This window comes from Microtus oregoni, unplaced genomic scaffold (genome assembly GCF_018167655.1).
Source record: "Microtus oregoni isolate MIOR12 unplaced genomic scaffold, Mior012 000014F_ref0000157, whole genome shotgun sequence".
Classification (NCBI taxonomy): Eukaryota; Metazoa; Chordata; class Mammalia; order Rodentia; family Cricetidae; genus Microtus; species Microtus oregoni.
The window spans coordinates 35,641,973-35,714,061 of record NW_024543073.1 but is presented as its reverse complement, the minus strand read 5'-3'; the positions used below and the strand labels follow the sequence as shown (position 1 = coordinate 35,714,061).

Sequence of the window (72,089 nt, the reverse complement as noted above, 5' to 3'; positions counted from 1 at the left end):
GTACTCACTTACTTCCTCACAACACTTTAACTAAGAAAAGTGGCAAAAGGACTGAATTTGAATAGAAAGGAAAAAGTATTTGTAATGCAGTTTGACTTATATTGGTTTAAAACAATGAGAGCCGGAGGTTTTCTTCTCAGGTCTATGACTTCTTTAGCATGGATGGTTCCAGGTTTACAGTTCCAGGCATGAACTCCTTCCTGTTGAGTGGGTTTTAAATCCAACTGCCTTGGAAATACTTTTATAATGTTGTATCAAATAAACAATAAGAAGAAATCTTGTTTCCATGAGTGCCAGCCTAAAAGGTGAATCTATGTGTGTGATATGTTGTGGAAAATATTTAAATAATAAACATAACCATCCAAGATTATAACTCCTAGGGATATCAACCAAATGGGGCTTAGCAAGATAAAATAAGACTGGGCATAAATCCTCATATCAATCTTAATGAGACAACCCAGCAGGATAAAAAAGGTCCCAAGAACAGGCAAAGGAGTCAAAGACACCCTGTATTGTCACTGTTGGCAGTCCCACAAGAACACCAAGCCTCACAACTGTAACATATATTTAATGCTGAGGACCTAGCTCAAACCCATCCAGGGCCAGTGATTGTTACTTTAGTCTCTGTGAGCCTCTATGAGGTCTACTTAGTTGATTCTGTGGGCCATATACTCATGGTGTCCTTGACTCCTGTGGCACCTACAATCCTTTCTCCTCCTCTTCTATGTGGTTTCCCTGGTTTTGCTAGCATTTGACTGTGGGTTTTTGCATCTGCTTCTATCAGTTGCTGAATGATGTCTCTGATGAAATTGGGCTAAGCACTGATTTGTGAATATAGCAGAATTTCATTGACTTTTTAATTTTTTACCACTTGTGTTTGGCTCTATACTAGGTTTCTGAACTCTCCAGCTCCTGGTTCCTGGCCATCCAGGCAATGTCAGGTATCAGCTCTCTCTCCTGGCATGGGCCTCAAGTTGGGCCAAACCTTATTGGGCGCTCCCACAATTTTGGTGCCACTATTACCCCAGCACATTTTGCACACAGGACAGATTGTAGGTCAGAGGTTTTTTGTATGCATTGATGTCCCAGTACCATGGCTGGAAGCCTTACTTAGTTATAGCAGATGGCTGGTTCAAGCTCCATAACCCCCATTACTAGGCGTCTTTGTTAGGGTCACTCTTGGAGATTCCAAGAATTTCCACTGTACTAGGTTTCCACATCACCCTCCAAATGACCCCCAATTCCAGTCATCTCCATTTCTTTAAAACTATTTTGTTTGTTTTTATTTATATATATTGGTGTTTTGCCATAGGTTTTTGGGTCCTTTGGACCTGGAGTTTCAGACATTTATGAGTTGCCGTGTAGGGGTTGGGAAATGAACTCCAGGTCCTCTGGAAGAGCAGTCAGTGCTCTTAGCCACTGAGCCATCTCTCCAGTCCCTTGTTTCTAATTCTTAGTGGAAATGTTGAAAACTAAGTTTTTCAACTTACAGTTAAAAGTTGGAGTGATGTTATCATAGTTTTTAATCTTTTTGTTTACTTTCTATGAAAATCCTGTATGGATGTGTGTGCATACATGTTTGCGTGCAGTATGTATACTTGTGATTACATGTTTTGTTTTAGTGTAGAAAAATAGTGCAACAGGCATATAAAGATCCCAGATCGAACTTTGTCTGTCCATTCATTTGACATAGCTTTTTGTTTCAGGAAGCAATTAATTTTCTTTGCTCATATATTTGAGCATATGAAGACTGAAAACATAGCTGTCAGCTTGGTGAACACACACTCATTAACTTTTCTCATGTTATGTATCTATTAAACATATCTTTGAAATTTTTATTTCAGCTTATAACCTTACAAAAAAGGGGTAAGCATGTTATACAAAGAGATAAAAGTATAATATGTTCTTCATTTGGGGGAAGCAAAATGCATACATTGGGTTATAGGTTTTAATTATATCATTTAGTTATTTTCAACATAAATTTCTCAGATTAACTCTTTTTTTTAAATATTTATTTATTTATTTATTATGTATACAATATTCTGTCTGTGTGTATGCCTGCAGGCCAGAAGAGGGCACCAGACCCCATTACAGATGGTTGTGAGCCACCATGTGGTTGCTGGGAATTGAACTCAGGACCTTTGGAAGAGCAGGCAATGCTCTTAACCTCTGAGCCATCTCTCCAGCCCTCAGATTAACTCTTTATTGAAGGTTTAATACTTGGTATGGAATACTCAGTATTGGAAGTCACTAGAAATATTAACCGAAACACTAACTGAAAATATAGGTTTAATATCAATTGATATCCCAGGAACCAGGTATGTTTTATAGTTTCAATTTTTTTTTTTTTACATTTTGGAATACTTGAATTTAATGAGAAATTCTGGAAATGGTACCCAAAAATTACACATGAAATTAATCCAGTTTATATCTACTTTATGCAGATGGCTATTTATGCAGTATTTTTGGTGTCTTTGAGAGTTTGCTTTCTTTGCCATGGCCCTGTTCATATAGACAGGAAGGAAGCAAGTGCTTTCAGTTCTCATCTCTTCCCCTGTCTTTTGATTCAAGTCCTAAGGGCCCAAGTGAGGCCATCAACCCTTCCCCCTTTCTTTCCTCCCCCTCCTTTTCTCCTTTCCCTCCTTCTCCCTTCCCCCTACTTTCCTCCTTACCTCTCCTTCCCTTCCTCTCTCCATCCTTTCCTCTTTTCTCCCTTCTTCCCTTCCCCTCCCGCTTCCCTCCCTCCCCTCCCCTTCCTTTCCTCTCTCTTTATTGGGTCCCCCGGTCCTGTACTGATCTCTAGAGACACATGACTGAACACACCCAGAAACAAGGGTTAATTTTACTTCATGGGGCCCAGTCACATAAAATTAGTCATCACATTAATTTGAGTTTTGTGTGTATTTTTATGAAAGCAGTGGGAAGTCAGGAATAGCTCAATAATTTTTTTTTTGTCACAAGAAAGTAAGAGATAATTGCTGTCATTTCTTGCCATTTGTATTATCATCCAAAATAATTTACTCCAAAGTCAGTCAGAACAGATCACAAAACAGTCATGTTTCTCTCCTCTCACCTGGGCATTTTGTCACATAAATTGCTACATCTAAAAATTGTGTGCATAAGTAGACAAAATTCTTTCAAAGATCTTTTATACCATGATAACTTGAATAAATGGGGAAGGAGAGGAAAGGATGGGGAAGGGGAAGAAGGAGGTGGAAAGAAAGAAAAGAGGGAGAGGAGGGAAGGGTGAGAGGAGGAGAGGATAGGAGATATTAGAAGCATATTTGCTAATCCTTTTTTGACCAGATCATCTATATTTTTATAACATTATGTGTAAATGTATGTAAGAGCTGTATGTAAGTTTTAGATGTTGTAAGTCAACCACAAGTTAGCATGCAGCTTCATGGAAATCAATCATCTGTTGGGTTTCTTGGGATATCCTTCGAAAAATACCTTGATGATTTTGAATACTGATTGTAAGGTCAATTTAATGTCACACTGTGTGTCGGAAGTTTCTCTTTGAAAAGCAGATCTGGGTCATTGGATAGCTGCACTTGCTCTCTTCTCTCTTTGTGTCTTTTCTAGACATTACAGGGGAGTGCTGTGTGATCGGAGAGGAAGTTTTGTTTTCCAGTGTGCTGAGTTTTAACACTTGGAAACAAAAGAATGATTACTTTAAATAACTTTTTGAAGCTACAATTGAAAGATGAGACAAAACTCATTAAAATAAAAAAATGGTAGTGAACTCAGAGACCCTGTAGTTCACCCTGTATACATGAGGAAACCTAATTAAAAAGCAAAACAAAACAGACAGTTTAGATAAACTGGTATCGGGGCAGGCAAGACGGCTTAGAGGTAAAGGCACTTGTTGCTAAGCCTGACAATCTGACTTCCACTTCTGGACACACATGGTACAAAGAGAGAACAAATACCTGTAAGTTGTCCTCTGACCTCCACATACTGGCCGTGGCATGCATGTGTCTCCTCCCCTACTAACTAACTAGATAAATAAATAAAGTAGAAAAATTAAAAGATAAACTGGCATCAGAATGCTTAAATCTGCCTTGATAGTCTGTTCCTAGTTTCAGTATTTTGATGAACTTTTAATATTCCCAGTGTCTCTGTAAGATATGTTCATGCTTGTCTTTATGTGTTTTGTTTGAGTCTTAACAATGGCACATTTTGAAAACATCTTCCTTGGACCTTTGAAAGGTAATTATGAAGCTCATGTAAGTTAGGTATTCTGGAGGCTTCTGTTCCCCATTGGTTCTGCTTTCCTGGTGGTGATTTAGGTATTTATCAGAAGATTAACAGAACATGCAAACCTCTGACTGTTACAGGGAAGTAAGCCAAGTTCTACTTCGCTTAAAGGATCTTTTTTTAAAGATTTAAAGACTTTGTATTTTTAAAAAGTTACTTACACATTTAAATTAAAGAAATAATTCAAATAAACAAAAACAAAACGTTTAGTTTGATTTAAATATTTAATTTATAATTGATATTAGAATTAAAGAGGAATAGATTTCAAATGTTGAAAGAGCAGAGATTAACAAATGCTAGAAGCATTAGCCTTCTGAGCCTGTAGATTTATGGACATTTGTAGGGAGGAAGTGCAAACAGGTCCACATCCACTTCTGGCCTGCTCTACTTCTCCAGACCTGAGCACCACCATGAAGTCAGCATGTGCTCATCTTCCAAGTCCACATACTCCCAACCTGTTCTGTCAATACGGGCTCTGCTAGCCACATGTGGCTATGTAAGCTCCATTAAAATAAAGTGTATTTGTTCCTGGGAGCAATGCCATGCAACATGGGTATGACATCTGTGTATAGCAGGTAGACAGCTCAGATGAGATTCTGGGTGTTTGTAGCCCAGCAGAAACTCTCACACCTCTTCTTGGGTTCTAAGCTCTCTCTAGATTGTATCCTACCATTCATGCAATGAAGCTTTTGGTTTCACTCAGCATTATGTTTTTCAGGTTAATTTACACCAGTTCATATGTATCCTTTCTTCAATGTTCTATTGTATAAATATCACTGCAACTTATTTTTTTATTTGATTTTTTTCCCATTTTACATACCAACCACAGTTTCCTTTTTCTCCCCTTCTCCTACCCCCTTCCTGCCCCCATCTACTCCTCAGAGGGGATAAGGCCTTCTTTGTGGAGTTAGCAAAGTCTGGCATACCAAGTTGAGGCAGGCCTTCCCTTCTGTATCAAGGCTGAGCAAAATATCCCACCATAGGGAATGGGCTCCAAAAAACCAGTTTATGCACGCGGGATAAGTCCTTGTCCCATTGTCAGGGGCCTCCCCAACAGATCAAGACACATAACTCTCATCGACATTCACAGGGCCTAGTTCAGTCCCACATAGGTTCCCAGCTGTCAGTCCAGAGTCAGTGAACTTCCACGAGCTTGGGTCAGCCAGCTATCTCTGTGTTTTTTCCGAACATGATCTTGACTCCTTTGCTCATACAATTCGCCTTCTCTCTCTTCAACTGAACTTCAGGAGCACAACCCGGTACTTGGCTGTGGGTCACTGCATCTGCTTCCATCAGTTTCTCGATGTTGGTTCTATGATTACTCTCTCTCTCTTTGTTTCCTGCTCCTTTTCCGGCGACTAGACTCCTTCCTGTTTGCGCAGAGGGCTGTTGTCTGGGACGGTGATCTGTAAGTTTTTTCCCTTTTAAATAAATACCACCCTATTAATCATAATTCCAAACTGGTGTGGGATTGTTTGTGACTTATGCCTTCAGATTACAATTAGGGTAGTCACTAATCTGATTATGGGGGGAGGTCCATTCAGGCACCTTCTCCACTATTGTTAGGAGTCTTAGTTGGGGTCATCTTTGTGGATTCCTGGGAATTTCCCTAGCACCAGGTTTCTCCCTAACCCTATAATGGCTCCATCTATCAAGATATTGCTTTCATTGTTCCATCATCTTCATCATCATTGTCATCATCATCATCATCATCATCATCATCATCATCATCATCAGCAGCAGCAGCAGCAGCAGCAGCAGCAGCAGCAGCAGCAGCAGCATTTATGTCCCAGCAATGCTTAAGCATGCACGACAGCCCATTTATGACAGTTCTCCAGTTGCTCCTATCCTGGGCAGTCCTAGATGCTTATGTTATTGTCATACCCAAGCTTCCACAGTCTTCCTTTATGCTGTCTGTCCAGAGTTTTGGGGCCTTCCTCTTTGCCTTATTCTGTGCACTCTTCCAAGCAGTGCTATCCTTGAGTATCTGCAAAGTATTTCAAGCACCATTGCCGTATCTGTAGTTTACTTTCTTCTGTAGATGGAGATGTTTCTTAATGTCCTCATTGCACAGCCTATCTCTTTATGTGACATTTAGAATCCACCTGAGACATGTCATCTCAAACACACTCATCCACTGTTCAGGGAAGTGTTTCACTGTCCAGGCTTCGGAGTTGTAAAGAAGGCAGCTCTAGAGAAGTGTCTCATATGGATGTAACTTGGTTCTCGCTGTATCTCTTGCTGACCAAACCTTTCCTAGTGTCTGGAATGCAGCCCCTGCTAACCCTATCTGCCTCTTGATATCTGAAATAGTTCCCTCCTTGCAACTGAGGTTTCCTCCAGGTAGACTAAGTTGACTGTTTACTTGAGGTTCTGATTCTTTATTACAGTGTTAAAATCCTTGAGTGCTCTTCCATGTGTTGTATCTCAGTCTTCTCAATGTTTACTTTTGTACCAAGGTTTTCACTGACTTCCACCACTCTATTTACCATGGCTTGCTGCTCATTTGGACTTTCACCTAGTAGTGCTGTATCATCAGTGAAATGCAAGTTATTGATTCACACACAGCCTAACTGCATGCCTCTCTCCTCATCCTCCAAGGCTGTTGCTATCATTAATTCCAGGAATATATTAAGAGCAGTGGTGAGAGGGCGCATCCTGCAACATTCCTACAATCTGATCACTTAGTCCTCCACAGACTTTGACTGATGCAAAGGTATATTTATAGGCAGTTTTTGGTATTTTTTGATTCCCTCTGGGTACCTCATTGTTTCCCAAAGTCCTTTCCTTCAAATGCTATCGAATGCCTTACTGAAGCTGATGTAACAGACATATAAGTCTTTCCCAAATTCTTTGTATTTTTCTGTCAGTTGTATAAAAGTGAAGATCTGATCACTTGTGCTCCTGTTAGCTCTGAATTCACAATGGGCCTATGCTAGGGTTTCCTCTGTTCTGCTTTTGATCCTTTGCAGGATAATGGAGAAGAAGATCTTGTTGCTATGGCACAACAGACTAATGCTCCTGTAATTTGAATAGTCAGCTTGTCCTTCTTCTGGTGTGGGAGGTTCTTCTGTCTATGTGCTGCTTTTATTGGTTAATGAATAAAGAACTGTTTTGAGCTTATGGCAGGGAAGAACAGAACTAGGCAGGAAAAGCTAGGCTGTATGCTGAGAGAAAGAGGGCAGAGTCAGGGAGAAGCTATGGAGCTGCTGCCAGAGTCAGACAAACTGAAACTTTGCTTGTAAGCCACTGCCATGTGGCGATACAAAGATTAATAGAAATGAGTTAAATTAATATATAAGAATTAGCTTGCAAAATTCAAGATGTCGTTATTTTTTTCTTCTGTGTAGTACTCCATTGTGTAAATGTACCACATTTTCCTTATCCATTCTTTGGTCGAAGGGCATTGAGGTTGTTTCCAGTTTCTGGCTATGATAAACAATTGGAGTGCTACACAGCAGAAAAAAACAACATCTTGAATTTTGCAGGCAAATGGATGGAGCTGAAAAACATCATTTTGAGTGAGGTAACCCAGACACAGAAAGACAATTATCACATGTACTAAGTTATAAGTGGTTTTTAAATATAAATCAAAGAAAACCAGCCTACAAACCATAATCCCAGAGAACCTAAACAACAATGAGGACACCAAGAGAGACATACATGGATCTAATCTACATGGGAAGTAGAAAAAAATCAAGATCTCCTGAGTAAATTGGGAGCATGGGGACCTTGGGAAAGGGTTGAAGGGGAGGGGAGAGGCAAGGAGAGGAGCAGAGCAGAGAAAAATGTAGAGCTTAATAAAAATCAATGAAAAAAAAGAGTCAGCCAATAAGAAGTTAGAGCTAATGGGACAAGCAATGATTTAATTAATAAAGTTTCTGTGTGGTTATTTTGGTTCTGGGTGGCTGGGATGAACAAGCGGTCCCTCCAACATTCTTCCTGTGTATGGAAATTATGACTGAGTGCTTCCGTTCTGTGGGAATCACTTTGTGTTCCCAGATCTCTCTGAAGAACCTGAGAAACACCTAGGCTCCTGATCCTATTGTAGCTGCCCCCATCTCCTCCACCATGATGTCATCCACTCCAAGGGCCTTCCTGCATTTCACTGTCTTGGTAGCTTCCTCTCTCTTGCTTCTGTCAATATTTAATATTTCCTCATTGTCTCTGGTGTTCAAGCAGTTGCTGTAGTGTTTCTCATTGTAGTCTACATTGACAGCATTAGGGTCATTGCATAAGGGTGTCAAAGTATTGTCTCCATCTTTGCTTTACTTCACCTGGTTCTGTTAATAAATGACTTTGCCCATCTTTAATCACTTGAATCAGAGGAATGTGTCAGGCAGTTATCTGTCTGATAGCTTCATCGACAAGATGTGTTTTTATTATGGAGTCTAGCCTCTTTGACCTCTTTGCATATACCTTGTATCTACAGCTCTCTATCCTTTGCTCTTATTTTGACTTTCCTGCACAGAAAGATGTGGTGACTCTTTTTGGTGTGAGGACGTGCCTTTCCTGTCCACTTCTATCAGCTCACCTCCCTCGTTTTGGCTTTAAGAGAAACATTGGGCTGGAGAGATGGCTCAGCTGTTAAAGGCTAGGCTCACAACCCCAAAATATAAGAGAAGCATCATCTGTCATGTGCTTAGGACATGGAGGTACTGGGTCACTGTCAGATTCTGGGACTTTAACCCAGGTGTTTCTGTTGAACTTGTTCATATTGGGTTTCATGGTCTGAGTTAATGAGGACAACTGACCATGTCTCGTCCTCTTGTATGGTAACCTAAAGCTTTCATTGCTCCCACCTCCCCCAACTTGGCCTTCTTAATCCCTCATGTTTCCATCCCCCATCACCTCCCTTCTACCCCCTCCCAGTTTACCCAGGAGATGTTCACTATTTCCCCTTCCTGGGGCCCTCTATGTGTTCCTCTCTTAGGGTGATCCTTTTTACCTAGCTTTTCTGGGGTTGTGGATTGTAGCCTGGCTATCCTTTACTTTATGTCTACTTATGAGTGAGCACATACCATGCTTGTCTTTCTGGGCCTGGGTTACTTCACTCAGGATGCGTTTTTCTAGTTCTATCTATTTGCCTGCAAATTTCAAGATATCATTTTTTTTTATTGCTGAGTAATACTCTATTGTGTAAATGTACCACACTTTCTTTTTCCATTCTTCAGTTGATGGGTATCTAGGTTGTTTCCAGTTTCTGGCTATTATGAATAATTCTGCTATGAACATATTTGAGCAAATGTCCTTGTGTTATGATTGTGCATCCTTTGGGTACATACACAAGAGTAGTATTTTTGGGTCCTGAGGTAGGTTGATTCCCATCATATTGATTTCCAAAGTGGCTATACAAGTTTACACTCCCACCAGCAATGGAGGAGTGTTCCCCCTACTCCATATCCTCTCCAGCATAAGCTATCACTTGTGTTTTTGATCTTAGTCATTCTTACTGGTGTAAGAATGTTTTGGGTTTCATTTCCTTGATGGGTAAGGATGTTGAACAATTAATTTCTTAATGTCTTTCAGCCATTTGAATTTCTTCTATTGAGATTTCTCTGTTTAGATCAGTACCCAGATTGACATGTGTGGCTCTGGTTGCTACTGAGTGCCATGTTGTAACTGTAATTCTTGCTTGATTCCTCATTTTGTTATATGTAATCTTGCTATGTTGAAATTAAAAACTTCCTTTTTGTTTAAACGGAAAAGGGGAAATGGTGTGGGAAGTCTTGCTGTATATGTGTTGCTTTCAGTGGTTAATAAATAAAGAAGCTGCTTTTGGTCAATGGCTTAATAGAATATAGCCAGGCTCAAAAAGATATATAGAAAGGGTGGCGGAGTCAAGGGGAAGCCATGTAGCCACTGCCAGGAACAGACACTGTCGCTGGAGCCCACTGAAACTTTGCTGGTAGTCCACGATCTCGTGGTGATACACAAATTAATGGAGATGGGTTAGTATAAGATATAAGAGCTAGCTAGCAATATGCTTTAGCTATTGGCCAAACAGTATTGCAAATAATATAGTTTCTGTGTGATTATTTCAAGTCAGGGAAATGAACTAGTGGTCTCCACAAACAATCAGGGTCAAACCGGTCACCTGAGTTAAGGTTGGAGTCTGGGGACCAGGATGCATCCAGACCAGAGTGGTCACCTGAGTTAAGGTTGGAGTCTGAGGACCAGGATGGTCTTCACTGCTACTTAATGACATGTCGCCATCTGCGCCTGGCTGCAGCTGAGGGCCTTGTCAGCTCTACTACAGTCTGGGTCCATGCTAATATCTGATTATCCTGTTACCATTACAGGTCCTGTCAAGAGCAATGGCCAAGTTAGTGTCTTGGGGCCATAATGCTGCTGGGGGCAGTGGTGACATCCAAACCCAGCTGCCGTCAAGGACCATGTTGGGTCCATGGCCCTGTTGTTTCTGGGGTCTGAACTAAAGTCCAGGTCCTGCACTGACATGAATGGTCACATACAGGCCCAGGTTTGGGGCTGCAACTTGAGGCGTTGGTGGTGTCCAATGGCCACACAGCTGCCAGAACCATTCCTTCTACCCAGAGTTAGAATGTTGGCACAGGCTGCTGCCAATGACTCTGGGTCCATGGTCCAGCCACAGCTGGGGTCTATGCTGTTATCTGTGGTTGGTGTCTCCTCACCAAGCCTTAGGAACCATGAGAGATGAAATCAGAGGGCTCTACTGAACTGGCTTGTCCTTCACTGCCCTGAGAAAGCAGACCTTGCCTCTCGTTGGTCACTACAGTGAGAGAGCTGGCCCCTGTACTGGGGAGAAAGGAATCCCACCCCTTAATACAAGCAAGGATGAACCTACCCTTGGGGCATGTATGTAGGGGAACTGACTCTGCACACAGTATCTGAGGCAGGTGGCCCCAGTGGCTCAATCTGACCTCCCAGGCTACACTCATGCCCAAAACTGGGCCCTGGGTTAACCCATCCTAGCATCTATCACATTTGGGACCTGATGGAGCTCATGAAGGGACTGTTCCTATGGAATGATACCCACAAGGTCTCCAAGACTCAGGGTGACCACAGGATACCTCAGAGGAGCTCTGGGGAGGACCCAGTGAGGATGGTGCATCAACAATCAAAGACCAGTGACTCATTACAGTGAACATTTGCCAGTTAAGCTGATGGCCAAAAGGATATACTATATAACACAACAGAGCTTCCAATGCTACCAGGATGGATGAAGAAGTGACAGAGAGGCAGAAGAAAAGAAGAGAATTTTTTCTGTCCCTAGTGTGGTTTTTGTTCTGTTACGGTTTATTGGCGGTATTTTGTTCTTGCTTTTGTTTGTTTGCTTGCTTATCTTATTTTGTTTTCTTTCATTGGGGGCATAGCAGGGATGATGGTGATGGGGGGGCCAGAAGGTGAACAGAATTGGGGTGCATGATGTGAAATCCCCAAAGATTCAATAAAAAAGTTTAAAAAGTGTGAAATTTTGTCATCAAATATCAGAGTATTGTTATGTATTCTTAGCTTACTAAGTAGTTCTTAATAATATACATGTATGGTGTTGAATAATTTCCCCCATCTTTGGAGTGATCTTATGAAACCTTATAGTATGTTAATATGACAAATTAGATCTTAAAATGTTTATCTATCTTCAGTTTTCTGAGAGAAACTTAACATGATATTTATGCTCTATACAAATATATACTTACATGCATTTGCATACATCCAATTTTTAAACACTGTCAGATTTTAAAATGTATTATTTTTACATATTTTATGATACAGTGACAGAATATATGACTACACAAAGCATCCAAAAGAAACAAAAATTGTCAAAACTGAAACAATATTCCTGAATGTAAGATCACACCAGGCAGACTATGAACAACATGCTTGTACACAATACCATGTAGACATAGGTGATGCAGACTATGAACAGCGTGCTTGTAATAAACAATACCATGTAGACACATAGGTGATGCAGACTATGAACAGCGTGCTTGTAATAAACAATACCATGTAGACACATAGGTGATGCAGACAGATGCATACTTTCTGTGATTGTTTGCTCAAGTTCAAGTAGAACTTTTCATCTATGCAAATTTATGAAACTCGTCTATAGTTTTTGATTCAATATTGTCATTTTGAATATTAAGGCAATACTAACTTTATAAAACAGGATGGATAATTTAAAAAAGTTCTTGGCATATCTTGTTCAAAATGGAGGTTTTCTGTCTCTCATTAAAAAAGAACAGAATTCTAAGAAATAGCAACTGAACATAATAAAACAATATATAATAAGATAAAATGAAAACTTTCATATCAAAGTTGGACAAAACAAAGCAATAGAAAAATAAGTCCCAAGAGAAGGCACAGGAATCAGAGACCCACTCATAAACATGTTCAGGAGTCCCATAAAAGCCATAAAAGTACTAAACTGAAAGCTTTAGTGTGTATGCATGGGACCTGGGGCAGACCTGTGTAGGCCCTGTACTGGCTGCTTCAGCCTCTGTGAGTTCATATAAGTTCTGCTTAGCTTATCTAGAATGCCTTGTTCTCCTGCTGTCCTCTGTTCTGTCTCCCCTCTCCTCCATTCCTTATGCTTCCTTTTCTGCAGGGTTCCCTGAGCTCTGAGGGGATGAATTTGATGGTGACATCTTGTTATCTTGTTTAGAGATGTGTGTTCCAAAGCTTCTCTCTCTCTCTCTCTGATGTCTGGCTGTGGGTCTCTATATTTGTTTTCATCTGTTGCAGGAGAAAACATCTCTAATGATGGCTGAATATGGCACTGGTCTATTACTTTAGTAGAATATCAGTAGAAGTCATTTTATTTTTACTTTTTTTTCCAGACCCTAGCTCTCTTAGTTACCTAGACTCTGGTTCTTGGTCACTCAAACAGTGTCAGGTATGGGTTCTATCAGTGAGTGGTCTTAAGTCAAATGAGACATTTGTTGGTTACTCCCATAAGGTTTGTACCACCATTGCCCTAGCATATTTTGTAGGCAGGATAGATTGTAGATCAAAGGTTCAGTAGTTAGGTTGTTGCTTACATTTATCTTTTGCTAGCCCCTAAAGTACCTTTCTGTGTCTTAAATACTAGAAAATGGGGGTGAAGGTTCTATGTTGGCACCAGCTTGATTTTTCCATATTCTAGGAGTTGTGTTGGTGGTGTTGTCTTTAGTAATAGGACCTTGCTGTCAGTCTGGCAAGAACAAACTATTGCCTTGGCAACAGCCTAGGTTGTTTAAGGATTTCCATGGGACCCTTTCAGTCAACAACTCAACTGGATAAAACCCAGTCCTAGCACTAGAAGCTTTGTTTGGTGACAAGAGATGGCCAGTAGGAGTTCCATCTCCCTCATTATTTGGAGACATCATTAGGATCACCTTCATACATTAGAGGGAATTTTCATTGCACTAGGTTTCCATACCACCAGTGAAATGTTCAGTTCTAACTGCCTCTGCCCTGATTCCTTCCCTCAACCTCATCTCCCCTTCCCTTCTCACCTCATACTCCCTTTCTCATCCTCCACCCCTGCTCCAGGCCATAAAATCCATTATATTTCCCCTTCTTAGGGAGAGTCCTGTGTCTCCTTTAGTTCCTTCTTCTATGCCTTAACCTCACTGGGTCTACAAATTGTAGCTTGGTTAACATTTATTTAATAGTTAATATCCACATAAAAGTGAATACATAAAATGTTTATCTTTCTTGGTCTGGGTTACCTCACTCAGAATGATTTTTTTTCTAGTTATATCCATTTGCCTACAAATTACATGATGTCATTTTTTAACAGCTGAGTAATACTTTATTGGGTAAATGCAACACATTTTCTTTATCCATTCTTTTGTTGAGGGACAGCTAGGTTGTTCCCAGCTTCTGGCTATCATGAATAGAGCATCACTGAACATGGCTGAGAAAGTGTCCCTGTGGTAGGATGAAGCATCCTTTGGAAATGTTCCCAAGAGTAGTATAGCTGGATCTTAAGGTAGATTGATTTCCATTTTTCGGAGGAATCACCATACTAATTTTCTTTTTTTTAAAAAGTAAGTTTATTTTATTTTTTTTAAAAAGAAAACAAGCTATCTTTTTTTTTTTCATTTTACATGCCAATCCCAGTTCCCACTCCCTCCCCTTCTCTTATTCCCTTCAGCTTACTCTCCACCTCATCCCTCATCCACTCTTCAGAGAGGGCAAGGCACATTGCTTTGGGGAAGGTTCAAGGCCCTCCATACTGTATCTAGGCTGAGCAAGGTATCCATCCAAAGAGAATGGGTTCCCAAAAGCCAGTACATGCAGTAAGAATAAATCCTGGTACAATGCCAGTGGCCACACAGCCTGTCCCAGACATGCAACTGTCACCCACATTCAGAGGTTCTAGTTTGGTCCTATGCTGGTTCCTTCCCTGTCCTGCTGGAGTTGGTGAGCTCTCATTAGCACAGGAAAGCTATTTCAGTGGGTGTCCCCATTATGGTCTTGGCCTCTTTGCTCATATTCTTACTTCTTCCACTCTTCAACCAGACTTTGGGAACTCAGCCCAGTGTTCTGTTGTGGGGCTCTGATTCTTTTTCCATCAGTTACTGGATGAAGGTTCTATGGTGACATTTAAGATATTCATCAATCTAAATACAGGACAAGACCAGTTCGGGCACCCTCTCCACTATTGCTTAGGGTCTTAGCTGGGGTCATCCTTGTAGATTCCTGGAAATTTCTCTAGAGCCAGGTCTCTTGCTAGCCCCATAATGGCTCTCTCAATCAAAATATCTCTTTTCTTGCTCTCCATCTCTGTCCTTTATCCATCTTGACTATACCATCCCTTCAAGTTCTTCTCCCCCTGCCCTTTACCCCTCCTCTTCCCCTTCTTCCCTTACTTCTCTTTCTTCCCCCATGATCCAAAATTTTCAGGAGCTCTTATCTATTTCCCCTTTCCAGGGGATCTATATATGTTTTTCTTAGGGTTCACCCCATTACTTAGCTTCTCTAGGACTGTTATCCTTTGCTTTACAGCTTGTATCCACTTATGAGTGAGTGCATACAATGCTCATCTTTCTGGGTCTGGGTTATCTTACTCAGGATGTTTTTTTCTAGTTATATCCATTTGCATGCAAATTTTAAGATGTCATTGTTTTTACTGCTGAGTAGCACTCCTTTGTGTAAATGGATCATATTTTCTTTATCCATTCTTTGGTTGAGGAATATCTATGTTGTTACCAGGTTCTGGCTATTACAAATAATCCTGCTATGAACATAGTTGAACAAATGTCCTTGTAGTAAGATTGTGCATCCCTTGGGTTGACTCCTGATTTTCTGGGAAACTGCCATACTGATTTTCAAAATGGTGTGCAAATTTGCACTTCCACCAGCAATGGAGGAGTATTTTTCTTACACCACATCCTCTCCAGCATAAGATATCATTGGTGTTTTTGATCTTAGCCATTGTAACTGGTGTAAGATGGTATCTCAGAGTCATTTTGGTTTGTGTTTTCTTGATAGCTAAAGATTCTTCTGTTGAGAATTCTCTGTTTAGTTCTGTGCCCCATTTTTTAATTAGATTACTTGGAATTTTGATGTTTAATTTCATGAGTTTCTTACATATTTTGGAGATCAGTCCTCTGTCTGATAAGGGGTTTGTGAAAATCTTTTCCTATTCAGTAGGCTTCCTTTTTGTCTTATTGACCGTGTTCTTTACTTTACAGAAGCTTCTCAGTTTCAGGAGGTCCCATTTATTTCTTGTTGTTCTCAGTGTCTGTGCTACTGGTGTTATATTTCGAAAGTGGTCTCTTGTGCCCATGCATTGAAAACTATTTCCCACTTTCTGTACTATACGATTCAGTGTGATTGGAGGTCTTTAATCCCTTTGGACTTGAGTTTTGTGCATGGGGATAGAAATGGATCTATTTTCATTCTTCTACATATTGATATCCAGTTATGCCAGAACCATTTGTTGAAGATGCTTTCTTTTTTCTATTGTATAATTTTAACTTCTTTGTCCAAAATCAGATCTTAATAGGCATGCGGATTAATATCTGGGTCTTTAATTTGATTCTATTGGTCAACCTGTCTGTTTTTATGCCAATACCAAGCCGTTTTCCTTACTTAAGTTCTATAATAGAGCTTGATGTCAGGGATGGTGATGCCTCTAGAAGGCCATTATTGTACAGGATTGTTTTGGTTATCCTGGGATTTTTGTTTTTCCATATGAAGTTGATTATTGTTCTTTTGAGGTCTGTGAAGAATTGTGTTGGGATTTTGATGGTGCTTGCATTGAATCTTTAGATTGCTTTTGGTAGGATTGCCATTTTCATTATATTGATCCTACCCATCCAAGAGAATCACCATACTAATTTTCATAGTGACTGTACAAGTTTGCACTACTACTAGCAATGGAAAAGTGTTCCCCTTGCTCCACATCCTCTCCAGTATGAGCTGTCACTTGTGTTGTTGATCTTAGCCATTCTGTTGGAAGTAAGATAGAATTCTACAGTTGACAAACACCTTTAGCAAAGGGGCTAGATACAAGATTAACTAAAAAAAACCCAGTAGCACTACTATATGCAAATAATAAAAGTGCTGATAAAGAAATCAGGAAACAATACCATTTACAATAGCCATAAGCAATAGAAAATATCTTGGGAGTAACTCTAACCAAGCAAGTGAAAGATCTCTTTGACAAGAACTTCAAGTCTTCTAAGAAAGAAATTGGCAACAATATTAGAAGATGGATCTCACATTCTCAAAGATCAGTAGGATTAACAGTAAAAATGGACATCTTATGAAAAGCAATTTACAGATTCAAAGAAACCCCAATCAAAATTCCAACATAATACTTTCCAGACCCAGAAAAAAACAATACTCAACTTCATATGGAAAAACAAACAACCAACCAAACAAAAAACCCCAGGATAGCTAAAATAATCCTGAACAATAAAAGAACTCTCAGAGGTATCACCACACCTGACTTCAAGTTCTATCACAGAGCTATAGTAATAAAAATAGCATGGTATTGGCATAAAAACAGACAGGTGGATCAATGAATCAAATTGATGACCTTGATGTAAAATCACACTTCTATAGACATCTCATTTTTGACAAAGAAACCAAAATGATACAATGGAAAAAAAAAAGCACCTTCAATAAATGGTGCAGGCATAACTGCCTTCAGCAGGTAGAAGAATGCAAATTGACTCATATCCACTACCCTGTAGAAAACTCAAGTCCAAGTGAATCAAAGACTTCAACATAAATCCAGTTATACTGAATATGATAAAAGAGAAAGTGGGAAGTAGCCTTTAAAGCATTGGCACAGGAGACAACTTTCTGAATATAACACCAGTAGCACAGACACTAAGATTGACAATTAATAAATTGGACCTCATAAAACTGAAATGCTTCTGTAAGGCAAGGGACACTATCAGTAGGACAAAATAGCCCCCAGAATGGGAAAAGACTCTCACCAATCCTACGTCTGACAGAGGGCTGATTTCCAAAATATATAAAGAGCTGAAGAAACTAGGCAACACAAACCCAAATAATCCAATTAAAACTTGGGTACTGATCTAAACAGAATTTTCAACAGAGAAATCTCAAATGGCAGAGAAGCACTTAAAGAAATATTCACTATCTTTACCCATCAAGGAAATGCATATTAAAATGACTCTGAGATACTACCTTAACATCTGTCAGAATGACTAACATCAAAAACACTGATGACAGCTTATACAAGTTAGAATGTAGAACAAGGGAACACTCCTCCACTGCTGATGGGAGGACGAACTTGTACATTCACTTTGGAAATCAATATGATGGTTTCTTAGGAAATTGGGAATGGATATATCTCAAGACCCAGCTATACCACTCTTGGATATATACCTAAGGAACATTCCACAAGGACACTTGCTCAACTATGTTCATAGCAGTTTTATTTATAATAGTTAGAACCTGAAGACAAACTGTATGCACCTCAACCAAAGAATGGATAAAGAAAATATGGTACATTTACACAATTTACTCAGCTGTTAAAAACAATGACATCAGGAAATTTGAAATGGATGAAATTAGAAAAAATCATCTGGAGTTAGGTAATCCAGACCCAGAAAGACAAATATGATATTTACTTACTCATAAATGAATATTAGTTATAAAGTAAGGTTAACCATGCTTTAATTCATAGACCCAGAGAGTCTAGATAAACCAAGATGGGATGCATGGATCTCCCAGGAAAGGAGAAATAGAAGAGATCTTGTGGGTAAACTTGGGGTAGGTGGGAATGGGAGCATGAGGGATCATGGTGGGTGGGATGGATGGAAGGGGAGAGTACTGAAAGAGATGACTGGAAAGGGGGTCACTTTGGAGTCAGGTAGATGTTTGATATAAGGGGGACACTCCCAGGAATCTACAAGGATGATCCTAGCTAACAGTGCTAACAATAGTGGATACATAGCTTGAACTGGCCATCTCCTGTGATCAGATTGGTGACTACCCTAATTGTCATCAGAGAACCTTCATCAGTAACTGATGGAAACAGATGCAGAGACCCACAGTCAATCATTAGGTTGAGCTAGAGGAATTCTACTGAAGAGAGGGAGAAAAGATTACAAACCTTTACAGATAGGTCAAGGACATCACAAGAAAACAGACAGAAACAACTAACCTAGTCAGGCTCATAGGAACTCAGAGAGTCTGAACCAGCAACCAGGGAGCCTACATGGGACTGACTTAAGGCCTCTACATTATATGTGGCAGTAGTGTATCTTGATCTATATGTAGGACTCCTAACATTGGGAACAGGAGCTACCCTTAAAGTTTTGGCTGACTTTTAGAAACTGAATTTAGAAACTCATACTTGATTGCCTTGCTCAACCCTAATACAAGGGGAGGAGCTTAGTCTTATTGTAACTTGATATGTCATGCTTTGAGGCCTGCCCCTTTTTGAACAGAAACAGAAGAGGAGTAGAATTGGAGAGGAAAAAAAAAAGGAAAAAAAAAAACAAAAAAAAACCCAAAAACAAACAAACAAAAAAAAAGAATTGGAGAGGAGTGGGGGGAAGAGGAGGAGAAGAGGGTGGGGGAAAATGTGGTCAGGATGTAAAATAAATAAATAAATACATACATAAATAAAATTAAAGATACAAAAAGTTTCGATTATTAAGGATGTTGTCCATTTCTTCTTTAAGAGTTTCTCAGCCATTTGAGATCCTATTGGAGAATTTTCTGTTTAGATCTAGTTCCCTAGTTTTTAATTAAATTATTTTGTTTTTTGATATCTAGGTTTTTAAATTCTTTATGTTTTTTGCATTGTTTAATTTATTTGTTAGAGAAAACAGATAGTTATCTTTCAACTTGGTAAGATAAGCCCTTAACCCCTGGGTTCAGTGATTTTCCAAAAGTATTTGCAGGACTCAACATAATGTCATAATCACGAATAGCATCTATTATTGCAGAAGTATACAAAACAGTTTTAGTAATGCAGGAAAATGATGTTGAGTTTTGAGGGAGCATCTCGAAGGATCTTCTCATAAGAAGATATTTAGTTCCACAGAACATATTGAGCTCCCTCAGGAATGAGTCCCGACATTCTCAAGTGTGCACTAGAGACTTTCTGAAAACTTAAAGCCCAGGGTATTTATTGGAGACTGGCCATGCAGGTATCCTATGCTTGGCATGCTCACAATGCCAGGCTTTTAGAAAGACAATGTTAGTGTAACCATATGGTATGAACAGTTTAGGTACAAAGACACTTGCCAGAGGGACAGGAGTATTCCAAAACAGAAGTTTCCAGGGCCAATGTTGCAAATAAGCCTTTCTCATGACATTCTTTAATTTAGATTCAGTATTAAAGGGGTTTTACTTGTGTGTGTGTGTGTGTGTGTGTGTGTGTGTGTGTGTTGGTGTTTCTGGTCTCATGTTGAAAATGTAGTTCCTAATAACATTAATAAAATTATTTAATATTTCAATGTTAATATTAATAGTACAATTCCAATGCTAACAGTATGAATACTGAAAACAATTCAAAAATTCTATGTAGTTGTTTTATTACACATTGAGAATTTTTTATTAATTTACTCTGGAGTCGAAGAATTGTTTTCTGTGTGTTTAAGTCAGAAACGATGCAGGGGTTAGTTTATTTTGTACAACTTTCCTTTTTATTAGCAAACATCACAATCATTTACAAACACAATCACTTCCGCTGCTTCTTTTGCCCACTTCCTCCCAGTCTCCTCTCCTTCCCCTAAGCCCTCCCTCACCTGACAGTCCCCTTTTCACTTCAAGGTCACCTGCTTCCTCTTGCACCTCCCCTTACTACTTCAATTCCTTCTCAGTCTATATAACTTCCAAATTCGGGGGATATGTTTTCAAATTGTTAGTTCAATTTTATTTTATAGTTGTCTTAAATTCTTATATAGTTTTAAAAGAAGAAGGTGAGGCCAATTTAGAAGTCTGGTCTCAGATGTCCCTTCTTTACTCAACCCATGCTTTTCCTTTCCTACGGGAAGCAATTTAATTAGATTTAGATTTCTCATTTGAATTTTTAAATAAAACCACACCTGTAATTTCTTTCTTCAGGAAATGCTGACATATTTTTCATGCTATTAAGCACATACATTTTTTGTCTTTTAAAAAATTAGTAGTATTTCCTGGGATTATACCATTGTAGTCTAGAAGTCATGAAGGTTCCTAACGCTGATGTTTGTGACTGGGCGCAGGCACACAGCACAGCAAAGGTACAGGGCATTTGTACATAGACGTCTTTCTTTACACTTTGCTTTTTACCCAGAGCTTTTGGTCAAAAAAATAATTCCAGCTTCCTTGCTCTTCTGCTCTCTCTCCCAAAAGTGGAATCCGCCTCTGTGCCATTGTGTGTGTGTGTGTTTGTGTGTGTGTGTGTGTGTGTGTACCAGGTGTCTTGCCGTAACCATTACTGTGTGGTCCCAAATCACGCCTTCTGTCTCTATATGGAGACTTTCATAGGGCAGCAATAGGGCTCTAAGTCAGCTTCTTCTTTATATTTCCCCAGTGTTCTTGGAGCTGTAACTTACATTCTTGTAACTCTGTTCTTCTAAAGTGTGTGTGTGTTCTGTATTTTATTGGACATTTCTGTCTATTGATGCCTAAAGTAGATCAATTGTTTTAATTTCTGACACCCATATGCCCCCCTTTCCTGTAATTAATTAGCTGAAAGATGTGTGTGTGTATATGTGGTCTCTCTCTCTCTCTCACAGTTTTGTTAGATGTTATTTAAGATCAAAGTAAACCTCCTTCCCTATCTAATCCGTCCTTGTCTTTATCTGAAGTGGCAAACCATCTGTAATCATTATTTTAAGATGTTTCTCATCGTATTTTTAAGTTCTGCCCACACTTACTATTCTCTAAATGAAAGAAGAAAAGCCAGGGAAATTAGGTTCAAGGAGGTTAGGACTTCCTTTCAACCTCCGATTTGAAAGGGCAATAAATAACGATGTCACTTGGCTTTCAGACAACATTGTGGAGAATTTAAATTATTTTTAGCAATATAGAAAATATTACTGAACTATAATTAGTAACTAGTGGATGTGAGGGCAGACTGTCCCAGGTTATTTTGTGACTTTCTCAGGAGCAAGCGTCCCATTGCATGGGTGCCAGGTTTATCTCACTCACTTCCTCTTTGGCTGTTCTCTGCACGCTTTCCTTTAGCCTGTATGTCAGCCGAGGTGCTTCAGTAACACCGCCTCTAGGATCAGCATGCCACACAGAGAAATTTCTATGTGGAATATGTTTTGACTGGATATTTTGCTATTTACTTTTGTGAATTTAAATGTAATTGAGACAATACCAGCAAACAGTCGAGTAGCTTAGAACTATACAAATCAGAGTCAAGGTTTCATATGTCTTAACGAGACTTGTAGTATTAAAAAAATTCCCTGTTGTCATGTGAAGATACCACATTTATTTGGAAGGTTGAGCTGAGGCAATAATATTGCAAAAGTATAAGAAAATTTATTCAACCAATTTTGACTATTAGTGATAAAAGTAGGTATTCAATTTGCAATGCATTTTAAAACTTATACAGAATATTTAGTAGTGGGAAAATAATGACAGAACAGAACCATCATTCAAACTATACTTAGACTACTTTAAGTAGTTCCTGGGGAAGTTAATTTTGGGAGCCAGAGAAGATGCTGTCTTTGAGAAAATTTAGTTAGTTTTCTTTGAAATCCAGGGTAAAGTGATGTGGATGTCGCTCACTGGGGAGAGCACTTCTCTAGCTTGTACAAATGCCAAGTGTTTGATTCCATGGACCACACAAAACAGTGTGGTTGCACAGGCCTGGAATTTTGGCACTTGGGAGGTAGATGCAGAAAGATTAGAAGTTCAAAGCTGCATTGGTTAACAAGAGACCCTGTCTTAAAAAAATCCCAAATCAAAAACAATTAAAAAGTTAGAAAAGCAAAGAAGCAAGCTGGTGTACAAACGGCAGCATGCTATCCAGTGCTGCGATCGGTCAGCAGCGTGAGTGAGGTGTTCCCAAACTGACCTTGATTCGGTCTCCGGAACCCAGCCCTGCTCATATTTAGTAACATATTAAAAACACACGTGTGGGATGTGAGGAAACTATGGAGAATCTTAACAAACGTTTCCTGATGTTCATGCTATGACATTTACCAGAAGTTTGTTGTTGTTTGTTCATTTCTTCTGTCGTCTGCATGTGTCAAAGTTACACCAGTTGACTTTTATGCATACCAAACAATTCTGCATGAGGCACACACATTTAAATATGAATGTAAGGTGGAACCAATAACATGCACATGCTAGCAAACACAGCCAAGACTCTATGGAAAAAACTCTTGTGGATCCTGGAGTTGTCAGTGTTCGACAGTGAAGTGCAATTAAGACGGACAGCTTAACTTTCTACGTAATTGAATTTGCTAAAGCAGAATCTTTGATCATCTGTTGATAACTGAAGCAGGCCTCTCTTATTTAGGGTCACTACTGCTGTGAGGAAACACAATGACCAAAAGCAATTTGGGGTGCAAAGGGGGTTTATTTAGCTTACATATCTCAAGTCATAGTCCATTGAGGGTAGCCAAGGCAGGACTTCAGGCTAGGCGGGAGCCTTGAAGCGAGGGCTGATGCAGACGCCACAGAGGAGTTGCCTATTACTTACCTACCCTGCTTTCTTAAAAAACTCGGGGCCACCAGCAGGGCACCATGCACTGTGGGTTGTGTCCTCCCATATAATTAAGAAAAATGCCTTACAGGCCTGCCTACAGCATTGTCTCAATTGATATTCCCTCCTCTTAGGTGACTACAGCTTGTGTCAAGTTGACTTAGAATTAGCCGGCACAGTTTCTTTCTTCAGAATCTATAAACTCACCAGGTGAGAGACAGACATCTGGTTTCAGGCAGCAAGGGTTTTAATTACATCTGTGGGGATGAGGGGAGTGGGAATGCAAGGCTTTCACACAACAAGATAAATAAACAGCAAGCATCTTCATTGTTGTTGACAGCATTTCCTACTTCAGCTTTTTTTATGTGCCCAGAAAGACAGACTTTGAGGTCCAGACTAAGGGGTTGGAAAGATGGCCCAGTGTTTATGAGTACTTGTCCCTACAGAGCATTAGGGCTCTGTTCCCAGTGCTCACATAGTGGCTCACAAGTCCAGTTCAAGGGGATCTGATGTCCTGTTCTGACTTCCTGAGGCACCAGATGTGCACATGATGCTCATAAAGACATGCAGGCAAAATGTTCACACAAAATAAAATAATCTAATAAAATAAAATAAAAAGTGGGGTTTTCATAGATTAGTGTGTAGCCCAACTGTCGTCAGAGAGGCTTCATGCAGCTACTGATGGAAACAGATGCAGAGACCCACAATCCTGCAGAAGAGAGGGAGGAAAGACTGCAGGTCCCAGTGGTGCCAAGGACATCACAAGAAAACCCACTGCATCAACTGACCTGGCCTCATAGAAGCTCACGGAGACTGAACCAACAACCAAGGAGACTGCATGGGACCATGAGACTGACCTAGACCGTCTGCATATATCTTACAATGATGTAATTTGGTCTTCTTGTGCGACTCCTAACAGTGTCCACTGAGTCATTCCCTCAGTACTCCACAAAATAGTCTCTTTTCTGGTTTTAAGTTAAAAAAAAATTGGAAAATTTGCTTGCGAACATTTCCAAATTGAGAAACAAGTATTGATGTTAGTTAGTAGACATCTAATTTTAAGAAGTAATTTATCTGTTAACAGCTAGATGCCCATTTGTACCACATTAGTAAGTGTAAGCAGTACCTTGTTGCAAAGTTGGTACAGCGAACTATTTGTATGTCAAATATTAAAACTTTGAGAACACATTTTCTTCGAGATATAATAAAGTATGAAGCATTATTATCTTTGTAATTACCAAAAATAGGGCTGGAGCGATGGCTCAGCAGTTGAGAGCATCTGCTGCTCTCCAGAGGAATGGGGTTTTTTCCCACCACCTGATTGATGACTGCCTACCTCCAGTTCCTGTGCCCTCTTCTGGCCTCTACAAGCACAAGGTGCACATGACAAGCCCTTATGTACATGAAGAGAAAACACTTATAAAATAAAACTCATAAAATAAAAGTAAACAATCTTTACATTTTTTTTGTGTGGTGCTGGGGATTGAACACAGGGTGTAGGCTATTGTAGCTAAACTCCCTAGCCCTGTCTTGGATTCTTAACTAAACTCTACCACACAGCTAAGGCCTAATGTTGGTCTTTTTGTTATGGTGAAAATCTAGAAATATTTGAACTGAATTATAGAGAATATGCAAATAAATAGTTTGCAATGTAGTGAAAATTTTAGGGAGTTTCCCATTTGTATTTTCTCTCTTAAAAAGAATTGTAATTTAATGCAAGATTTGGGTATATATTATTCTATTTTCTTTGTCTAAGCAACAGAAGACAAAATCAAACCGAACCAAACACCGGAGTAGAACCTCAAATAAGAATGGTGAGTTGAAAAGAAGAGCCACATAGGCAAACGTGTGAGGAGTGAGCATTGAAGCCACTGCAAAGTGTGTCGTGTTTGAGACCATCCCAGGAAGATAATTAAACTAAACTAGTAGATATATGGGAGAATGAATGCCTGTTTTTTTCTGAACTTTTATTGTTTAGAACAAATTATTTTATCTTATTTTCCACTATTTTATTTTCTGTCATTTTGCCTCTTGTGCATATTACATAAAAAGAACCATGTGCTGTGATTTAGGGGGATCTGGTACTCAAGGTCCTTACGGTGTTAGAGGCGTCATCCTCACTGGCAGCACTAAGGTAGCAGAAGTTTCGAGAATTGTTGCTTAGGTCATGCTTCATATGCTTCATTTTGAGTATTTGCTTTTTTATTGTATGATTACTTCTTTTTGTTGTTGAGCAATAATTTTACACATCTTAGTAGTAATGTCTCAGCAGATATATGATTTGAAAAAAATATAAAAACATTCCATTCTGTCAATGGTTTTCTCTTTATATAGACAGTAATATATTTTGAGACCAAAAATACATTGATTTTTATCAGTATAATTTTTATTGCTAATTTGTTTTGAACACATCAAAGACTCAATTTCCCCCTCTGAGGTCATGAAGATCTAACTGTTTTCTTTTATTAGTTGCATAGTTAAGCTCTTGTATTTAGACCAGCCATCTGTTCTGCATTGATTGTAGGATAAGGGGTAGAACTGGTGGGGATGCACAGTCTCTGTTTTATATGTGGCTACCTATCTGTTCCATGTGTCTATCAAATACATTTCATTCCTTATTGAATGTTCTGTTCATGCTTGTTGGGCATCAGTCGGCAGGACTGGAGATGTAGATGGCTCAGTGGTTAAAAGCCCTTGTTGCTTTTTTTAATCTGGGTTCAGTTCCCAGCACTCATGTCTTGCCTCCTAACCACCTGCTACTCCAGTTCCAGGGAACCTCATTCCTCTTCTGCTCTCCCAGACACCAGGCAGACATGCAGTTCACAGAGATACATTCAGAAAAAAAATGTTCATACATGTAAAATAAAATAAATAAATCTAAAAAAGAAAATCAATTGACCAAAAAGTTCAGATCTATTCTGGACTTTCAGTAATATTATATATGTTATTACTATAATGGCAATATACTGGTTCTGTTATTTTAGATTTGTAGGAAGTTTTGAAATTAAGTAATTTTGAATTTTCCAGATACCTTTTCTCTTTCAGATATTGTTTTGGTGGTTAGAGTCCTCTGAAATTCCATATAAATTCAAGGAACTGTGGGTTATTTAAAGGAAAATTGATCTTCCTCTTCACATTAGGACTTTCCGTTCAGAAATACGGATGCGTTACAATTTATCTTGACTTCTTTAACCACTTTCCACAGGGTTTTATGGCTTCCAGTATACACAACTTTCACTGTCATGGTCTAGTTTATAGATTTTCTATCCTTTTGTGAACTTTTGTAAGTAGAATTGATTTCTTAATTTTCTTTTTCAGGTTTATTGTTACTGTATAGAAATACAACTTATTTCTGCTTGTTCATTTCCTAATTTGCACCTTCACTGAATTGATTTATGACTCTAGCAGGTACTTTTAATTTGCCTCTGAAATATCTACATTGTATTTTATATGTAGAATCATGTTATGTGTAAATAGATGTAATTTTACCTCTCCATACCTGTAAAGGGTGTCACTGATTTGGATTTATTTTATTTATTTATTTTTCTTGTCTTGAGATTTCTGGGCTGGAGAGATTTCTATAAAATGTTAAATAATAATTATTTTGCTCCTGGTCTTATAGAAAACCTTTTATTCTTTCATCATTGAATAAGATGCTAGGTGTGGGCTTTTCATAAGTACCCTTTTAGGTTAGGCATTTTCTTAGGGTTGCTATTGCTATGATGAAGCACCATGACCAAGGCAACTTGTGGAGGAAAGAGTTTATTTATAGTCTGTCATTGAAGGAAGTCAGAACAGGAGCTAAAACAGGACAGGAGTCTGAGGCAGGAGCTGATGAAGAGGACATGGAGGTCTCTGTTTATTGATTTGCTTTTCTGGCTTGCTCAGCCTGCTTTTTTACAGAATCCAGGATCACCACCAGCCCAGGGATGGCTCCTCCTATGATGATGGGCTGTCCTCTGTGAATCACTCACTAATTAAGAAAACATACTACAGACTTGCCTACAGCCTCATCTTGTACAGGCATTTTTTTTTCAACTGAGGCTCGCTCCTCTGTGATGACTCTAACTAACCAGGACCGGGTGTAGTTCAACGGCAGAGCATTTGTATCACACACATGTTGTCACAATTTTCATCTCTGTGTGTTATTTGAACATCAACATAACTTCACATTTGGTGTATTCTTTAAAATAAAACAGAAAATAACAAGAGGGATTGCTCCCTATGAGATTTCCCCATCCACATTGCAAGTCTTGCTGATTAGGGTACTAGCAACGAGTTCTCTTAGGGTTTGTTATCTTGAAATAGCAGAGTTTTCATTTCTGAAGGACTTGTTTTCTAGATTAAATTTCTGACTGGCATGGTTTCTTCTTTCTATATTTTACATAGTTTATCCTATTTTCTTTTGGTCTCTAGAATTTCTTATGAGAAACAATTAGCAATTTGCTGAGGATTCAGAGCATAGGATGAGTCCTGTCATTTCTGCTCCTTACATGACTTTTCTTCCTGTCTTTTACTTTTAATCATGTGATCATACATCTTGCAATGGATATCTTTGAGTTTGTCTTGCTTGGAGTTCCTAGATTTCCAATGTTTAGATTCTTATCGTCAATTAAACTTAGGGAGTTTTCTCATTTTTTTCCTCAACTATTTTGGTCTCTTCTCATTCTATAACTTCCATACTGTATTAGTGTGATTGATGGTGTCCTATAAGTCTGCCAGGCTGTGTTCATTTTTCTCTACTAATTTCTGCACTCCAGTGCATACTTGGCAGTTCTTTCTTTCTTTCTTTCTTTCTTTCTTTCTTTCTTTGTTTTTCATACTCCCTGCTAAAAGGGAGTATGGAACATATCTATGAATTAAAAATTTTCATCTCATACTTTTCAGCTCCAGTTTTTGTACTTACAAAATATTTTCTAGGGCTGGAGAGATGGCTCAGTAGTTAAGAGCACTGGCTGCTCTTCCAGAGGTCCTGAGTTCAATTCCCAGCAACCACATGGTGGCTCACAACCATCTGTAATGAGATCTAGTGCCCTCTTCTGGTGTGTGGGCATACATGGAGGCAGAATGTTGTATACATAAGAAATAAATAAATAAATAAAAATTTTCTATTCTTTATTGATATCTTTACTGATTCACACTTAGGTTGCCTAATTTAATTTAGTTATTTATTAATTCCTTTATAAATAATTATGATAAAGTCTTTGTCTGGTAAGTATGTCTGTACTGCCTTAGGAACAGTTTCTCTTAGTTTTTTTTCCCCCATGATGGGTTATACTTTTCTATTTTTTTGGTGTGGTTTGTATAAAAAATATATGGAATTTTTGTATTCCAAAAAATATATGGAAAAGTGGTAGTCATTGTTTAATAAAGACCATAGATGTTCATTTATTCAGTGACATTTCCAATTTTGCAACAAACAGACAAAAATTGTAATACTTTTTATTGTGTTGTTGTTGAAGCCTATTTCTTTATTATTGGCAAGGTCAATGAATGATTTTCTTAAATGCCAGGTTATAACAGAAAAGAAAAGCTTTGAGATATGTCCTGTCTCTGACTTCAGTTGACAGGCAGGGCAAGCTGCTTTCACTTTTCTGGCTTGCCTCCTTGATTGCCCTTCAGAAACTACCAGACAGATCCAATACAGAACTCTAGTTCATGGAGCAGGAAGCCTTTGCAATCAATCCTGGTACTAGCAGGATACAGTGGGAATATAGGTCCTAATCTCATGACTGCATTCTATGGGGATTAGCAATTATAGGAGATATTCTTAAATTGTTAAACCTGTCACTGGAACTCACCAATATTACTCATATTTTCTTTATTAGGCTTTCCTGTTGGTACTAAAGAGTGTGATTAGATTCTAGCATGCTGAAATAATTGATTCTGTCACATCTGACGGAGAAGCTGACCTTGGAGCTTTCTCCCACATTTTCTTCCGTGACTTTGCCCCCATCTATGCTTATTCTTGCAAGTGTTCTTGGAGCAACAAAGTTATTTTTTATTTTTGTTTTTTTGAGACAGGGTTTCTCTGTAAATAAGTTATTTAATCACCTGTTTGCAACCAAATGACAGGATCAAGAGCTGAGATGCAAGCACATTCTAATATGAAAACATACACCATAGGGAACACTGATAGATACTTATCAATTGTTAGAAGCGTGCGTCACAGCTCTGGGTTTCCAGAATTTCATCTCAGTAGAGTTTTCACCGCCAGGAAGTGCTTGGGCTGGTGCAGCACTGCAGTAACGAGGCCTTTGTTAGGAGGACGTGCGGTTCATGCGGACTGCCATCTTGAGTTCAGATACATGGCACTAACATGTGAACGTGGAAGCGGAGTCTGCAGAATGGCCTCGTGTCTTCTTGTTGACATAGGTATTGTATTGCCAATCCTTCTTCTTGCTTCTCTTCCCAAATCTGTGGGTGGGTCCTCAACAATTGCTTCACGGCTGTGTGCAGTCTGCAGGCCTTGTGTTGTGTAGGCCTGTTGTAGACAGTGCTCTTTGATTGGGCAGAAAAGTTGCTGCACTGGCTCCTTTTCCATTTCAAAAAGCTGAATACTTGCTGTTACTGCAGCATTTCCAACCTGTGCCAGCTTGAGGAGCAAGAGCTTAGGGTTGGAAAGTCAACTCTACATGCAGGTACTCACTGTGCTTTGACGGCTGAGGCTGACCATCGCTACCGCTGTGCACTTTACTGAAGTGGGTTGATATGCCTTCACTCTTGCTGAGAACTTGCTGGACTTCAGCTGCTTTTAGAGTCCCACACAAGATGACTTTCATTAAACTTTTGGTAATTACTCAGAAGAAGACACGTTAGGGAAGAAATGGTTTCAATGGAGACCTAGGGGTGCCTGGCTGGCAGGCAGCCCTACATTTCTCTCTATCCTACTCAGAAAGTTACAGGGAATAGCAAATTTCATATTTTAAAAATGTACGCTAACAAAGGAAATAATGGAATTGGCTTACTTACCTGTTGTTCTTGATGTACATTGGACACAAATAAATTAGTTTGGTTGGAAACAAGTAATTTACTATTTCTTTAAGTAGCTGTATTTTATGATTTAACTTTAAAACCTGGAGAACAGGAAGTGGGGATGAAATGTCTATTAAAGTGTTATCTATGGCAAATTAAACAACTGCATATAGTGTCTTCTGAAAACTTTCTCCTAAGGCCTTTTAAAATTGTGGCTAAAGTATTTAAATTATAATCATGCACTAAGAAACAAATAGTTTTTAATCTTTTACATATTTCTCCATGTGATGTTAATGTTGTTTGCATTAGTGTCAGTGTTTCAGGTCAATATAACTTTCACTAGACCTACAACTACAAACACCACAACCTTCCCAGTGTGTTCATGAGTTTTCAGTTAACACCACAGCCTTCCTAGTGTATCTGTGAATATTTAGTTAACACCACACCTTTCCTAGTGTATCTGTGAATATTTAGCTAACACCACACCTTTCCTAGTGTGTCCATGAATATTTAGCTAACACCACACCCTTGCTAGTGTGTCCATGAATATTTAGTTATGTTGCTATAAACAGCTTCTAATGCTATACTATCTTTGTATGATGAGCCTTCTGGCGCTGTTGGCATCTAAGCAACCTTACTTTCCATTTTCCTGTTGCATACAGCGTGCAGAGTACTCCCACCTGAGCTTTCCCCAAAGTTTCATTTGGTAAACAGAACATGATTTTAAAGATGTTTTTGTTTTATGTTGCTCAAATCAAGCTTTGCTTTGAATCAAGCCAAATGATGAAAACATAGTCCAGCCTTCTCCCCAGCAGAATGCAATTACCTCTAAGGTCTATAGTAAAAAGACAAAGTAATTGAGAACACTTGTATTTGTTTCCAGTTAGCAAAGATTCTTATTAAGAAATGCCCATTTTTTAAAATACAGCAAGGCATGTTTATACTTAGAGAATGAGAGTGTAGAGTTCCGAAAAGCTAGTGTTCCGGTTACCTTCTGCTGCTGCTGTGCTGGCGTGAGGTCATAACGAGGGACCATAAGCAAACAGTAGATGATACACGTCAGATGCTTCTCCAGTGTTAGTGGGGAAAAGCAGCTGATGTATGGGATATTGAAGGCAGATTAAGTTGTTAATGTATATTAGTATATTCTTAATTTCCTTTTAATTGAAAAAGACATATTGACTTTAATTAGAACCATTTCACAGGAACTGTCAATTAGCACATGTCAAACTAGTTAATTCAGAACAGAGTTCTTTTAATTAGGGCCTGCTTTCCTTTAACTATGGGGCCAATGAAATCAGCCTTTCCTTATCTAGATTTTAAATGTCTCTGAAACATATAATACAAATGTAGACTCTTATCTATTATTAGAAGCCCATATGGATAACATTAAAATGATGATGCTGGCATTGTTCATGCCGCACAAATCAGAGTCCCTTTATGACTGTTTGAAAAAAAATGGCTCTGAACAAAGACCACTTTAAATACCAGATTTATCCTACTTTAAAGAGACTACAAAATTTATGACATTCATGTTCACATTTAAAGTATTATTTAATACGTCTTCTCAAATAAATGGGCCTATTCAAACGTTTTGTGTGTTCTATCAGTCGAAGACACATAAAGCATTGTCAAACCACTCAGCAACATTTTTCCCTTAAATGAACTGTAATCAAAAAGGGAAAACAGGCTGTATGATTTTTTTGGCATAACATAAAAATAGCACTGTTAACTTTCATTGCATTCAAAGATTTAATATCAATAGTTGGTACAGTGGCTACACCACTAGTGCTCAGCTAATGCGGTCGTAGTGCTCAGACGGTGGAAAGCCTGAAGCCTGCCTGTTACTTAAGGCAGTGATGTGGAATTCCAGCATCTTAGTTATAGTTGGCAGGAGGTACATGCACTGGCTTGGGGGTCTGGGTAGGTGATGTTCACCTACAAATAAGAAAGCTCAAGATTAAGAGAGGGGAATTAGTGATATGGAAGAGGAAATTCTATGTGAAATACAGCTTTCCTTATTATGTGAGCTTTAGCAAGTGTTTTATCAGTTACAATGAGTGAAGATTACAGAGACTAATAAAAGGAATATTTAATAAGCTAAACTCTGAATTCTAGAGAGAATTATCCAGCAAGACACTTGCTCATCCTGTATTAGAGCATTTAACTTAATGCTGGCAGTAGTCTTTCTTTCTGAAAGATGTTTTGTTGTTTTTCTTTCAGGGGCTGCTCTTCTGTTTAACTAAATGAGAGTTACCCAGTTTGGTTTAGCACAGGCAAAACAGTAAAACTCATAAACAAGAAATTGAAAAAGTACCCCATATATCCTTCATTTGCTTCTGGGGTTGACCCCTTCTTCTCAACTATTTGTGGGTATCTTAGTTTTATGCTGTGTAGTTGAGAGGCACAATCTGATATCATAGCACACTCCTTTCTTTGGTTTTCAAGGTCTACGGCTTTTACTTCTTTGTTGGTGTCTTGTAATTTCTTGAGCCTTTTTGTGTGTTGTTGTGTGTGAACATTATGTGTGTGACTGTGAAAAAAATTTTATTGTCTTTCCTCAATACTTTGTATATATTATCTTACAACAAATTTTATTTTATCTTTTGAGAATTTTGATAAGGGAAGATTAATTAATATGCATCCCCCTAGAATCTGTAGAGGTATGCATGGCCAGCATTTTCAAATGGGATTTCTTTGCTGCTGGCTTGTCCTTGTGTGTCCTAAAATTTATAGGCTGAAGCTGAACCCCAAACGTGTTGGTATTTAGCTTTTAGGATGTGGTTAGGTCATGAGGCTGGGCCCCACATGCATAAAACTAGAGGCCTTATAGAGAGACACAGTGGTTCTCAACTTTCTTAATGCTGTGGCCCTTTAATACAGTTCCTCATGATGTGGTGATCCCCCAACCACAAAATTATTTTCATTGCTACATCATAAGTGTAGTTTTGGAACTTTTATAAGTCATAATGTAAATATTTGTGTTTACTGATGTTCTTAAGGGACCCCTGAGAAAGGGTTGTTTGACCCCAGGGGTTTGTGACCCCCATATTGAGAACCACTGCTCTAGAGAGCTGCTATTCCCTTCCAACATTTGAAGACACCTAAGAAGATGATATCCAGAAAACAGCAGGCTTTCCCTGGACACTGAACCTTTCGGAGTTTCAATGTAAGCCTTTCTAGCTTCCAGAATGGTGAGGAGTTAAGGGGTTTGGCTCCACAGGACTTCCTGAAAAGGTAATTGCTTCTGCCCTTAGGGGGCTCAAGGTGGAGCTAGCAAATACTATCAGGGGGCTATATGTTCCCATAGAAATAGGAGTTTAAGTTTAAATGACTATATCCAGTTATGCAGGACATTGATGGCACTCACGTAATGGGTCATTGCGTGTTATTTACCTCGACTCTTAGCTGTCGGGAATGGTAACTGGGACTGGTGTCCGCTCTGTCACCCTCACCTTCTGACCCGTAGATACCATACATGAGTGCATCTCCACCCATGGTGGCCAGGCTGGTGTCCAGACTGGCAATGCCTGCTGGGAACTTTACTGCCTGGAACATGGCATCCAGTCTGATGGCCAGATGCCAAGTGACAAGACCAAAGGGGGAGGAGATGACTCCTTCAACACCTTCTTCAGTGAGACAGGCGCTGGCATGCATGTGCCCCGGGCAGTGTTCGCAGACCTGGAGCCCACGGTTATTGATGAAGTTCACACTGGTACCTACCGCCAGCTCTTCCACCCTAAACAGCTCATCACAGGCAAGGAAGATGGTGCTAATAACTATGCCTGTGGCCACTACACCATTGACAAGGAGATCATTGACCTTGTCTTGGACAGAATTTGCAAACTGGTCAACCAGTGCACAGGTCTTCTGGGCTTCTTGGTTTTCCACAGCTTTGGCGGGGGAACTGGCTCTGGGTTCAGCTCTCTGAGGATGGAGAGGCTCTCTTTGATTATGGAAAGAAGTCCAAGATGGAGTTCTTCATTTACCCAGCCTCCCCCCCCCCAAGTTTCCACCGCTGTGGTTGAACCCTACAATTCCATCCTCACCACCCACACCACTCTGGAGCACTCAGATTGTGCCTTCATGGTGGACAACGAGGCCATATATGGCATCTTTCGTAGAATACTGATATTGAGTCCCCCACCTATACTAACCTTAACCGCCTTATTAGGCAGATTGTGTCTTCCATCACTGCTTCCTTCAGATTTGATGGAGCCCTGAATGTTGACCTGACAGAATTCCAGACCAACCTGTTGCCCTACCCTCGCATCCCTCTGGCCACATATGGCCCTGTCATCTCTGCTGAGAAAGCCTACCATTAGCCTCTTTCTGTAGCAGAGATCACCAATGCCTGCTTGGGCTGGCCTCAAACTCATCCGCCTGCCTTTGCCCCGAGTGCTGGGATTAAAGGCGTGCACCACCACCACCCGGCTCTCTCTCTCTTTTTTTTTCTTTCAAGACAGGGTTTCTCTGTGGTTTTGGAGCCTGTCCTGGAACTAGCTCTTGTAGACCAGGCTGGCCTCGAATTCACAGGGATCTGCCTGTCTCTGCCTCCGGAGTGCTGGGATTAAAGGCGTGCAGCACCACCAGTATTCCCAGGCAGTTTCACTCTGGAGGGACAGGTGGCTCAGTGGTTAAGAAGCACTGATTGCATTTCCAGAGGTCCTGAGTTCAATTCCCAGCAACCACATGGTGACTCACAACCATCTATAATGAAATTTGGTTACCATGTGGTTGCTGGGAATTGAACTCAGGACCTCTGGAAGAGCAGTCAGTGCTCTGAGCCATCTTTCCAGCCCCCTTCTCTTGCTTCCGACTCCCACTTGTGGTTGCTAGATTCTGTTCCTGTTTGCACAGAGGACTGTTATAATAACCCTTTATTATTATAATTCTGAACTGGTGTGGGATTATGTTGTGGCTTCCGTCATCAAGGAGTAAATATCTGTGGCCTCAAGTTTCACCAGCCTAAACAGGACTGGAGAGTGCGCTTAAGCATGGGAAAGGTTTTGCCTCCAAGTCTCATAACTTGAGTTTGATCTCTGGAACATATGTGGTGGAGAGAACTGACCCCACAGTTGTTCTCTGGCCTGTCTGAGTCCATGGTCCTATAGCAGCCAGGATCTGGGTCGATGTCCCTGGCTCTGGTTGCCATTGAGAGCAGTGAAGTTGCCCCGGGTCAGGTCAGCCACCTGGCTTCATGTTGGTGTCTGAGGGCCCTGCTGCAGCCAGGGCCTTAATGATCGAAGTGGTCTGTGCTACTACTAATGCCATGGTGATGTACTGGCCAGAGCTGCAGTTGAGGGTCATGTCTGAGTTTGAGGTCCATCTGCAGCCAGGGTCTGTGTTGATGTCCAACGCTCCTGTTACCATTGAAGGCCATGTGGATACTTGAGCTCTGGGGCTGTATTAGTATATTTTAGGACCATGCTGCCACAGACGACAGGGAGATCTGAGTGGCCTGGGGTGATGGTGACATCTAGACCTGGATGGCTGTTGAGGACCTGGATGCTGATGAGGACCGTGTCTGAGTCTGTGGTCCTACTGCAGTAGGGGTCTGTGTTATAGTCCACATTGTGTGTTGTCACCAAAGGTCACTCAGATACTTGGGGTCGGAACCACAACCCGTAGCGTTTTTGGTGTCTAGAGCGTGCCACCACCAGAACCATCATGATCTCAGTGGCCTGTGCTTTCTCTTGGAGCCATGATATTGTCTGGGCCCAAACTGCAGCTGAGGGCCGTGTCTGGGTCCATGGTCCTGCTGAAGCTGGGGTCTCTGTTGATGTCTGTGGCCCATGACACCTCAGTAGGATATAGGAGACGTGTGATGAAATCAGAGGGCCATGCGGAGCTGACCCAGCTCTCACTGGACACTGCGGTAAGAGAGCTGACCCCTACCTACCCTTACAGGGGAGTTGTCCTCCCCGCACTTAGGAGAAATGGCCCCACCCATTGCCATGTAGGGGAGATGGCTCCTCCTCCTCACGTGAGAGGGTGGCCCCAGTGGCTAGGATTGACAAGCTCAGTCATCACTCAGGCTCACAACTGGGCTTTTGGTTGGCCCACCTTGTCTACATCATGTAGGACCCGCTGGAGCTCATGAATGGACTGTTCCTGTGGTAAGAGTCTCCATGACTCGGGGAAGTCACAGGATATCTGAGAAGAGTTTGGGTGAGGATCCAGTGATGGTGGTGTACCAGAAACGAGAGGTCTTTACCAGACCTTTGAACAAAGGGTATACAGTGTAACACAGCACGGCTCCTACGGCACTAGGATGACTGAAGAGATGTTGGAGAGGCAAGAAAGATGGAGGAGTGACAAGGTTTGCTTGCTTGCTTGCTTGTTTTGGTTTGTTTGATTTAAAAAAAAATTAAAAATTTGCTATAGGGGTGCTGCAGGGGTGAGGGGAGGATATGCGGGACTTGGAGGTGAGCAGAATTAAGGTGCATGATGTGAAATTCCCAAAGAATCAATAAATTATGTGAAATAAAAATAAATAGTCTCAGCCAGGTGGTGGTGGCACATGCCTTTAATTCCAGCACTCAGGAGGCAGAGGCAGGCAGATCTCTGTGAGTTCGAGGCCAGCCTGGTCTACAAGAGCTAGTTCCAGGACAGGCTCCAAAGCTACAGAGAAACCCTGTCGCAAAACAACAACAACAACAACAAAAAGTCTCAGGCAATACTAACCTAATTTATATATGTTTGTTAATATATATATATATATATTTGTCCACATGAATTCTATGATTTTTAATTATATAAAAATATGTTGAGGATCCAGTTATAAGTTTTATAGATTAGTCTCATTTAAACTCAAAGATAAGGCACCCAAGCTGGCGGGAGTCCCTTTGTTTCTTTCTTTCTTTTTTTTTTTTTTTTACCAGAAGTGAGGCTTTATAGGATGATTGAATCATGAATGTTCATCAATGGCTCAGTGCACTGCTGGGTTCATCATTTGACGGGCTACTAGGAGGTGACGGGAATTTGAGAGGGCCCTAGTTGAAGGGAATGGGTCCTTGCAGATATGGCCTAACAGGCTATGTTTTGTTCTGGTTCCATGTCTCTCCTCGCTCACTTCCCAGCTTCCATGAGGAGATTGACTATGCTCTGGGATACACTGCTTCATCACAGCCCAGAGACAACAGGTCTTTGTGAGCAACCACGGACTGTATTCACACTATTCCTTAATGGATTTAAGGGACGCGGCGTGTGAGAAGGGGCAGAATTTGCTGAGCTGACTAGGTTGGGGCTAGTTATCAATGAATGAGCCAGTCTTCAGCAGGACCACAGGGTCAGCTGTGAGGTCCACCCTGGTGCCTTTGGGGAGTGAATCCCTTTCCACTGCTGTGACAACATGGGTAAGGAAAACAACTTAGAGGAAGTGCGGTTGATTCTGACCCCCAGGGCCAGAGATTTCAGTCCCTGGTTGTACCTTTGTTTCTATGGCCTGCCTGCACCAAGCAGGGTAGGCACTTTGTTTGCGACCTGCCCACCAGCACGGAGGCCTGATCTCTCAGCGCCAGGAGAGCCAGCTTTGGGGGTAGACGCTTTGTTTGCAATCGGCCCACCAGCACGGAGGCCTGATCTCTCGGACCCACGAGACCCAGCATTGGGGTGAGTTTCTGGCCCCTCGGCGCCAGCCTGGGAAGGGGAGCTCAGAGGTTCCTTGGGCCCCTATCCTTCTTGAGCTCTCTGCAGGGCCTCCACTCCCTGCATACCGCCTCTTTCTTCCTAGCCCACCCAGCTTCCATCCAGAACCTTCCCCACTTCGGCCCCACTGCCCTCTTTTGGCACATAACATCACCCAACCCAGCCTGTCTGGGCACTGGGTCCGAAACCTCGGGGCACCCAAGCGGGCGGGAGTCCCTTTGTTTCTATGGCCTGCCTGCACCAAGCAGGGTAGGCGCTTTGTTTGCCAGCTGCCCAACCAACACAGAGACCTGATCTCTCGGCACCAGGAGAGCGAACTTTGGGGAGAGCCAGCGTTGGGTAGGCAAGGAGACCTGATTAGGTAAAAGAAGATCCATAAGGGAGCATTTGGAAGAAGAGATGGGCAGACGCCAAGGCAAGAATTCGCCCAACAAGCTGAAAAACAACATGAAGCCACCAGAAACCAGCGACCTCACAACGGGAGGACATGAACACCTTAATCAAGAAGAAGTAGAAAAGGTTGACTTCATGAAAGTGATTGACACCCTTAAACAGCATTTAAAAAATGCCCTTATAGAAATGGATGAGAAATATAACAGAAAGTTTGAAGAATTGAATAAATCAGTGAATGATACCCTAGAAAACCAAGGAAAAACAATCAAACAGATAATGGAAACAGTTCAAGACTTGAAAACTGAAATGGAGGCAAAGAAGAAAACACAATCAGAGGGCCGGCTGGACATGGAAAATTTAAGTAAACAAACAGTGTCTACAGAAACAAGCATAACCAACAGAATACAAGAGTTAGAAGAAAGAATCTCAGATTCTGAAGATACCATAGAGAAAATAAACACCCTGATCAAAGAATACAGCAAGTCCAACAAACTCTCATCACAAAATATTCAGGAAATAAGGGTACAATAAAAAGACCAAAGAATAATAGGAGTAGAAGAAGGAGAAGAAGTGCAGCTCAATGGTCCAGAAAATATATTTAATAAAACTATAGAAGAAAACTTTCCCAACCTAAAGAAAGATATACCTATGAAGGTTCAAGAAGCATACAGAACACTGAATAGGCTGGATCAAAAAAAAAATCCCCTCTCCATATAATTATCAAAACACAAAGCATACAGAATAAGGAAAGAATATTAAGAGCTGCAAAGGAAAAAGGCCAAATTACTTATAAAGGTAAACCTATCAGACTTACACCTGACTTCTCCATGGAAACCATGAAAGCCAGAAGGTCCTGGATAGATATACTGACGAAACTGAGAGACCATGGATGCAAGCCCAGATTACTATACCCAGCCAAGCTTTCGTTCACTATAAATGGAGAAAATAAAATTTTCCAGGATAAAAACAAATTTAAACAATACGCAGCCACAAATCCAGCCTTACAGAAAGTAATAGAAGGAAAATCACTAACCAAGGAGTCCAACAATGACCACAATAACTCAGACATCTAGAGACCCTTCACCAACACAAATCAAAGAAGGGAAACACACAAACTCTATGACTAAAAAAATGACCGGAGTTAACAACCACTGGTCATTAATATCACTTAATGTCAATGGACTCAACTCACCTATTAAAAGGCACAGGCTAAGAGATTGGATACGAAAACAGGATCCAACATTCTGCTGTTTACAAGAAACACACCTCAACCACAAAGACAGGCACCTACTCAGAGTAAAGGGCTTGGAAAAGGCTTATCAAGCAAATGGACCTAAGAAACAAGCAGGAGTGGCCATACTAATCTCTGACAAAGTAGACTTCAAACTTAAATCAATCAGAAGAGATGGAGAGGGGCATTTTATACTCATAACAGGAACAGTTCATCAGGATGAAGTCTCAATCCTGAACATCTATGCCCCTAATATAAAAGCACCCACGTATATAAAAGAAACATTGCTAAAACTCAAGGCAGCCATCAAACCACACACACTAATAGTAGGAGACTTCAACACTCCTCTCTCACCAATGGACAGGTCAATCAGACAGAAACCTAACAGAGAAATAAGAGAATTAATGGAGGTAATGAATCAAATGGACTTAACAAACATCTATAGAAAATTCCACCCAAATAGGAAAGAATATACCTTCTTCTCTGCAGCTCATGGAACCTTCTCAAAAATCGACCACATAGTCGGTAACAAAGCAAACATCCACAGTTACAGAAAAATATGTGTAACCTCCTGTGTCTTATCAGATCACCATGGATTAAAGTTAGAATTCAACAACAATGCTACCCCCAGAAAGCCTACAAATTCATGGAAACTGAACAGTCAACTACTGAACCATACCTGGATTAAGGAAGAAATTAAGAAAGAAATCAAAGTCTTCCTGGAATTCAATGAAAATAAAGAAACAACATACTTAAACTTATGGGACACTATGAAAGCAGTCCTAAGAGGAAAGTTCATAGCACTAAGTGCCCACTTATAGAAAACAGAGAAAGCTCACGTTGGAGACTTAACAGCCCACCTGAAAGCTCTAGAAAAAAAAGAAGCAGACTCACCTAGGAGGAGTAGAAGACTGGAAATAATCAAACTGAGGGCTGAAATCAACAAAATAGAAACACAGAAAATAATACAAAGAATCAATGAAACAAAAAGCTGGTTCCTGGAGAAAATCAACAAGATTGACAAACCCCTATCCAAACTAATCAAATGGCAGAGAGAGAATTTGCAAATAAATAAGATCAGAAATGAAAAGGGGGACATAACCACAGACACAGAGGAAATTCAGAGAATCATTAGATCTTACTACAAAAGCCTATGTGCCACAAAACTGGAAAATGTAAAGGAAATGGACACTTTTTTTAAGATAAATACCATATGCCAAAGTTAAACCAGGACCAGGTGAGCAATCTAAATAGACCTGTTAGTAGCGAAGAATTAGAAGAGGTCATCAAAAACCTCCCTACCAAAAAAAGCCCAGGACCAGATGGTTTCAATGCGGAATTCTACCAGAACTTTCAAGAAGACCTAATACCTATACTCCTTAATGTATTTCACACTATAGAAACAGAAGAGGCATTGCCAAATTCCTTTTATGAAGTTACAGTTACTCTGATACCAAAACCGCACAAAGACTCAACCAAGAAAGAAAATTATAGACCAATCTCACTCATGAATATCGATGCAAAAATCCTCAACAAAATACTGGCAAACCGAATCCAAGAACACATTAGAAAAATTATCCATTATGATCAAGTGGGCTTCATCCCAGGGATGCAGGGCTGGTTCAACATACGAAAATCTATCAATGTAATCCAGCAAATAAATAAACTGAAAGAAAAAAACCATATGATCATTTCATTAGATGCTGAAAAAGAATTTGACAAAATTCAACATCCCTTTATGATAAAAGTATTGGAGAGATTAGGGATACATGGGTCATACCTAAATATAATAAAAGCTATATACAGCAAGCTGACAGCTAACATCAAATTAAATGGAGAGAAACATAAAGCCATCCCACTAAACTCAGGAACACGACAAGGCTGTCCACTCTCGCCATACCTCTTCAATATAGTGCTTGAAGTTCTAGCAATAGCAATAAGACAACATAAGGGGATCAAGGGGATTCGAATTGGAAAGGAAGAAGTTAAACTTTCGTTATTTGCAGATGATATGATAGTGTACATAAGCGACCCCCAAAACTCCACCAAAGAACTTTTACAGCTGATAAACACCTTTAGTAATGTGGCAGGATACAAGATCAACTCCAAAAAATCAGTCGCCCTCTTATACACAAAGGATATGGAAGCAGAGAGGGAAATCAGAGAAGCTTCACATTTCACGATAGCCACAAACAGCATAAAATATCTTGGGGTAACTCTAACCAAGGAAGTGAAAGATCTATTTGACAAGAACTTTAAGGCATTGAAGAAAGAAACTGAGGAGTATACCAGAAAATGGAAGGACCTCCCTTGCTCTTGGATTGGGAGGATCAACATAGTAAAAATGGCAATTCTACCAAAGGCAATTTATAGATTCAGTGCAATCCCCATCAAGGTCGCATCAAAATTCTTCACAGATCTTGAGAGGACATTAATCAACTTTATATGGAAAAACAAAAAACCCAGGCAGGATAGCCAAAACAATCCTATACAATAAAGGATCTGCTGGAGGCATTACCATCCCTGACTTCAAACTCTATTACAGAGCTACAGTAATGAAAACAGTGTGGTACTGACATAAAAACAGAGAAGTCGACCAATGGAATCGTATAGAAGACCCGAATTTTAACCCACAAACCTATGAACACCTCATTTTTGATAAAGGAGCCAAAAGTATACAATGGAAGAAAGAAAGCATCTTCAACAAATGGTGCTGTCATAACTGGATGTCAACCTGTAGAAGAATGAAAATAGACTCATATCTATCACCATGCACAAAACTCAAGTCCAAATGGATTAAAGACCTCATTATCAGTCAGAACACAATGAACCTGATAGAAGAGAAAGTGGGAAGTACCCTACAGCAGATGGGCACAGGAGATAGCTTCCTATGTGTAATCCCAACAGCACAGACATTAAGGGCAACATTGAATAAATGGGACCTACTAAAACTGAGAAGCTTCTGTAAAGCAAAGGACACTGTCACCAAGACAAAAAGGCAACCTACTGATTGGGAGAAGATCTTCACCAACCCCGCAACAGACAAAGGTCTGATCTCCAAAATATATAGAGAACTCAGGAAACTAGACTTTAAAATGCTAATTAACCCAATTAAAAAATGGGGCACTGAACTGAACAGAGAATTCTCAGCAGAGGAAGTTCAAATGGCCAAAGACACTTAAGGCCATGCTCAACCTCCTTAGCGATCAGGGAAATGCAAATTAAAACAACTTTGAGATATCATCTTACACCTGTCAGAATGGCTAAAATAAAAAACACCAATGATAGCCATTGCTGGAGAGGCTGCGGAGGAAGGGGTACCCTCATCCATTGCTGGTGGGAATGCAATCTTGTGCAACCACTTTGGAAATCGGTGTTTCGGTTTCTCAGGAAATTCAGGATCAACCTACTCCTGGACCCAGCAATACCACTCCTGGGAATATACCCAAGAGATGCCCTATCATATGACAAGAGCATTTGTTCAACTATGTTCATAGCAGTATTATTTGTAATAGCCAGAACCTGGAAACAACCTAGATGCCCTTCAATGGAAGAATGGATGAAGAAAGTGTGGAATATATACACATTAGAGTACTACCCTGCGGTAAAAAACAATGACTTCTCAAATTTTGCATGCAAATGGGTGGAAATAGAAAACACTATCCTGAGTGAGGTAACCCAGACCCAAAAAGATGTATATGGGATGTACTCACTCATAACTGGTTTCTAGCCATTAACAAGGGTCACGGAGTCTACAATTGGTGATCCCAAAGAAGCTAAGTAAGAAGGTGAACCAAAGGAAAAGCATATAGTTGTCCTCTTGGCTATGGGAAGTAGACAAAATTGCCAGGGAGAAAATTGAGATCTTGGGGGTGGGGTGGGATGGGGGTAAGGGGAGATGGGGAGAGAAAAAGGAGAAGGGGTGAATGGGGGGAACTTGGGGAAAAAGGAGGATTGGGGTAAAGGAAGGTTGGATAGGGGAGCATGGAAGCACAATTCTTAGTTAAGGGAGCCACCTTAGGGTTGGTAAGATACTTGAACCTAGAGTGTCTCCCAGATGCCCAAGCCGAGGTACCCAGTTAGTTCCTTGGGCAGCTGAGGATAGGGAACCTGAAATGACCCTATCCCGTAGCAATACTGACGAATATCTTACATATCATCATAGAACCTTCATCTGGTGATGGAAGGAGATAGAGACAGAGACCCACACTGGAGCACTGGACTGAGCTCCCAAGGTCCCAATGAGGAGCAGAAGGAGGGAAAACATGAGCAAAGAAGTCGGGACCACGAGGGGTGCACCCACCCACTGAGACAGTGGAGCTGATCTATTGGGAGCTCACCAAGGCCAGCTGGACTGTGACTGAAAAAACATGGGATAAAACTGGACTCTCTGAGCATGGCGAATAATGAGGGCTGATGAAAAGCCAAGGACAATGGCATGGGGTTTTGAACCTACGTAATGTGCTGGCTTTGTGGGAGCCTAGCCAGTTTGGATGTTCACCTTCCTAGAAATGGACGGAGGGGAGAGGACCTAGGACTTACCACAGGGCAGGGAACCCTGATGGCTCTTTGGACTGGAGAGGGAGGGGGAGAGGAGTGGGGGGAGGGGGAGAAGGGTGGGAGGAGGGGGAGAAGGGTGGGAGGAGGGGGAAGGAAATGGGAGCCTGGGAGGAGGAGGAAACTTGTTTTTTTTTCTCCTTTTCTCAATAAAAAAAAGTTAAAAAAAAAAAACCTCAAAGATAACTGCTCCTCCACCCCCTCTTGGGAATTCAAGCAAAGGCATCGAAGTCAGTGTACCGCAGAGAGACCACGTGTCTGTGCTTTTTTATGGCATCATACCACAACAGCCAAGTTACAGCATCCACCTTTGTGACCATCAACAGATGAATGACTTGAAGAATGTGGTTATGTATATATGATAGGGCTTTATTGAGGCAAAAACCAAAATTGTGTCATTTTCTAGGAAATGGAAATGAATTAGAGATCATCATATTAAGCAAAATAATCCAAATCCAGAATGATAAATATCACAAATTCCTGTCATATGTGGAACCTGTGTTTTATGTATACAAACACTGTGTATATATATATGTACACATGTATGATATGAAGTAAGGAGGGGAGGAAGAACGGGATTCACTGCAGTGGGGATAGAAAGTCATGTGGAATGAATATGACCAAGCTTTATAAAGTACTTGAATAAAATTGTCATTATAAAAGTCACCAATTTGTAAAATGCATACAGTATTAAAATTCTTTAAAATAGTACTTCAATGGAGGAAATTTGAATATTCTGTTATTACTCCTAAAATATAAATGAGGCATCAAATATTTGGAAACAAAAGCACTAGGTATTTTGCTATATTTTGTACATTATATGATAAAAATTTTATTACATCTTTAAATATTACTTATGCTGATGTAAAAGACTGCATAATATTTACTTAGTACTTGTTTATTTAAAGAAGATAAGCTTTAGAATTAAAACTGAACATTTAGCTTACTCTGTCGTGTCTTCCTTTGCTCTCTTTTCATGTCAGATGGATGGGTTAAATGCTAAGCCTTTTGATGTTTGGAAAGTTTTGCATTTTCAATTTTATCTATCTATCTATCTATCTATCTATCTATCTATCTATCTATCTATCTGATTCATGAGATTGGTTATCATGTAGCCCCGGCTAACCTTGAACTCATTGTGTAGCTCAAAGTGACCTTAACATCTTGATTCCTCTGCCCCCATCTCTTAAGTACTGAGATAACAAGTGTGCACTTTCACGGCTCAAAGATAATTCTTAAGTATGAAATCACTTGGCCAAAACCCAAGAACAGGAATTACAGACAGCACTGTTCTCTGTAACTTATTGCTGTTAGCCACAGTGAATCCAGCTGGGTTCTTTGTTATTGCTGCTGAGGTAGGCCATTGAGAGGTATCTCTGTCAAGGTGTTTGAAGACAATGTTCCTAAGACAGCCGAAAGTTTTCATGATGTAAACATTGATGGGAAAGGATTTGGCTCTAAAGTTTCTACTTTTCCAGACTTATTTCAGGACTCATTGACAAGGTGGGGACTTCATACACCATCCTAACACTAGCCATTGTCTCATTGACAGGGAGACATCCCGGAGCAGTCCTGGTGCCTTGTTGGTGGTAAATGCTGGACAAGCAAAAATGGCTGCCAGGTTTTTCTCTTCTTTGCTGAGGCCAGGTGATTGGAGGCTTGTGGTCTTTGGGAAGGGGGGAAAATGGCATGGGCATTGTAGACATTCAGCAGAGTCCAGAATGGCACGGAGGCCTTCAGTGCTGACTGTGCCATTCACACACACTGAGGCTTCAGTCCTGCCCCATTTGACATGCGTGGCTCTTGACCACCACACCTTTCGTTCTGTAGCTCAGGTGTGCTTCTTTCAAGTCTGTTCACAGTACCCTCCAACTTTTGTTTTCTGATTGTGTTCTTTGGGCTTCAAGTTTTCCTTAATTTATAAGTCCATTTTGATTATAAAGTTACATTTACAGTTATAAATAAAAACTAAACAAAAATTAAGCCAGACATGGTGGCGCACACCTCTAATACTAGCTTAATTTCAGGAGGCAGAGGCAGAAGGATCTCTGTGAGTCTGAGGCTAGCCTGGTCTACACAGCAAGGTCCAGGCCCAGCCACAGTTACATAATGAGACCCTGTGTCAACAAAACAAAACAACAAACAGGTAAACATTAAGAACAATAATAATTTGAATCCCATGTAGCTTTTCAGAAAAGTGCTAATCTATACTTCCACCATCCCAAAATGTGACTTTGAGGCTAAACACTGCATTTGAAATATATAGTTAGGTTAGTGGTTAAGTCAATATATTAGTATTCATGATTTTTGGTAATTACGTCTTAGCTAATTAGTTGATTTTGGTTTTAACTTAGGAAAAGGTCAAATAACAATTCTTGTGACCTATGTAATCTTAATTTGGAGTTTAAAAAAATATCACATCTAATTTTTTTAAGACTTGGCTTCTCTGTATAGTCCTGGCTATCTCTGAACTCTCTTTGTACACCAGACTGGCCTGGAACCACAGAGATCTGTCTGCCTCTGTTTCCCAAGTGTTGGGATTAAGGGCATACACCACTAATGCTGGCATATACCACACTGGATTGCATTTAATTTTAAAGTAATATTTAAAGTAATATTTGGTGTAATTTGCAACTAGTGTGCTAAGTTTGCATAGTGTGCTATGTTGTTTTTTTGAATGTGTTATAGGTCTTTCAGGGGATAATTTCTATAGCAATTTGAAGAGAAGATGAGTTTCCTCTAATATGCAAGCAAAGCGTGTGTGTTATTGGCAATGTACTTTCTAGAGAAACTTAAGGGTAAAAATCAGCTCATTTTATTTTGTAGTAAATTAGAAATAAGCAAACTATGCCAATATGATAGCATGCAGTGAGGGAAATGCTCCACTGTTTTTCTATTAATCCCTAAAATGACTTGTGTGCTTTCTTTCTATAAAAGTAATTTCAGCCGCAAACACAGTTGCAGGAATAATACACAAAAGAGACAAACACATTATGGTTTTAGAATCTTAATAAATTATGTTTTAAAGGTGATTGAAATCTATAGGAAATATAAGAGTGGAGATTTCAATAGAGATGATATATCTATGCATGTTTCTGAGAGATATCTATGTCTTTTATTCTTGATTAGTTCAATTAGTACATCTGGTAGCCTAAAGAACAGAGAGCTGGGTCTTTGGCCATGGGTCACAGAAAAGTATAGATTTATTTGGCAACTTTTCAAGCCTCTGTCTAGGCGTATTAGCAGCCAGCTTTGCTTTTATTGTGGATAGCAAGGCTATGATACGTACAATGCATCATAAGCACCACGTGAAAGGAAAAAGAGAAACAATTTTATTTTCACTGTCATTATTTGAGATTTTCATTGTCTTCTGTATTGCTTGGTGCCTTCCACACTTAACGTATTATGTCAGTAACGATGCAGCTTTTATCAAGTTAACACCAAATTAGTAAATATTAAAAGCAAAACAGGTTGCTAGTACCTTTTTACTGTGCTGAGCTATGTGACATTTGACCACCTTCAGATTACAATTGCGTAGTATTAGTATGCTCACAATGCCGCGCAGCTCACCACCATTGGATATGCTGGTCCTGCTTTCTGTCCTGTGGATTTGACTCCTCCAAGTCTCATCTGTATAGAGTCATGGAATAGTTTTCCTCTGCAAGTATCTTATTTCACTCAGAGCATTAGTGTTTTCAAGTGTGCATTTTACAGTATGTATCACAATTTTTTTCCTTTTTGTGATCCATATTTTGTTGTGTTGTATATATGGTACATTTAAGTTATCAATTCATCTTTTGGAGGACATTTAGCTTGGTCTATGTTATTATGAAAAATACTGTATGAATACTGTTGCATAAATATCTGACTTGCTTGGGACTCACTATGTAGACCAGGTTGGTTTCAAACTTGTGATCCTACCTCAGTTTCTACTTTAGACTCCCAAGTACTGAGATAAAGTAGTGCTATGACACGTGACTTGAGTTCATAGAAATGTGAAACAGTTTTCTGCTGTTACTATTTTTTTCCAAACATTTGTTCTGAGAATACTATTCATAGTTACCAGTGATTTCAGAATGGTAATAATTTAGAGGGAAGGATGTTTGTCTTAAACCAAATTGGCCAATTTTGGTAAATATTGGCAAATATGTTATAGTATTAATATATACAAATATAAACAATTTTGACACTGTAGACTTGTTAAATTTCTATAAATTTATGTTAGTGAGCACACAGCTTTGGTAAAGATTGAGGTGAGACATACTGTTATCATTTTGCATTGATGCAAGCACTCATCAGTTCTTTGAACCACTAGTGTTTGCTATACAAGCAACAGTGGAAATGGACTTAGAAAGCAGAAATAGTATAAAATATACAGAAGATTAATGCTTTAGACCCACTTTCAAGTCTTGGCCTAAGAAAACTTAAACATGCGGATTTTCCCTACATTGAGATTCTACAGTACTATGATTTTTCATTGAGATCCATTTTTTTTCTGTAAATGGGCTTTCCATGTACAGAGTATTATTTACTCTGAAATAATTTAGTGATTGCCAAAAATGAGTTATCAGCAAATATTTGTACTAGCGAGCCAACACATCCTTCTTAAATCCTTTGAGTTAAAGAGCTATCCATTGGGGCTAGAGAGTGCTCTTCCAGAGGACCCAGGTTCAATTTCTAGCACACACATGCCAGCTCAAAATCTTCTATGACACCAGTTCTAGCCACCCTCTTCTGTTATCCATGAGCTCCAGGTATGCATGTGGTGTAAATATATGCATAGGCGAAACACCCATGAACATAAAAAGCCATCTATTGATTAGTCGGTATATATATATATATGTGTGTGTGTGTGTGTGTGTGTGTGTGTAGTTGGAATATTGATTTCATCAGAATAGTTATTTGAGATGAGGAAATTGACAGACTAGAATATGGGACACACAATGCTATCTTAGCAAGTGGATGTAACTTGGACACAAGTCAATTATATGGCACTCTAGTCTGATAAGAAAAATCCCAAGGGAGATGAACATAGACATAGAATGCTTCCTAGGAACCCATGGAAAATGTATGAGGGATGAGGTGTCCAAAATAAATGATGAAGTACCTTGAAAAGGTGACATGTGGATGGCACAGACGAGCTATTTTCTTCTTTGGGTCAGAGTTACTTATGAACCTGGATGTAACAATGGGAGAAGTCACTGAATTATATATTCTGAGTTACCCAAATGATGATTATGCATGAAATTTACTTCATCATGTTCAGCAGTTTTGATTTTTAATTAACAAAATTAACTCACATTGCTTTTATTTGTTTTGTATTTACATATGCGACTGAAACTAATTTAAACACAGTTGTTAAAACAATGCAGTGCATTTAATAAATTAAGATAAACCCCACTTTGTATATTATAAGTCATCTTGTTGCTGAATAAGCCTTAACAATGTAAAAGTATGCTCACTCTCTTTAAAATTTTTATTACATTTGTTTTGCCGATTGATTGATTTTGTGTGTGTGTGTGTGTGTGTGTGTATGTGTGTGTGTGCCTAATGTCATAAAGACACCTTCCTGGTGCAGAATTGTCTATATTCTGTCAATCATGTTATAAATAAACGCTGATTGGCCAGGCAGGAAATATAGGTGGAAAAACCAGACAGGAAGTAGAAATGATGTAATGAGAACAGGAGAATTTTGGGAAGGAAGAAGTTGATTCCTCCCACTCCTGCCCAGATCACCCAAGCAGCAGGATGTGATCTGCCCCACTGAAAAAAGTACTGAGTCACATAGCTAACATAGATCAGAATAATGGGTTAATATAAGCTTCAAGAACTAATAAGTAGCCTAACTTAATGGGCCAATCAGCTTTATAACTTACAGAGATCTCTGTGTGATTTTCTTTACGGCTTGCCAGCTGTAGGGTACCGGGCAGGACAGAAACCCCAAGCAAGCCAGCCCTCGTGTTATACCTTCCAAGCAAGGAAGAAAGGAAACGCAAGCAAATAAAACCTGAAGCCCTTATTCTTCCCATTGAAGGAGATGAAAAGAAATGGCATCATGATTCCTGGTTCAGGCCTCACCCTGAATGCTTGCTAGCGTTGCTGCTGCTGGCATTCTTGTTGGTGTTTTATCTAGTCTTTTTATTTATTCTCACCCCCAGGTTGTCTAGGTTCAGAGGACTTCCATGACTCTCACTGGTGATTTTCTTCTTCATTCCATGAGCAGTAGGATTTCCTTGAATAACCAAATCCTTCCTGTGAGTTAATATAACAGAATATGTAGTTGACATGGCCTTACAGAGTGCATGGTTTGGGCTGTAGAAAGGGAATGCCTTCCTGAACTCTACTGTACAGCAGATAAAGAAATACACATTTGGTTTGTTGTGAAAAAGTGGATTAAGAGGATAGAGAATAAGAGATTATGCTATTTAAACAGATATATGAACAAAGTGAAGGAATAAGACATGAGCTTTCAGGCAATGTATACCTGGCAGTAAGATTAACCAATCACAAAGATTTATGTTTGGTTTATTCAGGGCTCAGCAAGAAGCTTAATGTGGGAAAGTGGCAGGAAATGCAGCTAAGAATTAGAGGCAGATCAAGAAAGGGTTGATAAGCCACACTAAAGTCCTGGGATCTTGTTGGAAGTGTGATGGCAAGTCACCAGTGTTAGTAGCTGAGAGCAGGGATATAAGGCTCTCTCCTTTCACTTGGAGGAGCATTTTCCCAGATTAGAGCAAAGCTGTGAGGAATTAGGTGAGTGCTTAGGCACTCCACCCTTGCATTTATTTACATACCATTGTGGCAGGGAAGAGGACAGCTGTTCAGGGGCAGCTTAGGCTAGATGACACTTCTGAAGGTCTGTTCTACCCCTGGAGAAGCACTACAGAACCACGACACACACACACACGCACGCACGCACGCACACACACACACGCACACACACATACACCTTTTTGTGACTCTCTACTTTTTGTTAGTGTGTAAGAAACATAAGCCCTGTGATTTTGGTAGTATTTCGGTTGTATTCACTTACATGACTATGTAATGAATAAATTTTTGCTGTCTGATATTGCCAGTTATTTTGACTTGTACTTTATTATTTGCAAATAAGTTTGGGAGACTTGTCAATGTAGGTGACAATATCGAATAAGACTGCTGCAGAGGTCATCTTAAGAATCATACTCCGTTGTTTACTGAGGAGCTAAATTCAAAGTTTTATGACCAGGTAGCTTATATATAGTCAATATTATGCAATCTAAAATTAACTTAGCAAAATTCATCTAAAACAAATAAAACCCAGTCCCTTGTTTTTTGATAATGTCCTCATGTTGAAGAATAAATAGCCGACCGACTCTGTATCCTCTGATGTTCAAGGAAAGCACTTTTCTTTTTCTTTTTTTTTTTTGTACACATATTTTACTTTGAAAATCCCCATTCTGCCCAGATGGCTGGAATTTGAATATCACTTTGGGGTCTGACATTTCCCTGGAGCTCTGCTAATTCTTGGGTGGGTGCTGGTTCCTCCTGGCTCTCTGTTTCTGTGGTTGTAGCTCCCACAGCCTTTTGTTTGTACAGTTAGTTGTTAGCACCAATTGCTGCTGTCTTCTTCATTCCACCCACAAGTTTGACTGGTGAAGCAACTCATTCTCCAGATTTCATGCTGTTAATTATATTGAAGTTTTCCTGAAGCTTAAAATTATAATGAATTGTGGAGACTTTGTCCAGGTTTTCCTGCAGCCCCGTGGGACGTGGGAAACTCTACGAGGCTAGTATCTTAGTTGATTACCACACAGTTCTATTGTGTCTTTCTGCCTTCCTATATCTATACATAGGAAATGGGTCTTAGATTACTTCAATTTCTACTGAAAACCAGTTATTGTGATACCTTCCCCATTGGTTATTTCGAGGGTAGTTTGTGCTTCTGTATGCATTTTAAGACTTTTTGGGGCTTGTGAAGAATGCTATTAGAGTTGTCCTATACAAATTATTTCATTTTTTTTTCTTCTGCAGTTTTTTAAAGGGAAAATGGTTGGGTTAGAGCAGATAGCTGCATGTAAAAGAATGAAAATAGATTTATCAACCTGCACAAAACTCAGTTCCAAATGTATCAAGAACCTCAACATAAGGCAGATACCTTGAATATTATATAAGCAAAAATGTTGATTAGGCTTTAATATGGAAAAGGACTTTCTGAACAGACACCAGTAGCACAGGCATTAAGATCAACAATTAAAAAATGGGACCTCATGGGGATTTAAAGTGTCTGTACAGCAAAGGATGTCATTTGATTGATGAGGAAGCTATAGGAAAGGAAAATATCTTTACAAATTATACACCTGATAGAGGATTAGTATTTAGAAACTGAAAAAACCCTAGAATATTGTGATCATTAATAAATAAATAACCCAGTTAAAATGGGATATAGGATCAAATAGAATTATCAAAAGAAGAAACACAAATGGCTGAGAGACATTAAGAATGTTGAATGTCTGTGGCTTTCAGGGAAATCAAACTCAACTACTCAGAAAGAACTATGGGCAACTAAGATTGTAGAATGGAAGAAATAATCCTCCCCTGGGAAGAGCTCAGAAATTGGTTAATACAAAACAGCCAGGAAAACATACATATGAGTAAAAATATACAGATTAGCAGGTTATATTTATATATTTAAGACTATACATATATCTGTATATGCATGTAACAATCATAAAAAAGAAGTCATGAATTTGAAAAAAAGGAAAGAGAGGAATCTGAGAGAATTTTTAGAGAGAAAAAGAAGTGTGTATTACAGTCTCAAAAATTAAAAGAAATAAAGATAAAAGAAAAATAAACCAAATGAAAACCTTCACCACCTTGGGATTTCATCTTATTCCAGTCAGAGTGGCTGCACATGCTGGCAAAGATGTGGAGGAAGGGGACAACTTACTTATTGCAGATGGGAGGGCAAACGGTACAGCCACTATGGGAAACAGTGTGAAGGTTCCTCAAAAGGCTGAATGTTGATATATGTCAGGATCCAGTTATACCGCTCTTGGGCATATAACCACAGGACTCAATATTCTGCCACAGAGATAGTTGTTCAGAGCTGTTTATTGCTGCTGTGTTCATAATGGTCAAACATTAGAAAGAACTTATCTGTCCACTAACTGGTGAATTGATATTGAAAACGTTACAATTATATAATGGAATATTATTTATATATTAAGAAAAATGAAATTATGAAGGTTGCAAGTAAATGTATGAAAGTAGAACCAATAATTATGATCAATGTAATTCAGACTCCCCCAAATATTCCAAATTTTTTCTTACATGTGTATGTTAAGTTTTAAGATGTTGATATGTGTGCTCAAATCTAAATAATCACATAGGATAGATACAGAGGAAGGAACCAGTGGGAAGAAGAAGATAATACAGTGTTGCCTGGCGGTGGTGGTGCATACCTTTAATCCCAGCACTCAGGAGGCAGAGGCAGGCGGATCTCTGTGAGTTTGAGGCCAGCCTGGTCTACAAGAGCTAGTTCCAGGACAGGCACTAAAGCTACAGAGAAACCCTGTCTCAAAAAGAAAAAAAAAGAGAGATAATACAGTGTTATAAAGAGATAAATGAGAAACTAAGCTAGGAAGACTTAACTGGAGAGGAGACGGGGGGGAGGGAGCAGGTAGAGAAGGGAGTAGATCTGTTACTGTAGAAACTTTCCAATGTATGTACATAGAGCAAATGAGTTTATGTGAAGTCATCATACACTGCTGGAGACAATGCCACAGCTAAGTAAAACTTCCAGTGGCAGAATGAATTACATCTTGTTGAGCTCTTGACCAAAGAAGTCCCACAGACCCCACCCCCTCGGTGGTTTGAATAGTATTGTATATTTGAATGCTTACTTGCCAGTAAGTGGCATTAGGAGGTTTGGCCTTGTTAGAGGAGGTGTGTAGGTAGGGGTGGCCTTTGAGGTTTCAGGCCCAGTCTTTCCATCTTTCTCTCTAAAACTGTTGGCAAGCCCTCAATTAAATGCATTCTTTTTTAAGAGTTACCTTGGTTATGGTGTCATTGACAAGACTATTGATTGGTACTCTTCTCAACCTGATGGTAAGGTCCTATTCCTGAAGACACAACTCACTTAAGTTATTGAACACAGGGAAACAAAGCTGGTTATCAACTAGAAGTTTCCTCACTATTTTCTAATGTTCATGATGCTGTAAGCTACTTTGCACAATACTGAAGGAGAAAAGTAATAATATCAACTACAAACCCTTCAAACTCCAATAGTGACTATATGCAATGTATGCTGGTGCAATAGTAGCACAAGTGTTATGAGAGTAACCAACCACTTAAAAAATGAGATTTAAGGTCTACTCCATGAAATGGAACCCATACATGACACTAAGATGGCTAAAAACCTGGCATTAGGTAGTTATTGGGTCTAGGGGAAAAAGCTACTATCATTCTCTTGAAGGAACACAGCAAGAAAATGACTCCTAATGACATACTGTTATACTCATAGATCAGTGCTTCACTAGAGAAGAGTGCTTCTTCTTGCAGTAGTTGGAAATTAACACAGAAACCCATAATTGGACAATGTTCAGAGAGTGACTTTGGAAAACTTTGATGACTGTCTTCATCAAACCTCTTCTTTCAGGGCCAGAGGTGACGGGTGACTCCAAGGAAACAGTGTCTTCCAGACACAGCAGGATGGACAGGATGGATGAACTAATGAACTCAGAGATTGTGACAACATATGTAAGACCTGCACAGACCTGCACAAGTTTAAACCAGACAAAATCCCAGCACCAAGGAAGACAAATGGACATAAAGTTCCACCACTAACCAAGAAGCTATTTACAGTTGATACCTACTGGGAGAGGGAAAATTCAGCTTCTCTAGTGGAGCATCATTGGTTGTCTCAGTCACACTCCAGGTAGGCCCTGTGCCCAGGAGTACTTAGACAACACAAAATGGACCCCTTTTATTTCGCTGGGTGTTTTTTTGTTTTATTTTGGCATTTTTTTGTTTTTGTTTGTTTTGATTTCCTTTTTCTTTTCTGTTTTTTGAAGAGAGAAAACAAGAACATAAAGTTAGTTGGGTAAGGAGATTGGGAGAATCTGGGAAGAGTTGGGAGATGGGAAAATAAGATCAAAATATATTGTTTGAAAAAATTAAATAATTAAAATATAATTGCATTAGTTCTATCCTTTCTCCAACTCCTTCCTCCTGCTCAAATTCATGGCCTTCTAAATTATTACTGTATATATATATACATATGTATATATGTATATATATATACATTAATATATAAATACACCCTGCTGAGTCTATAGAGTGGTGTTGCTTGTATGTACATGATTTTAGGGGTGATTACTTGGTATGGATAATAAATTAGGCGCACCTGCCTGGATAAGACTGGTTCTCCTTTTCTCAGCAGTGGTTAGTTTGCTATAGCTTTTTGATTAGGGTTGGGGCCCCATGAAATTTCCACCTTCCATGCTAGTAAGTCTATTGTGTTGTCATTGTTTAGGTAGTCAAATTGTTGAGGTATCATGGGTGTGGAGGATTTTCTATTATTTCTTAGAGACACTGTATTGCAGAAGACTTCCCAGTTGTCTGATGTTAGTGGATTAATTTTTTTTACATTCAACGAGTTTATTAAACATTGAGATAAAGGATACTCTCAGATGAACTAATAAACAAGAATCAACTACTCTGCTTTTTTTTTTATTTTCAAGGCAGGTTTTTGCTGTAGTTTTAGAGCCTTTCCTGGAACTAGGTCTTGTAGATCAGGCTGGCCTTGAATTCACAGAGATCTGCCTTCCTCCCCTCTCGAGTGCTGCGATTAAAGGCGTGTGCCACCACTGTCTTGCCTACTCTGCTATTTTAATGGAGTTTTGTGATTTTTTTGGTGTAAGCATTTAAATCAATATGTTTATTTTTACAGTTTCATAAATGTAGGAGGTCTTTCCAATTTTTGGCATCTTATTCACTTTCATTGTTCATTTCTTTATAGTTTTATAAATTTATAGTTTTTACCTTTATGTTTACAATCCATTTCAAACTAATATTTCATTTTTTTACACACATGGATGTTTAGCTGTTCTAGCCATTTTGCTGAAGAGAACATTCTTTCCCTATTACACTGACCTTATGCATTTCTTAAGAATTAGTTAAAAAAAAGAATTAGTTGATCGTATATGTATTCATAATTCTGTTCTATACCACAAGTCTTATTTTAAAACAGCATAATTACACTGGGCATAATAACTACATCTTTTTTGTTTTATATTCCTGCTCTTATTGGAAGGGAAACAGAAGAGAAGTAGATCTTGGAGAGATAGGAGTTGGAAGGAGTGGAGGGAGGGGAAACTCTGGTCTGGCTTTATTGTATGAGATATGAATAAAAATAGATTACATAAAGTTTGTGGGGAAGTGGTGGTAGAGATGTGGGAAAAGGCAGAGGGAAACAAGTAAAAGATAGATTTGATCAATATGCATTATTTTTATATTTATGAAATTCTCTCAAACAATAAGTGAAAAATCCAAAGTGTCCTTCTGTTACATGCAGCAATATGAATAAATTTCAAAAAAGTATATTCTGATGAAAGAAAAAAATGAGCTAAAGATAAGAGCATCTCTGTAGCTCTTCAGAACTTTCAGTCCACCAGCTTCCTGTCTGGTAATGTCTGCCCACAAACTCCAGTGGTATCGATTTCTTATCTCTTGAGCTCATTTGATTCTTGGGTTAGTGTGTTCCCCATTCAGTACTCCATAGTCTGACAAATGCTTCCAGGTGATAAACCGTGGCAACTGAAGACTCAGCTTGTTCATTCCATCTAGTTCCTGAACTCTTGTTCATTCCATCTAGTTCCTGAACTCTTGTTCATTCATTTAGTTCCTGAACTCTTGTTTCATGGATTTTATCCAGTTTTCTGGTACTTTTGATCAGGGAACAATTTTCGTTGCCAAACTTTCATAGTGGAAGTGAAAGTTCTTAAAAACTGTTTTAGAATGTTTACTTATTTAATAATTTATTTAACTTTTGCTTTATGTGCTTTGGCATCATATCCCTGAAACTGAAGTTAAGACAGTTGTAAGCTGCCAATATAGGTGCTAGAAATTGAACGTGAGTTCATCTGGAAGATGAACTGAACCATCTCTCTAGACCTTCAAGATATTTATTAATAATCATTAAGAGTAAATTCTTACATCTTTGTCTTTTGTTAACAATACTAATTTTAGTCAAATATTATATGCTCACCATAGTGTAAACAGCATATTTTTTTTTAACAGAGGCTGTTTTCAATTTTGTTCATAATTAAAGAAATGGCATGCATTGTATAAACATTAGGTAATTCTAAATTATTTTTTCAAGGTCTTTAGATTGCATTATGTGATTTGGGGACACACTAGAATCATCATTTAGTGATATAAACATATCAATAAAATTTTTCCTTCAGAAGGCTCAGTCAGAAGCAGCAGGGCCTACTGCCCATAAGGATATTTATCAATGTTAAAATTATGCCTTGATTAAACTAATATTATTTAAATTACTTAATGTTTGCTCAGCACACATGTTTGTAGGAGTGGTTCTAAAATATATTCAGTGGTAGATGTCAATTCAGAATTAAATTGCATTGTAGTAATAATCAAGAAATGACCATATATTATACTTTAATTCACTAAAAAATGAGTAGATGACAATTTTCACCAAAATCTTTCCCTCTGAAAATGCTTGTGAACTAAATTTAGCCCTCTTAATATTGTTGCACATCTATCATCATCAAAACTAACATTACTTTGTTGAAGTAGAGTTATTGGTAATTCTTTTTTACATGTACATTAAAAAACTTGAAAACATTTGTTCGGTAGTCATATGTAAATATCAGAGCCAAGAAGATGGTGATAAATTCATCACCTTAGTTGTCTGAAACATGACAGAGAAGATTTTTAAGATTTACAGAGTATTAATGTCCTACAAAAGGTTGTTGAAAGAGTCCCATTGTCAAATAAGTTTGAGAAATTATTTCTTGAATATCTATTTCCCACATAAAGTAACTGAGACATTTTAGAATAAATAAGTCTGTTTAATTTTAACTCAACAATTTTTACTTATTTGTCATTGACACTACTTTCTACCCACATCTCTTAAAATGTTTGTTTCCACACAACAGCTTTGGAATTACCACCCAAGATGATGGTGATGTATAGCATTTAGCTTTGTGAGGGGTGATATCTGGGGATACAGACTAAAAAGAATGCCAAAGAAAATGTAGTTGAGAATATGGAAGTGTTTTTGCCACATATAGGTTCCACATGAACTGAATTAGTAATTTTCAGGTAGAGGATTTCAGAGTCAGCTCTTTCTTTTTTAAAAATTGAGTGTTTTATGGTGATATATATGAAGGCAAGCTTCATAAAGCATATTGGACAATATGTTAATAAATTTTGCTGAGCAAATGTTTGATGATAAAAGTCCAAATTAGTTAGAAACATGTGGCATAAATTGCTTTTGAAATACTCTCTTGTAGCCAGGTGGTGGTGGTGCACGCCTTTAATGCCAGTACTTGTGTGGCAGAGGCAGGCGGAGCTCTGTGAGTTCGAGGCCAACCTGGTTTACAAGAGCTAGTATCCAGGACTGGCTCCAAAGCTACAGAGAAACCTTGTCTCGAAAAACCAGAGTGGAAAAATAAAAGAAATACTCTCTTGTGTAAGATTTTAGAGTGCTCTTCAGGTGCCACAGTACTAACGTACCCCTGCTTCAGTCTTCAAGGGTTAATTTCCTGTCTGCTTCTCTCCTTTTCTCTTCTAGATCAACTAATCCCAGGGAAGATCCTGTAAAAGTCCTCATCTTCAAATTCTTCATCATCCTAAGAAGTTTGGACTTCATGCCGAGAGAAAATAAATGATAGTGCAATTATGTTTGCACTATGAAAAGTGAAGTGCACAGAATAATACTGGAGACATGGACACAAATTAGGTCCATAGGTGAGAGATGAAAAGACCAGGCTGGCCTCGAACTCACAGAGATCCGCCTGCCTCTGCCTCCCGAGTGCTGGGATTAAAGGTGTGCGCCACCATCGCCCGGCGAGCTTTTTAAGAGACAGAAAAATTGGGATTTTATGACTGCTTTGCTACATGAAGAGTGTGAATTAAGGTTGATAGACAGATGAGACCAGGGTAGAGAGCCATGTAGTGGTGCTTGCATGAGGTGTGAGGACCGAGAATATAAAAGGGGATGTGTCTGCCAGTTTGTAAGAGCAGACAGCTGATTGACTGGCAGGCCACACTTTCGTAGGTTCATGTGGCAAGAAAGTCATGGGTTCACGTAGATTTAGTTTATCACTCAAAGTGAAGTAGCTTTATGATCTTTGTGTTTTTATGGGTTCCCGAAGACCTGTGATGCAGAGTGATGCCCATTTATGTGATATGTTCTGTGCACATCTGATTTTCTAAGAGATTACTAGCACCTTTATGCAACCTTGATCTGGAAGGTGACAGAGTTTTTGAGTCCTACTTTGGGAACAAATGAATCCTTTCCAGCGTGATGCCATTTCTGAGACACATTTCAACACCATGCACCATGCACTGGTTTCCAATAGCAGTATAGTGGTTTCAATTCTTGATAGAATGAATTTGATATTTCCAATAATATCTAAATAAATATTTTCATAGATACTAAAATGTTGATAATAATATTCAGCATAGTTTATAGGAGTTAGGTAAAAATAAAATCAATTAACTTTGGCTATGTTAAATGATACCATGACAGTCATCGTTAAGATAGTTAAAACAATATTAGTATATTAGAGTCAATACTTGATTCATTATGGACTGAATTTGTCTAGGTTTCCTCTTGTGTTCTCACGAGCTCTAATAATCTGCTTGTGTTCCAAAGAATCCAATGCAAGAAACAGAAGAGTGTGTTGAGATAATATGTACAACATGCTAGAAACTGGCTTACAACTGTGATGTCTGCCAGTGTCCGTCTCCAATAGGAACAAAATACAAGTGACAAATGGGAGCCACATAAATCATTAGAAATGTTCTGGAATCCATGTTTTAAAACAGTAAAGAAAAATAGGTAAAATAAATTTTAATAATATATCTTTATTTAACCCAATGTGTAAAAATATTCTTTTAACACACATCCAATATAAATATTTTGTGTTTTTTTATTTTAAACTTTGAAATATCATGGGTACTACATTCTTGTGAGAAGTTCCAATTCGGGCTAGATACATTAAACACTCAGTCGCCTTATGTGTCTGCTGATTACCATACTGAACAGAGCAGATCTAGGCTTCAAGAACAGTGAACTAGATTTCATTATATTTGTGGGATATACATTTTTTGTTTTGGGTGTTAAAAGGCTAAACATTGTCACATATTTGATCTTATACAATCTATTTTTTTTAATATTTTGCCAGCTGAGAATTTCTTATAAAGTATTTTGAGCATTTTCATTCATCTGCCTCCCCCTAACTCCTTTCAGATTCCATTCCACTTCCCAGTTTCCTTACAGCCCTCCTGCCTCTTGTGTCACGGTCCTGGAGCCTTGAAGCAGGGCTGTGGCACAGATGTCCCATTTGTGCTGAGCACCTGACTGACAGTTGTTCTCGGCAGCTGTGAGTCTCTGTTCAAGCATCTTTCACTGCACAGAGAAACTTCTCTGATGAGGTCTGAGAGTTGACTGATGTGTGGGTATGGAGATACAGATTTAGAGGGTAGTTTGATGCTGTGTCCATTTAGTAGAATAACACTCGTTAGTTCCCCCCTGGTGCCTGTGGGCTCCCTAACCATGGGTTCTTGGTCAGGTTAATAGCATTAAGCATCTATTTTTTTCTAGTGGGGCTGACCTTAAATACAGTCAGAAGACAGTTACCTACTTCCATAACATTCATGCCATTCTTTAACTTATGGACCTATCTAGACTTCAAGAACAGCAAATTATATTTCATTATAGCTGTGGAATATAAGTGTCTTAGTGTGTTAAAAGGCACATAAAAGGCTGGGCGGTAGTGGCGCACGCCTTTAATCCCAGCACTTGGTAGGCAGAGGCAGGCAGATCTCTGTGAGTTTGAGGCCAGCCTGGACTACAAGAGCTAGTTCCAGGACAGGAACCAAAAAGCTATGGAGAAACCCTGTCTCAAAAAAATAAAAAAAAAAAGGCACATAAAATACATTTCAAAACCAATCTAATGTTAAAGACAATTAGCACTACAATGGAAACAACAAAACAATTACAATATTTATATAATACTTTCCCCCGAAAAGTGTGTTTTATTTAAAATCAGATATATATTGCCATATCTATGGAAGAACCTGGGGAAGTGAATTGCCCTATGTGATCTATCATTGGTAAAACACTCTAGAAATTTTTTAAAGCAGATTAATAACTGTTAATTAGATTAGGCACCAGAGACTATTAGATATTTTAATTCAATGTACATATTTTATCTGTGAGGAAAATATTTTGTGTTAGAATTAATTGTTACTTTTCCTATTTTATTTGTGCATATTCATTCAAATAATAGTTTCATGATAACATTGATACATGTATGCCATGTACTTTTCTCCCCTCAATGACCTCCATTTATTAATGTGTTTCTTCTTACTGGTCCTCTTTCTCTTTCCAACTATTTCTCCCTTACATTTTTTTTATTTTAAAAAATATAGTTTCAACTTATTAAAAATTATAATATTTGTCTTTCTGAGTCTGGCTTATTTTACTTAACTTGATGATCTCTAGTCCTATCCAAATTCTTTATTCTTGTTTATGGTTGAATAAAATTTCATTGTGTATAGATGTGTTTTCTTTACCAGCTTATCTATTGATCTAGATTGATCCCTTGGCTTGTCTCTTGTAAACAGTGCCACAACAAACACAAGTCTGCTTACATCTTAGTGGAATGCTGAATTTCCACCAAGGGTATATCACTGAGTAGTACAGCTGAATCAAATGGTTATTCTATCTTTAATTTTTTTGAGGACTCTGGATACTGATTTCCATAGTGGCTGCTCTAATTTGCATTCCCACCAATACATACCCCCCATCCTCTTTGTGTGTGTGTGTGTGTGTGTGTGTGTGTGTGTATGCCCCACACATGTGTGCATGTGTGTGTGTAAGTCAGAGGTCCTTATAGGGGTTTTCCTCGATCATTTTCTGCTTTTTCCTTTTTTAATTAGAGTCTTTTCCTAAACCTGGAGTGTGGGGGAAGTCAAGCGTGAATGTGTATTGTTGACAAAAATCAGGCAAATATCAAGGACCCATGGGAATGGAAAAGTCTTCCCTGGGTCAGGCTCAGAGCAATGGCATAGTCTTTCCCTGGTTAGAGTACAGATGTTTAGAAATGGTTGATCCTTAGCTAAAACCAGTGCATGCTCCTGGATGTCTATAACCTGAACTGCTTCCCTCCAGAGGCCTCCTACCTAGATTAGCTAACCTGCTTCTTTCTTCTTCCTACTGTATATGGAAAGCACATGGAGATTCAGGGTTGATGTGGGTGTGTCTCTAGCAGGACACATGGCCTACCTGATCCCAGATTTTTGTATGTTTGTTTTATGTATGTATGCTTTGACATTTACCTCACTCCAGTTTGAGGCTTATTGATTTTATTGGGTTGGCCAGCCAATGAGTTTCTGGGATCTTCTTATCTTGAACAATCCGAGTGCTCGGGTTGGGTCAGACTCTTCTCTTGGAAGCTGGGGATCCAAGCTCAGGCCATGGTGTGTACAAAGTTCTTTGCACTGATGTGGCGGACCCTTTATTTACTGAGCCGTTTCCCCAACAGCAAAGGTTTCTTTCCTCTGGAGTCCTCACCAGCATTTGTTGCTGGTTTCTTATAAAGGAGAACTGTGTCTTGTGAACATTTACTATTCGGTACGTTGGCAAATGTCTTGGATCTGCAGTGTGGAAACATCTCAAAAAATTTAAAAACCCCAAACCAAGTAATTTAATAAAAAGCAGATAGCTATATGTTTTTCTTTGGGTTCACCTTCTTATTTAGCTTCTTTAGGATATCAAATTATAGACTCACTGACCTTTATTTATGGCTAGAAACCAATTATGAGTGAGTACATCCCATGTTCATCTTTTTGGGTCTGGGTTACCTCACTCAAGATAGTATTTTCTGTTTCCATCCATTTGCATGCAAAATTTGAGAAGTCATTGTTTTTTACCGCAGCATAGTACTCTAATGTGTATATATTCCACACTTTCTTCATCCATTCTTCCATTGAAGGACATCTAGGTTGTTTCCAGATTCTGGCTATTACAAATAATACTGCTATGAACATAGTTGAACAAATGCCCTTGTCATATGATCGGGCATCTCTTGGGTATATTCCCATGAGTGGTATTGCTGGGTCTAGGGGCAGGTTGATCCCGAATTTTCTGAGAAACCGAAACACTGCTTTCCAAAGTGGTTGCACAAAACATATAGCTATCCTCCTGGGTAGGGGAAGTAGACAAGATTGCCAGGCAAAAAATCGGGATCTTAAGGGTGGGGTGGGAGGGGGGTAAGGGGAGATGGGGAGAGAAAAGTGAGAAGGGTAGGATGGGGAGAACTTGGGACAATGGGATGATTGGGATAAAGGAAGGTTGGATAGGGGAGCAGGGAAGCACATATCTTAATTAAGGGAGCCATCTTAGGGTTGAGAAGAGACTTGGACCTAGAGGGGCTTCCAGGTGCCTAAGGCGAGGTCCCCAGTTAGTTCCTGGGGCAGCTGAAGATAGGGAACCTGAAATGATCCTATCCTATAGCCATACTGATGAATATTTTGCATATCACTATAGAACCTTCATCTGGTGATGGATGGAGATAGAGACAGAGACCCACACTGGAGCACTGGACTGAGCTCCCAAAGTCCCAATGAGGAACATAAGGAGGGAGAAGATGAGCAAGGAAGTCAGGACCAAGAGGGGTGCACCCACCCACTGAGACAGTGGAGCTGATCTATTGGGAGCTTTTTTAAAAAGTCACATGGAAATATACTGTAGAAGCTTACGCACTCAGAGAGAGAGAGAGGAAGGGAGAGGGAGAGAATCCAAATGGACTTTTTTAAAAAGTCACATGGAAATATACTGTAGAAGCTTACGCACTCAGAGAGAGGGAGAGGAAGGGAGAGGGAGAGAATCCAAATGGAGTTATCTTATAATCGGACAAAGGTAACTTTAGTAGACACCGCAGACTAAGAAATAAAAAAAAAAACCCAATGCCAGCAATGGGCTACCTCTTCTTGAGTTGTTCCAGAAAGGTCCCATAGACCCACAAACAGTGTAGGTTACTGTATTTCTCTTGGGTAAGGTCTTAACTACTGATACCACACACTCGACTCATAGAACATGGAAGAATCAAGTTTGTAGTGACCTGTAAGTTTCATTCCTACTGGATAGCTTTCCTAGTGCCCAAAGGGGCTACGCAAACTAGCAGAGAAGAAAAATAACCTTGCTAGCTACAGTAATAACTGCCCTGACAAGACATGCCCACGGATACAATAATGTCGTTACTTTATGGGAAGTAACTAATTGTTCTCTGACTGAGCTTCAGTTTCGCTGCATAAGATGAAATCCATACCTGACACTATTCTCATGCTAAGAACATATGGTAGATAGGTCATAGGCTGTAGGGGAGAGTCTATTATCATTATGCTGCTAAATGGACATAGTATTAAATCAACTTCTAATGACTTACTGTTAGACCCATAGATCAATGTACCTTCTAATCCTTATCCAAGAAGCCTCTGTTTGCAGTAAATAGTGATTAGCACAGAAATCCAGAGTTGGACAAGGTGCAGAGAATAAGAAACCATAGAAAGCTCTACTCTAAAATAAACATATGCATTGTGCTGCCTCCTCCAAAGTTCAGGAGCCATTGAGGAAGAGGAGAAGAAAAGAGTGTAAGAGTCAGAGGCAGAGGTGACTAGAAGGAAACAGTGTCATTTAAACACAGAAGGGCAACTGTCCATATAAACAGAGAAGAGTACCAGATATGTGAAAGTCCAAGCCAGACCAAACCTCAGAACGAAGATGAGAGTTGGGCAATGCTTAGCCTTCATGCTACTGTCCCTTGAGAGCTTGTGGGGGAGAGAAGTAGAGACAGAGATAGGTAGGTAGGTAGGCAAGTAGATAGATAGATAGATAGATAGATAGATAGATAGATAGGTAGATAGATAGATAAGGGAAGACAGTGTGTTTTCACTAAGAGTATATCCCCTGGTAAGCTGACCACATGCCAGTTGATGTCCATATGCCCAATAATATTTGGTGTGTTAAAAAAAAGACAAAGTTGGGTTGGTAGGAAAAGTGGATGGGTCTGGGAAGAACTGGAAGATGGGGAATTTTCATACAACATATGAAAAAATTAAGATTTCAAGGTCTGAAAACAAACCAGTTTGAAGGGAATGACATTATGGCATTGTTGCAATTGTGTCGATAGTACTTGACTTGTTTTATGTTGGCTGAGAAGTGCAGCATCCTTAAGGAAAAGCACCCTACACAACGAGAGAAAATAAGTCATCTTTGAACCTGATTTGTGAGATAGCTTTGAAATGGTGTAAGACATTACATAGATGGTAGTGACACATGCAGATGGCTATGTGAATGAGTGGGGAAATTAGTGTGGGGACATAGTAGGACTGCCACAGTGCACCAGAAACTCTAAGGGAGCATCACTGCATAAAGGAATAAGGAAAATAAACATTACTAAATGTTGAATAGAGCACATTTTAAACTGGGCCAGAATAGTACTGCATTTAACAATTTACCTTGACAGCATGTGCAAAAGCTGTGGTCTCTTGGTGCTTGAAAAATAATGAAATGAAGAATGGCTTCTTATATACCAAGGTGATAGATGAGTAAAAAACACTACTGTTACAAAAATGAGCACTCTTTGGAACTTGGAAGAACATGAGGTATAAAAGCAGACACATAGAAAATGATCTATATTTGTAATGCTGTGGACACAGATTAAGGAGAGGAGCTCCATCACAAACAGAGCTGTACACAGGTGCTTATCCAGGCTGGGTTGTGGATTTCCGCCATGAAATAGCAGTGAAGAATCAGTGGGAGGTAGAATAACGTGATGGGCAAACAGATGGCTTAATGGCCACTTACAGTTATCACTCTCTAAGATGTGGTAAGAAGGGCAACCAAATTTCATGCTGTGGTGAACAAGATAGCCAGTGGATGGAGTCAGGAGTGTTCTGCTTGGCAGTGTTTTGCTGAGGCACCTTGGTGCCCTCTATGTGTTCTTCTAGAGTGCAAGGTCTCACCCACTGCTGCAGCAAAACTCGGGCATAGTGAGTTCACTGGTCTGCCGATCTTCAGAATAGCCTGTATTTTCACTTCCTTAACAAGTGCTTGGGAAGTAAGCAGGAATACAGATATGCTGGTGTTTTAGTGGGATTGCGATCATATTTGTCTTTTGTTTAGTGTCTTCATGATGATCATCCGGACTAGTGCTGATTTCTTAGTCACAGAGTGTATTAAAAAGATTGACTAGATCTCCCATCTGACAGTTTTGAGTCTTAAAATGGACTAGGTTTTAGATGCTGAACTACAGTTTTTCCCACTGAAAAGCACAGGTGTTCTACAAGCACTATGAGCAACGAGGAGATGCAGCACTTTTTCTCTTTCAGACGGAGCACATGAAGACGGTACTCACAAGATCTAGAGTACAAGACTGACTTAATGGCAATCACATTTTAGTAGCATTTACTTGATTTTAACATTTTCCTTTTAGAATGGAGTATGGTATCTTAAAAAGATAAATCACTCATTCTGTGAACAAAGACTTTGAAAGCTGTCAGCTCCCTGACAGTTACGATGAGCATTTATTTCAGGCTTATAAAACATATTAATCAAACTTGTTCACAGCATGGCAGTCCAAAGAATGTTATTTTATTTTTGAGAGAGACTTTACATAGGTGAAGAGCATGCACTGCTAACCTACACTACACGAGTACCAAAGCGGCTTTATTCACCATCGCAAAATAAGCACTTTTCTCAGACTTAAAGAATGAGTGTGTTTATTACAAAACTACTTCCCAAAAGAATCTGTGCACCACTATTGCACCTTAAAAACACTTGAAAATGTGGGTTGCATTTGCAAACTTCAGTGTATGACATGGAAATCTGGCAAGCTGCCTGGCTTCTACTTAAAGGATTGTCATTCTGGGAAAAATAAATTTCTCTAACTAGACAAAAGTCAATGTTTTCATGTTTTACTGCAATCAAACTGATAGAGCTGACAATTTAATGTCTCAACACTTAAAATATCTGTGGATAATCAGTTACCTCAATCAATCATAAACACAAGTCCTTCTATTTTCAAGCTCGTGTGTCTAGGACTAAGATGTAGAACAGTTTGGTAAGCCCCGTCCCCCACAACACCTCACCATCTATTCCCCACCAGCATCTCAAAATTCTTGATTTGTCTTTAACTAAGCAGATATTTATACACATTATACATCTGGAAATAACTTTAAACAACTCAAATGAGATCAAGTTTAGAAATTTCCTTTTTGCTGTCCTGTTTTATTTAATTTTCATGGGCTGTTTACAGCCTCTATGCCTGTCAGGAACATATGGAGCCATGTTGCCATTTTATCTGAAGACAACATCATTCCTGAAGAAAGTCACAAGGCTTTTCCACAGTGGGCATGAGACATACATTTCCCTTCTTTGACTTCAGGGGATGCTGGTAGCTTCCCCACAGAGGTATTGTGGGGTCAAGTGGGGTAATGCTATCCCCTTAGGAATTTCTGGAACTAATTATAATTATGATGGTGATAGTGGTGGTGGCAGCGGTGACGAAAAATGAGAGAAACAGTGACACCAGCACAGACAAGCCCCGCAGGAATGCAATTCCAGGTAACTCCAAATTTTGCAGAGTTGCTGGTTCAGGTCAATCAGCTTAGGTGATGAAAACAATGGGCATCATGAAATAAATGATTTTGGAAACCTCCTGCAGCATGTGTGATGGTGTTTTTGCAGCATGAGATCTGTACACTGGGGCATACTGCTTTTTTCCCATCACAGTGAAAATTCATGCATGCAGTTTTACATCCCTAACAGATATTTACTCTGAACACTGAACAAACCAAGTCCCTTGTTTAGAGTGATTTAAAATATATTCTTATGAGTTATGTCAATGTATATGTTGATATACACATTCACCACCACGACCTTCTTTTTTTTCTTTGATTATTTGGATCTCTGCACTAAAGCTAAGCAGTTTTCGAACCCTTGGGGTAGCATTTCTCGGTTGCCCATCAGATTCCATTGCAGAGCAATCAGTCTAACTCTCACACTTGGTGGAAGTGCCATGACACCAAGGAGGAGTGCGCTGCTTTGCTCTTGCCATGAAGCCGGGGTGACAAAAGTTGTTGTTTTTTTTTTTTTAACCAAAAGCTGACTGTATTTGAGATTATGAATATGCAATGACTCTCATTAGTACTGAAGCTCCAGAGCAGGGGCTGACATCCCCGTACCCGCACTTTGTGTTCCTGCAGAACTGGTTAATGAATTGTTTTGTTCCCTCAGTCATGTGGTCTGCTGTCGTGGCTCCTCAGTGCAACAAGAGTTGCCCATTTTGAGAAGACCATTGACTGCAGAAATTAATTGTGAGGAATTACTTTAATTTTGTGAAACTGTGTTTAGATGGTGCTTAGATTGTCAAAACAAACAAAAATCCCTACTAAACTTTGCATAAGATAATATGAAAAGAAAAAAATTAGAAAGAGACACTGCATTCATATGTATGTATAGCTATCACTTTACAGATACGCTTCTGTCCTGGATCCCTGTGCCGTGTGTGACTCTATATATAGATAGAGTCAAGTCAAACAAATCTCACTTCTGTTGGTTTTTCTATTATCCTTCCAAATGGAACAAACAGAGATGAGAGAAAATTCTCAAAATGAATAGGGCTGAAACACCAAACAATTCTGTCAATTTTTTTTTTTTTACTGTATTCTTTCTTTTCATTCCTGGGTTTCTGCCAAACATTTTGCAGCTTTTACACATAGCATCTCTCATGAATATGTTGCTGATAATGATGTGTTTCTAGCCACCGATTAAGCTACTTTAATTGATTTGCCATATATGAAGGGCTATAAAAGTGCTCAATGCTCCCCCACCTCTTTTTGAGGGCTGATGACTGAACTCCGAGCCTGGCATGTACTAAGCAAGTGCTCTACCACTGAGCTGCACCCCCATTTCCAGTTCTGAACTATTTAGGATGGTCACTTTTCACTCAGATAGGTTAAATATGGTTTTCTGCAGTGCTGTTCTTGACACTTCCTTTAAGCTACAGGAGGCAAATGTATGTTACTACTGGAGAGTTTTGAGAGTCATGTATTTTGATATGTTGTCTCTACAGTCATTTCATCTGCAATGCAGCGTCATCTCGTGCAAGGAGGCAAATACTATAGAGCTCCTGAGAGCCGTCCGTGTTTTTATAATTTCCACAGCAGTTTGATCAATCACTGGAAGGTAGAAACAAAAACCCATGATCATATTTGTGAGAAATGAGTATAGTTTAAAATAAGTGCATTCCTGACAAAAGTGGCTCACCTATCATACATCAAACATTTGTTACCTCTGTTGGTCTTAGTGACTGCAAATGACTCAGAACAAATCAGTGATAGAATTTCAAGAAAGATAAAACCATCTGGGCCTTTGAAAAGGCCATTTGTCATTCTGCAGGGCCATGATGGTATTTGTTCAAGCAATTCTTGGCTTCCTAGTTAATAGATGTGATACACACTTTACCTCTAGACCAAAGAAAGTCACTGGGGAGAGAGTTTTCACTTTTTAAAGTTAGATACATCTCATAGGAACCTATTACACATGACCACAGACAAGCTATTAAATTATTCAGTTTAATTCTTATATTTGCATTCTTGTTACACTTCACTGTCAAGACCAAGTTTAAAATTTTGCACTTTATAATTTTGTGTGCATGAGTGTTTGGCCTGTGTGTGTGTAGGTGCATCCTGTGCATGCCTTGTGTCTATGCAAGTCAGAAGTGGACAACAGAATCCCAATCCCTGGAACTGGATTTACAGATAGTTGTGAGCACTGGCCATTGAACCCACTTCCTCTGCAAGAGCCAGTGCTTTTAACCACTGAGCCAACAGGGTCTTGTAATAATATTCTGAATTATCAGTGATCTTATTCTAGATATGCAAACTTTTTCTCTTATAAGACACAGACTTATCAAGGCATGTCACACTATGCAGTCCTCACGGAACACATCCAGATTTCAAAACATGAAACTGGGATGTATCAGTTGAAAGCATTATGTCTAACATATAAGCTATGCAAGCATCAACTAATATTTGAACATTGAAAATCAAAGTACAAGAAAAATTACTGTAGTTTTAATTGCAATTGTGGTGTTTTTGATTTGGCTTTGTAGTTAGCATCCATATTCTAGATTTATGACTACTGTGATCATTATTTGTGGAAGGCTTACCTCATCATGATTTAGGGTTTGATGCTTTTTAAACATCAAATATGAGGTCTAATGAAATAAAATATAAGTAAATTGTAATTCTCACACTTTCTGCTCCCCTTTTCTAAGAATAGCCACAGTATAGTTGTTCTAATCATCAGCAAAATGACGTCACACTGCCATTACTCAGATTGTGTTAGTTTACCATATGTTGACACTGAATTTGCACTCTTTCAGGGCATGCCATTGTATTTTCCTTTCTAGACTTTGGGCTGTAATACTTGTACTCACAGTTAGTATTTGACATATTTTTGTGAAGTGGACCCAGAATTGAAGTAACATATAGCAGACCAGGTACCAGCGAATCGGGGTATATTCTCTCTCTCTCTCTCTCTCTCTCCTTCTCTCTGTGTGTCTGTCTGTTTCTCTCCTTTTCTCCTTTCTTCCATCATGTGCTTTAATATCAGGAGGAAAATGAATGGATCTTGATGAACTAAATTTTTTGCGAATGCAGGTTATTTTAATTTGAATATACTTGTAAGTTTTGGTCTTTATGATTTAATAGTGATTTTATTTTGCTTTACATGGGATTGGAGAGACATCAAAATCTTTTGGTCCTTAGGTCTTTATACTTGAATGGATTAAGAAATTTACCACCAGCAAGCACACCTGGGTATTTTTTTGTCAGCCATAAACCTTTACTGAGTAGAATCTAGGTATAAAGGTGGTGGAAAGTAGATTATGGAAATCTGTAAGGGACCTCAGTAAAGGACCTCAGGATGCTGAGGAAATTTGAGAAATGTCAAGACAAACAACAGTCCAGAGGGTTTTTTTTTTTTGACATGGTTCTCTGTGTAGTCCTGGCTGTTTAGGAATTCTCTGTAGACCAGGTTGGTCTTGAACTCACAGAGAGCTGCCTGCCCCCCCCCCCCCCTTTCAAGTTCTGTGTGTCTGGCCAGAGTTTTATTATATATAGGCAGAGCAAGGAATCATCCAAAGAGAATAGGTTAACCAAAACCCAGTAAATGCAGTAGGGATAAATCCTGGTGCCCCTTAGTCTGCCCTAGCCATGCAACTGTCAACCACCTTCAGAGGGACTAGTTTGGTCCTATACTTGTTCCTTCCCAGTCCAGCAGGAGTTTTTGAGTTCTCATTACCTCTCAATGGGTGTTTCACAATAGTTTCAATGGGTGTCCCCATCACGGTCTTGACCTCTTTGCTCATATTCTCACTCCTCCTGCTCTTCAACTGGACTTTGGGAGCTCAGTCCAGTGCTCTGGTGTGACTCTCTGCCTCTGTTTCCATCAGTTGCTGGGTAAAAGTTCTATGGTGATATTTAAGATATACATCAGTCTGACAATAGGGCAAGGCCAGGTCAAGCCTCCTCTCCTCTATTACTTAGGGTCTTAGCTGGAGTCAGCCTTGCGGATTCCTGGGAATTTCTCTAGAGGCAGGTTTTTTGCTA

The 72,089-nt window shown here is 39.4% G+C and overlaps 1 pseudogene; it reads left to right on the top strand.

Moving 5' to 3' along the window:
- Window positions 1-33,826: 33,826 nt before the first annotated feature.
- Window positions 33,827-69,246, top strand: LOC121455692 (annotated as a pseudogene).
- The last annotated feature ends 2,843 nt before the right edge of the window (window positions 69,247-72,089 follow it).